Source organism: Coturnix japonica, chromosome 2 (genome assembly GCF_054131305.1).
Source record: "Coturnix japonica strain WE chromosome 2, WE-NBRP24, whole genome shotgun sequence".
NCBI lineage: Eukaryota > Metazoa > Chordata > Aves > Galliformes > Phasianidae > Coturnix > Coturnix japonica.
Window position 1 is genome coordinate 110,005,371 of NC_140664.1, and position 65,665 is coordinate 110,071,035.

The following is a 65,665-nucleotide window of genomic DNA, read 5'->3' on the forward strand; positions in this document are numbered from 1 at the left end:
CCACGCACCCAAAACAAAAGCTATGGCTTGAAAGTTGAACCAAAAACATCACCTGTCCTCACCTGAGCAGAGAAAGGATGTGTGCATGCTATTCAAAGAAATAATATGGGTGCTCTGTCTAATTCAAGAGGAAAATTTGTAGAGTGCTTTCTGGCCGCAAGTCATGACTATCGGGAGACCTTTCCTGAAATGCCCTAGGACAGTCAGTAGGCACTGCTCCTTGGTTTCTTGTTCTGCCAGTTGTTCTGCCTAAGAACTAGTAAGGTCTTTGTTCAAATGCTTTAATGTCTGTTGCTGGTCTGGAGGATTTGTAGAAAAAGTCCTGGGAAGAAATAGCATAGTCATGGAAATTTCCTTCCATAATTTTAAAGATTCACTATATCAACTTAAAAATGGTACAACCTAGCCCTTTATTTAGTCTCTCTCTCTGGACAGTCATGTCTGTGTAACTCAGAGACTGAAGGGAGGCATTCAGTGTCCACATCAGAAAGCTGTGTGTGTCTTCTTGTCAGATGCCACAGGGGAGAGAAATACCTTTCATTACTGGTCTGATCCAAGGAGAAAGAGGAATAAGATAGAGAGAGAAATATAAACGGAGAAACTTACCACAAGTCTGGATGTATACTTTTTGGAATAAATTCTCAGGCGGAGTGGAGTGTCCATCAATGGGATGAAACAGGCAGATTTTTTTAAAGTCCACTCAATCACATTTCCAAACTAACACTGCTTTACTATAAAAAAGGATGTGAACTAGGACAGGTACTTACTGTCAGATGTAAGACAGTGAAACAAATCACATTTTATCCTCCTTCACCCAATTATTTCTCCATATTATTATTTATCCTTGCATGATACAGTTTAGGACTCCGAGCCAGGATGTGCTCTCAGTGATATTCCTTAGAATAGAAGAAATGTATTTGAGTCTGTCTAGGTAATATGAGGGTTGTACTTTGTTCAGTTGCACCCAAGTGTGTATTGCTGCTGAATGCATCCAGGGCAAGAGACAGTGAAGCGTGACTTATGATTCCTGTTGTCAGCGCACACAGCTTTAGCTGAAAGGAATGGAATGATGTGGGTTTGAGTAAAGGTAAAGGAAGACAACTGGAGCAGTAGTAGTTTGAACTGAACAAAACTTTGCAGAGGAGTCTAACAGCAGCCACTAGATTTCAGCTATTTTTTAGGTCAAAATAGTGTGGAACAACATCTGTATTACATTTTTCTGTGGAAAAGAAATGTATGGCATCTGCACGATCACTATGCAAATAAACATGTGTTTTAAGATACTCATGTACAATTTGCCACAGAAGGACATGCTTGACAATTACTGTGCAGCCCTGACAACAACACTGATGTGTTTCAGGTTTTGCTTGTATGCTCTTTCCAAACAGGTTAGATCAGCATTTACCAGAGGCATGTTCCAAACTTAAGTGGACACCTGAAAATAAGGTGAGCTTAATTTATATGTGAAAACAAACAAAACACTAAAGAGATTCGCATCTACCAAATGCAGGATCTATTAGAAAAGAAGAAGATGGCTGTAATCAATGTACATTAAAAAAATTTTAATCCATATTCTTACTGTCTACTGAGCACATAGTATTTCTATATGTGCTTCTACTACCTCTTTAAATACACTGAGACAGCAAAATGCCAACTGTGAATGTATGGGACAAAAAGGAAAACTGTCTTTCTACCTCTTAGTGTATTAACTGAAAAGCTGAACATCACTGGACAAGATCCAGCCCTCACAGGAGGGAATGGAAAACAACAGGACAGCCAGCTGGAGTGCTTATCCCCAGCCAAGCAAGATTCAACAGTAGGATTCCCTGCAGCCAGAGATCTGCAAGAGACACAGTGCTCTTTGTAGTAAGTGCATTTAATGCTGCCTCTAAATGTATTACCCGTGTCTCTGGAAGAACCATCCTTTTATGTCCTTAAAATACTACACCCCTACTTATCCTCCCATGTCACCAGGCCATAGCTTTCAGCAGTATGATTTATATAATAATGAAGTAGTATTTAGTCCTCTGATTCTTTAAATGAAACGTTTCTTTACAAAAGGAAAGGAGAAACATAGACTTCTCTTTAAGAATCTCAAGGACTTGTCAAGTAAAAGTTAAGGCATGAATTTAACCTTTGCTTGTATCTCTACAGCTTTTTGCAGGAAGGTTGAAGTGTCAACATTTGCTTTGAATATCTATACTGCAAGTATTAAATACTAACAGTAAAATTGTCAAATTCAAGCCTATTCAAACTAGGCTTACATCTTTGGGAAAATTTCTGCTTTTATGTAGGGCAGATTAGGCACGTTCACACACATCTCATCATGAAGACTCCATTCCTCAGTGGAGTTGTGCTGATGCTGGAGGGCTGCCCATTGCCCCCAGGCATACAGTCAGCACTGCCCTCAACAAACCCTTCAGGCTCACAAACACCATGTTGGCTGTGCATCTCCCCAGAAGGGCGGTAAATCAGAACTATGAAGCACTGGATGCAGATTATGGGTCTGAGATCCTGCCCCATCTCTGGAAACCCATCAAGTTGGGAGCATAGATGTGCCAGTATGGGATCTCCTTTTGGGCAGCCCCGCGTAGTGGTGTGAGCAGTGAATGTCAGTGGCCCAAGGGGGCTGGGCTGCACCGCGCACAGAAGACGCCCAGGCTCTGCTTCCTTTGAACACCGCCATAGCAGTGGTCTGACACAATACATCTTAAGGAACATTTATGCTGTGTTCACTGCGCATTCAGCTGTGGCCACTTCAAAGGTTTAGCCAAGTATTTTATGGCCATGGTAAAGGCTTCTTATTGATTTAAATTGCAAGCCTGGCTCCCGTCAGCTTCACTTGAGGGCAAAAATGCAATAAAATATCCCACAGCAGAGAGACAGACGTATCGCACTGAAAATCTTAAGAGATCCTTTTTACTATAATCACCTTCAGTGGCGTGTTGTTCTCCTTTTTTTTTCTTCCTCTAAGGACAAGGTTATCTGAGACTTGTGTCCATCTCAATAGATTGGGGAGGGGCCACCCCTGCAATCTGCCGCTGGGTCTGTCCAGTGACAGGCATGAACCAAATCCCGCAGGGTTTAGGTTTTTCCCTATTTGTCAGACATAGGTTTGACATTGCCAGGACGACATTGATAGATTGGCAAATGCTACTGTGGAGTAAGTGTTTGGTCAGAGAGTCATTTGCATAACTAGCGAGCAAAACCCCAAGCAATTGGGAGAGGCATAGCTGGGGGGTCCCCAAGTGTGGGGTACACATATCCACATTGGGACACCCTCTGCTGGGACCAGAGGACACAGAGAAGGGAGATGTGTCTACATGAAGCATTGCTTATCGTGCTCTAGCATGGCCACACAGGAGGGCTGCTCGCTGGGGGGCTGAGGAGACAGGCGATACTTTCTGTGTACTTCACAGGCAGTTTCTTTGTAATAATTTACCTGAAATGCACCCGAGGTGAAGATAACCTCTGGACACATCCGGAAAATAGCAAATGACTGCTACGTATCTGACATTTGAAATAACATGTTTCTGGAGGCTTGACATTACAAGAGTCATTTCACTTCAAAATGTTATTCCTAATGTAATTTTTTCAAATTCATACGAGGCACTCGCTAGGAATCAGCGCAGCGCCGGAGTCGCTCGAAAGACTGAGGTCAAATTCATTTCATTTCTTTTATGTTTTTCTCTCCCCGCTAGATGAAACAAATGATTGAGCCAGGGACACTTGGCAGGTCGGCGGCCGCGCTCGGCGGCGCCGTCGTGAGATCGATTTTCCCCGTCCGGGGGGCTCACTGCTTGGCTGACATCTGTCGCCGTTGTCATGGCAGCCCACGGCGCGGCCGGGGTCAGGCCTGACAGGGAGGCCTCCCCGCCTCCGCCCGTCGCGCTTCAAGGTTAACAGCCAATGGACCAAAGAAATAGGCAATTATAGCGCAGTCAATTCTGGTTAGGGAAATACCCGAGAAGTAAATATATCTGATAAGCGGATGGAAATGAAGCGGACTGGTGTGGGTGTGGGGGACAGAGGGGGTCTCCGGGCCTGGGGCTCACTGCACTGTTCTGCTTCCAGCCAACAGCTGCCCCAACGCACCTCTGGCTTTGCCCCTCACAAAGGGCAGCTTTCCTTCCCCAAAGGTGGAACCCATCTGTTGAGGAAAGTGGGCACAGGGGCATCTGTCCTGGGAGGGAAGCCACATAAGAGGCCGCCACCATCCCGCGCCCTGTGCTGAGGTGCAGATTGTCCTGAGAACTTCCTGAGATGTCATCCAGGTTGGCCTCACACCCGCTTTACTGAAATGCCATTGCTTCTGGTGGAGAGTGCTGTATCATTAAAACTGATTTCCTTGAAAAAGGACTGGAAAGGTGTTGTGCAGAGGGATTGTAGAGCCTCTCTGTTTGGAGATCTTCAAAAGCTGCCTTGGCAGGGCCTTGGGCAACCAGTTCTATGCATCCCTGCTGGGGCAGGATGACATCCAGAGACCATGTCCACCCTCAGCCATTCTGTGACTTTGTGTGGAAATAAAGCACTGAAATTTCCAGATACGAGAACACCCCATGGGTGCAGCTTCTGGAAGTGTCTCCTCACAATACCTTTATGTACATTATAGCAGATGTTTTCCTCTCAGCTGCTCTGGATGACATCCCCTTGTACTTTAAACAAGAGGTTATCCCCCCTGAGCAATATGTGGCCAGGCAGCTTTACCCTCAGGCACTTACTTGTAGTCATAAGAGAACCAGCTCAGATGGTCCTGATACAAGCAGGGATGGTCCTGGACAGACTGGTGGCTTGTACACTTCATAGCATGGCAACTGCAAATGCAACATCAAATAAAGCCTGCAGATCCACAAAGAGCCATGCTTCGTGCCTACATAGTGCAAATGTCCCTAAATACCATGAAATTATAACTCCATATAACTATATAACTGTGTGACTGTACAAATTTGTATGTCATAAGGTGGATGTCTGTTCTGCTGATGTCCTGGCTATTGCAAACAGGCTGGAAACACTTCACCTCTCCATGTCTTAGGAAAGCAGTAAAATCCCCCCTCCTTGGTGCTGCAGGGGCTGCTGTAACTGAAATGCATGCACTGGTTCCTGTATCATGAGTGTGAGCCTGTCCAAGCCAGAGCCCCCTGTCAATCACTCCTGGCTCCCAGGGGGACTGGCACAGCAGAAAGGGGGTTTGTTAGTCCCAGCAGCTGCAGCTACTCCAGGAAGAGGCTCTCTGAATCAATGAAAACATTCAGTTTTAATGACCACAGAAAATAAATCCTGCCAGATCATGAGTTTGTTTCAAATGATGCATCAGAAGTAATGCTGGCATTTCCTTCTGAAGAAATTTTCCCAGCATCTTGGTGTGGTAACCATCTTTCTCCCTACGCTTCTGATTTTAATCTAGATCTGTAACTGAAACAAGATGAAATACTCTGTTTCTAACAAGAGCACAGGGAGCAAGAGCCAGCACTGCAAGATTTTCAGGATCAGACCCAATTTTGAATGACTTCTTTTTATGGATGTACAGCTGAGGATTCTTTGTGCCTGCAGCTCAGGTTGATTCATCATTTCTTCTGCCCATTTCTGGCTCATTTCTTCTTCCTGCTCTGTCAACTTTGGAGCTCCTGTGTCACTCCTGCTGTTCTAAGACACATGTGGACTCAGGGGTCAGAGCAGGGAGCACAGCCTCATTCCTCCAGCCTTGGTGTGAAGGACCAGTACCTGGTGCTCTGAGTAATGATGTGTAGAGAGGGCCAAAAAGCTTCCTGCTGGTATGTCTGAGACCAGAGTTTGGATCTCCTTCCTATCACTTTCTGGATTTGTCTTGTGCACAAAATAAACATTTTTGTGGATTCTGCATTTCTAAGGAAAAGAAAGATTGGAGAGCCAAGCTTTGATCATTTTTTCCTGAGAAGACTCTCTTCAGATTTGCCCTGAGAAGTCTTTTCCACCAAAAGAAAGCCTGCAGAGAACCGAATGTTGTTCACCAGACCTGTTATTGATGGCAAAGGGAAGTATCAGATCCTGAGGATATTTTATTTTCGTTATTAGTGTCTCAGCTGTCATCCTGCTCTGCAGTTCTGCTGATCTCCTGTTGCCCTACTAGCTTTCTGTCAATCTCCTCAGCATATTGCCTGGGTACCCAATTCTTTGACATTGCCCCTTAGATGCCCTCTGGACTCATTACATGGCCATTAATGTCTTCATGTTACCATCTCCATCTGCTAAGGAATTACTTTCAAAGTATACTGTGTTTTCCCTAAGATCTCCCTCTGGTATGCTAAAAAAGAAATATTTATACCTAAGAAGGTCACCACCTCTGTTTAGTCACCTGTTGAATGGATTCAGGATGCTATGATTGCACACTTTCTGGGGCAGGGCTTGTCTTTGTGTCACTTATAGATATTCAGTGCCTGCTAAAATGATCCTGTGTTTTGGAGGGAGTCTTCACCTATTACCACAGCAGAAATAATAAGCACACAAAAAAATACGCTTCCCAGATATGGGGTCAAAGTGATACCGTTTTTCCCAATTTTGGTCACATTTGTTGTCCCACAAAAAATGATTCATGAAGTCATTTAATTTCGCAATCTTTTATGTGATCAACGCAACAAAATTTATAATGCCCATATACTCTGTGGAAGGCACCAGCATGTTGCAGCATTTTAACCTTTTAAATATTCTGTATTTCAGCTGGCTAGCCATCCTACCCCTTTGCACAGTTCACTGCAGCTGTAAATAGTGGAGGAAAAAGAACAGACAGCCAATCAAATTACAAAAAGCTGAAAAGGTCAAAACTGTACAATTTACTACTACCTTTTCCAAAATACATGAGGCTTTAAGATCCCATTATTTTCTCCTGCAATGCTTAATTAAAAGAACGAAAATCTGTATAACAAGAATATGTTTGTGGAAAAATAGTAAGGCAGTCCTCATATAATAGGTGTCACCAGCATAATTGTAAAGACAGTCTTAATGTCAAATACTCTTGATCTTCCTCTGTTATTAAGAGCTGGCTTGGTACATCACAGGTCTGGTGGATATTGTCCTTGATTTTCTGTAGAACATCACAGCAGCTGGTCACACTGCAGCCCCCACTCTTCCTCTGCCTTTGATCAGTTCTTACAGGCAATTTGGTAATAAACCGTCCCCTTTCTTTAGGAAGGGAAATTTTGCAGAAGCTCAAGATTCACTGCACAGCTTCTATTAGGAGAACTAAGTAGGAAATGAAGAAAACAAGGAACCATCTTGAACTTTTTGGGACACTTAGATGTGCATTCACTTTTGCATAATATGTACGGAGACTTCTTTTAGCTTGTGAAAGTGACATTGGAAAATGGTCTTCCTTTCACATTCGCAACACCGCCATTTGTATTGCAAGTCAGTTTGCTCTTTTTCCCGGCAGGATCAATGTCTATAGAATTGCACCAGCCTCTCCATCCTCTCCCCCCCAGCTGTCCTTCCGTTCATTGTAAATAATTCAAACAAATCCTGTCATAGACAGAAGGCAGCATCACCGCTCTCCTCCTCGGTGCATAGAGAAAATAGCTCAAAGATGACAGACTGCCACAGCTCTGTCGCCCCCAGGTGTGAGCTGCTGTCCTGGGACTCTGCAAATCGCAGGCAGAAAAGTCATTTCTGCTCTGTGTAGCTTATTCAGCCATTTCAGCATGTGGAAAAGAGACTTCTGCTACTTTGTCATTTCAGCTGACTCTTCTTTTCTGTGAAAACCTCAGCAAATAATCATTAGGATATATTTGTTCTGAGACTTCTCCTTTCTTTCTGTTGAGATCACATTTATGTAACTTTACACATTTTCACAGGGATATCTTTGATAGTAAATGAAAGCAAAAATAGCTGAAAATGAACAGAAGATAGCCACTGTATTTTCTATACCACATAGGAATTAGGGGAAAAGATAAAAATAAATACAAAAGGCAGAAAGGAAATAACCACTCTCCTATTTTTCTACACCTATCTAATAGAAATTTCAGTTTTAAAAATGCAAGCAGTTTTCCTTCATTGGAATAGAATATCCTACTATGGAAAAATAAGTAAAAGCATGTGGGAGTTTTCTCACTTAGGCTTTGTTGTTTTTTGTTTTGTTTTTAAGAAGAAGAAACTTTGAAAAAAGGCTCCCCACAGTTCTTGGTGTGCCTGGCGTCTGTACAGGCCTTACCAGAGCAGCCCTTGTGGTGTCCGTGCTCCTGTAGCACCAGGACAAGAATCCCTTGCAGTGTCAGAGCCACTGAGCAGACACTTCCCACCTTCAGGGCTGAGCCGCAGCCCCCATACACAGAAATGAGGAGAACAGAACTGTACAGGACTTGGCTGGAGGGACTTCTGCTTACATCAGGTCAACTGCAAGCACTATGAGGTTCTGTTTGGCCAGACCAGACTGAACCTAGCACTAGCACTAGCATTTGTGAAACCGCAGGACAAGTATGATGCATGGATGCCATTGAGCAGTCAGCAAATCATAACCTTGTACTGGAGCAGAGGGGACCAAAGGCTGCAGTAGGCTGAGGGCAGTGGTTTTCCTGAGGTTACCTTCAGGCTGCGTGCTGCATGAGGCTTCACAGATACAAGATAAAGGATAATGTCACTGATATAAAGATATCACTTCCAGATCTCTTCACATGCAAACATGCTTAGTTTTCTACCCACTGGACTCAAAACACTGCAGACACAAGTCTCAGGTATGCTATATTGTTAGAAAAACATCTTGCCCCGGATTTAATGTGCCTGGTAAGGGAGAAATGGCTGCAGTAAATCATTCTCATGGTCAGTTACTCTCTATGTAAACACTTCAGTGTTTACCTGATGAAAGAGAGCTTTTGTCATCGACTTTAACTTGCACCCATTTCCTCCTACTTCCTACTTCACTTCTTTGTGTTTTCTGCTTCCTCATCTCATTTTACTCTCAGCCATTGTTTTCTCCTTCATCCCCGTCAGCTTCGCTTCCTACCCGACTTCGATTGTTTCTGTCTTCTCAGCCTTTTTTCTCCCTCCCGGTTTCCTCTTGCAACATCCTTGCTCTTCTGAATTGGTCTGCTTTGCAGAATTTCATCATGTCTGAACACAGCGGTGGTGCAAAGCTGACTGTGATTTAGTCGCCAGCAATTTGTTGCTTTACCGTAATGAAACCCTGTCACAAACAAACTGCTATCATTTGAGAAGTATTTCCTGCATGAGAATTAGAGTTTTGAACAAGAAGGGCATTTCTACTGTGGCAAGCCCCCCTCCCACCTCATTCTTTTCAGAGCCAAAAAATTTCATTTACTTCGGTTATAACAGAATGCCAAACCAGTCCTTCTGGGGAGGGGAAGAAGTAGTGCAAACTACTGATAATCAAGATAAATCAAGCCATGACGTAGAACATAAGCACTATGCTCCATTCAATTCAGCTAGGGAGCTCAACTTGTTCAGCACTGTAGGTTATTTTCCATTTGTAATTAGAGCAACAAAGAAACAGCCTTTCCTTGTTCTGCTCCATCAGCACAGCCCCAGCAAACATCCTCATTTTCAATAACTCTTCCCCTTTATCTCACTCTGCCTGATGCCTAATAAGCTGATTGCTATTTACTTTGGACCAACAGCTAATCTGTTAATGATTGATTTTAAATTTTTACAGTCATTTGTCTTTGGCAGGACTCGAGAGTGTGAGCAGCAGTCTTTCCTACCTGATGAATTGGCTTTTCTTTAAAAAAAAAAAAAAAAGAAAAGAAAAAAGATTTAAGTCAGAAGTCTTCACTGTTATGTTTTGCTGACAAACAGCTGATGTGCAGTGAGCAAAGCTTAGAAAAAAAGGGCAAATCTTCATACAAAATTCATCAGCCTTTGAAACCGTCAGCAAATAATATAAGTGGACATTTTGTTAATAGTTGTAGAGGGGTAAAGACCTACTTATGAAGTAAAGCATAATTGTACTATAAATTCACAGGGTTTAAAATTCTTAATTAACAAAATTGATGCTTGTAACCAGGACTAGGTGGGGGAATACGATCTAATACAGCTACTGTCTTCCGAAATGATCTAAACTGTATACCATATGATATATGTATTACCGTGATATATGCCTAAAAGTGAATTTCATTTCCCATTAAAGGACTGCCAAATAGACAGTAGTTATTTTAATTGGTACAACACAGTAGTGCTGTGCAATTTAATCGTTGATTCTAAAAATGGAAAAGTGAATAATAACAGCTTAGCCTGTATATTCTGAAAAGAATAGGAAAAATTCTATACCAGGAAGCTATGCATATTTATAAATGTTGTTTCTTCAATGAGCCACTTAGGGATAGGCCCTGCAAGGAAATAAATCATGTTTAGAATGCCTATAGTGTGCCTCACCCATAGATCTCAAAGCACTTTACAAAGCTAAGCAAGTTGTACAATTATTGTTTTGCACAGGGGAGAAGCCAAATATCAGAAAGGTGATTTCCCTGACATTTGGAAAGACTACCATCCTGAGCTTGCTTCAGGACATGAAATGGAACTTAAACTCAATCCAAGAAGCCAATGAAGACCTTTCAGGCTAAACTATCAGTAAGTTCTAACAATAAATACCTTTTAATCAGTGAACAACTATTCTCTGTGAATGTATATATATATAGGACCATCTTTAAAGATGCGTATGTGTATACGTTCACACATACATACCCAGGATCCAAGTACATAGCAAAGGATAATCTGAACAAGGAGATAAGAGTCCAAGTACCTAATGATGGATAATCTGTCAGAAACAAGAAGGCAACAAGCCTGGTCCGATTCTTCTCTGACAATAAGGAAAGGTTGTTCAATCTTCCTCAGTCCCACACCACAGTTGTGGTACAACAGGTAGCTTCAGAAAGGATCAGGTTAGCGAAATCTAAGAGCTACTTCCAAGTATCCAAAAACAGGCCAGAACGCATGGAAGTTATGAGCCACCATTTCTATATATTTATTTTGCATAATTTGGCCCAAACTGATGAGATGTAACTAAAACTAAATTAATGTGCATCCAAAACGTCTCAGCTCCAGAGTTCCAAATTCAGAATGATACACCAATTGTCTTGAACCTGCGGCTGGCTTAGAGGGCAAAGCAGTGTTTTCTAAAAGAAAATGAACATAAGCGTAATTAATGCAACATTTTGGTAATACCAGCACAAGGTAAAAAGCATCAGTATGAAGGTTCTGTGTTCCGGTGACTGGCTACATAATTACAAAGCACCAAAAAGGACACACTGAACTGCTTGAAGGATGGAAGTTGCTAATCTCATTAACATTTTAGATGCCACAAGACGTGGAAGCTCCATCTGCCGCCAGCAATATCATGTTGAGAATCAGGGTGACTGGGGAACAGGCCTCATGGGCCTCCACAATGGTCTATTGACTTTCTGGTGAAGCAGATACCATGTGACAGAGATTGCCTATCTCAGCAGACAGGATGGAAACAGGAGAAAGTGTTAAATATAACCAGGTAGACAGTGATGAATTGACATGCTGAAAAATCGAACGCTTCAGTAATCAGCCTAAGGATCTGATATCAACAACATTTTTCAGTTTTGTCCGAATTCATTCAAAGGTGTAGTTTAGCAAGCTCACTTCTTGTTGGTAAGACCTTTCATCTTTATGCAGGTTTTCTGATTGGATTCTGAGATGTCACCATTGGCCTCCATGTCATTGCTGTTCTTTACATAGAAAACAGACAAAACATTTGCATGAGAGTAAAATGGCCTGAACAAACACAGAAATGTCTTGACTTGCAGCATCTATTAAAAATTATTATCATTCCCTACTCCCAGTGAGAGGGTAGGATCAGATTCCATCCCAGCATTTACATACATGGTTGTTCAAGGCCTCCAAGGGTTTTCCAAAACACATCTGTGGGCCTGATCTGATATCAAGTAAATGTCACACCAAGAAAGAAGGAATCTATCTTCAGGCCTTGTTGCAAGTTGGAGGTGACATCTAATTGAGGCAAGCTCCACAGCTTCCTGAGGAGAGGCCCTCAGCAGGCTGCAGGTGGCCTGGGGGATCAGGTCGCCATAAATGTAGACCCACAGGTGGCTGCTCAGTTCAGGGGGAGGTGATGCTGGGGGCCCTCTCAGCAAGTCAGATGTGAATTCCACCCCCACAGCTCTGAGTTCTTCCCCACAGGAAAGCTGTTTACTGAAAACTTAGGACAATGAAATACTGCAGGTATATTTAGCACACTGAAGCTTTTGGAACTATAATTCTAATTACAGAAGTCTAATGAATGTTTTTATGGCTTCATTAAATCTTTGGGATATTTATATTATACAAAGAAATAATCTCCATCCATTAAGAGTGCATAAATCCTGAAGTAGAACTTTAAAAATTGCTATGGATATGCTTATTTCATTGCAAAACACATATAGAGAATTTAAAGAAATCCATTAATAGGATTGTATACCTTTCTTCTAAAATATATTTTCAACATAATATTTTACTACAGAGGTCTGACTGCTAGCAAAGAAATGCAGGAGAAGACGTTCTAAAGTAATTACTCAGATGGTCAAATGGACAAAAACTATTCAGCTAATGTTTGAAAGATATTTCATAAGGGAGAAGTTGAGTGTATTTTCCATCTGTATAAAGAAGCCAGGTTCCCTTCACCTCAAAATTAAACGCTAGGAGTGCAAATGTCAGAAATCTGGAAGTGTGAAAAAGAAGAAAAGAAGAATTTTTTAGGGTATATTTATCTCAAGCATGTGCACAGTCATTTAAGGTTCTTAGAACAGTTATAAATCGTATATGCAAAGCAGGACTGCAGCAGGATGTACAGTTCTTATATGAGCGATTCTGCTACCCAAACAAAGGGTCTGATGTCTTCAGCTGCCACTCCAGAAGGGCATGGCTCTCCCCAGGCAAACAGAACAGACCCCTCAAGTGGCCAAATACACCTCCAATGGCACTAGGCACCCTTGTGTGGATAACCAAACTTCCTACATATCTCGTACTGTATTATCCCAGAAGGTATCATGAGCTTTATTCGGTCCCTTGGAGCAAAACAGGACTCCTCTCTTCATCAGATTCTTGCTGAAGAGTGGGCTTAATCTAAAAAGAGCATTTCTGAGGTAGTGATGGATTTATTTTTCAAGAAAAAGAAAATGAAAAGAAGAAAGAGAAGGAAAAAGAGAAAGCAAGAGAGAGAAAAAGAAGAAAAAGAAGAGTTCTTGTTTCTTTATCTCTTCAAAATAGGCCTCTTGAGGATCTGTTTTAACTAATAATAATACTTGGGGATGCTTCCCTTCATCTTAGCAGTGGTGAGAAACTGCAGTGTGTTGCTTGTGGTGCTTGTGTGTGTTTTGGTTATATTTTTATATCTCTGTTTCATGATACATGTGCTTATGAGGAGAGCGAAGATGGTGCTTGGTTAAAAATGGGGCTAAGATTCGTGGGAGGAAAGTAAGAGCAGTAAAAGTCTTTAAAATTATCAAGATCAGTGAATTCACAGTATGTACACATGGAACATGCTGGGATGTTTTCTGTAGTAATAAGTAAGTACATTTTGTCTCACAGAATTGGGTAGAATAATTCCTACCAAACTGCAACAAAGACATCAGCCCAGTGTTTGGGATCCCCAAACACCAGCCTAACCATGATAAGTACGCTGAGATGGTCTGACTTAAGTGTTTCTTTGGAGGCATCCATAGAGATTTTGTGAAAGAGCTTTTCCAATGAATTTTTCCCATTTTGTAACACTTCCCAGTTCTTCTGTAATCTTCTGCATTCCAGTACTTCCTTAGAAAGTGTCCCCTTTACTTCTGCCCTCTGCAGACTGTGTTAAGTTCCAAACTGCGGCCCAAAACAAGTTGCCCATGTCCTCATTTCCTGCTGTGCCATTCTTTGTTCTCCAAGCAGCAGCTGAGGGAGTTGTGACTGCCTTAGCACCAAATACCATCTATAGGCTCACTTTCTGCAGCAGACAGAGACATTTGTGGAACAATTGCTTACAATTTTTATGTTTTGCACTCACTTATTGAAATGAATCATTAACATATTGAATTTTTTGCCATCGTTTCTGTTTCTTATTAGGGATGGTCAGAACTTCATGAAGGGGGTGCATCTAGGAATGGGGAAGCCAGAGCAGATCACTCTTGGAAATCAATTTGTGAAATCCTGGGAAAGGGAAACTCTTACCTCATGCATTAGGAAAGATGGCAATTGATTAGACATTACTGGTCCTTTTGAACATGATTAAAGTAGTGTTATGTGTGCTATAAATAAGGTGATATTGTCCAATAAAACGGCAAACTTCATAAATTTTGTCATTCCAGGAATGTAACCAGAAAAGGCAAAATGGTGTTTAAGTTCTTGAAAATCAGTGATGACCTCTGGATCCTTCTGGGTTTTCTTTGGATCTCGGTAGCATCTATTTTACCTCTGAAAATGAAATGAGTTGGTATTTTGCTTTCTATGAAGATAAAATTATGCAAAGATTTACATATTCCTAGTATTATTAATACATAATTTTTCTCTTGACTGTCAGAAGTCAAGGAAGTTAAACATTATAGAAAGTAGTTCTTTATAATGGAAATTTTTATAATGATCTTCAGTGGCCCCGAGAAGCAAACACATCACAACTTTAAACAGCCTTTCACCAAAGGTTATCAATGTACAATGTTATCAGTGTTATCAGTTATCAATGTACAATGTATTCATTTAAATCGTAATCACAGTCAAAGGTGTTCTTTCCAATTAAACATGTTCAGAATATTATGAGTGTCTTCTGCGACAGTTCTGAGGGCGTTGATGGGCTCCCAGTTTAAATACTGTACTTGAAATTTTGTTTTCTTTCTCACTTCTGGAACCTTTCAGTATCATCTTTTTTTATTAAAAAAATCAAGCTCTCCAACATATTTTCCACCTCAAAAGACACATGAAAAAATTCATCAGTCCCACACTTTGAGTGTATCAGCACAACAAGTGCTGTGCAGGTTGCAATCACTGTTATAGTGAGCTTTCCATAGGTTCTCCTCTTACAGGAAAAGCAAGGATAGAAGTGGAAATGGCCACAGCCTGAAAAAAGAAAAATGGAGTTGCTCAAATACCACTGATTTCCTTTGGCAATAGTTCTTAGGCATGGCATCTTCTAGTGACTTCAGATGCAGCTTCAGGTGTTTCTGCCACACACTTCAGTGGCCAGGCCCACAGAAACATTAAAAAGCTCCCTCTAAAGGTTGTGTTTCCAGATGGATAGCCGTTTAGCGAATGCATGTTGTAAGACCCTTCAAACAGATACCACTTGTTCATTTGTCCTGAAAACATCCTTTATTTATTCTCTGTAAACAGCTGGTCAGCCTGCTCACTCTAATCTTAGATGCATTTCTTGATGATTAGAATACTGTCCTATGCCAATTTCACCCCATTTAATTTTGTACTGTTTATATGGTACATTTTTATACTGTACCCCCTCTAATTTCATTCTGCTACAGACATCAGGAGAACTCTTGTGGAAAGTCATGAGAGAAAAACAGAGAAATCATTAAAAGTGCCATTCTTACCATTGTCTAATGTGACTCCTGTGCAAAGAAATTGTCCCCAAACTTCTGCAGAAACAGCATAAATATTAATTTCTTACCAGTTTCTGGAGGCATTGCAGTCTTCTCTTCACAGACTTCATGACTGCTGAACTAGGACTACATGGTTTTATCCTAAACCTGGTAAATAATTGCTGTTGGGGTATTACAAAAGTCTGCTTTCTGGTCCCAGCTGTGTATTGGTCATTGGTCAAATCATTTCAACTCTTTTTGTCCCAGCTTCCCCATCTGTAAAAGAGGAGGGCTGCAACTTTTGGAGAGGCACTCTTGGAAAAGCAAGCTGCAGAGTAAATAGGCATTATTATGGTTTGGGTCTGCATTTGTTTTCATCCTTCTCTTCATCCCTGCCCACCTCTCCTTCCCCATCCCTTCCCATCCTGCCCAATCTGTATCTGGAATGACTCTTCTTCAGTTTGACTCTTGGTGCCCAAGGTGACAGTGACAACACTTTGCTGTGACATCTTGCTGTGTGTGAACTTTGTATGGAGAAAGGTAAAAGTGTATATGTTCACTATTTTTACATCAATCTATATATGTGTGTGCCTACACAGACACAATTCACCCAGTCTACAGAACAGCACCACTGAATACAGTCTTCCATGAAGGATGAGATGACTGCCCGTGTTCCCATAGCACCCAAAAAAGGCAAATACAACTGAAGTGGGACAGTTTGGGTTCTTCCATTAAGAACCACAACAATTCTGGTCTCAGTGGATCTGCATAAGACACTGTCATTATCCCTGGATCATTGACACGCTAGACCAAAACAGCTCCAGTCTATCGTGTCAATGTGCATTTAGGGAGTCCTTAATGCATGGATCATTGGCATATGATGCTGTAAAATCTCTGTAGGAGATGTTATGGTGTAGCGAGTCAACGCACACTTAGGGACTCCTCCATTTGTGAATCATTCACAGTGCATCGTGCCAATTTATACTCAGGGAGCCTTTAATCTGCAGGTTGGTTCATTAAGAGTGGCCCCGTAGACTAAAAATACTTGTAGACTAACTGTCGCACTGTGGACATAAAGTTCACTTTCTTCATTTCCAATGGCACAAATTCCAATGGCACAACGATGTATCACGCCACGAAAAACCACAGCTTGCTGGAGTTGTAGGGAATCTTTCAAAATCTCATTGCAAGAACAAAGACCAAAAAAAAGCTGCGGTGGAAACCTGTGCATTTTTGACCCGCCTGCAAAAAAATGCCTGAGCCAGTCTTTTTAACATGCTGCTTACAAAAGAAATTAATCCCATGGGCCTTCTGTGCTAAAGGATCATTGATCATTTTCATAAGAGCACAGAAAGTATCCTTTTCCGCAAATAATGAATGAGTTGGGGATCCAAAAATAAGAAAATCGTGGCAGCTAAATATTTACCTGGGTGATGATGATTTTTTTAGTGGCCTTCAGTTTCACTGTGCACATTTGAGAACCTGCAAACATCTAGGTACCTAATGACATCTGCACATCAAGGCAAAAAGCCGTCATCTGCTCCTATGGTGTTGCAACCCCGAGCAGGTCCAGCTCCTGAAAAAAGAAAAAGACAGCCCTCCTTTTAGATACCCATCCTCCCGTCTTCAGCCTGGTATAAATCACTGTCATTCCATTGACTTCAGTGGGTTTAAGCCAACGAACACCAGCTGACAGCCTAGTCCCATACTTAGCAAAAACTAGTTTCCAAGGCTAATGGGGTTGAATCAGACCTTTTGCTTACCAGGCAGCTTTGCCACAGGGAATTTTTCTCCTTTCCAAAATCGACTTAAAAATTACCGAAGGCCAGTCTGACCTGCCTTGTTATTTATGACCCTGTGGTTTCTTCTGTGAGAATGAGGTACGTCTGTGATGCCCTTTGCCAACACCCTCTCACCACCAGTGAGCTTGAGACACACTCTGCTTGGCTGCTGCATCCCTCCCAGCTGTGCAGTGCTAAGGAAAAGGAGCATGGCACATGCACAAGACGTGAACCTGTCACCTCCACCCTACATAGAAAATCTACCTAAATCTGAAAATCTTTTGACCATAACAAACCGCCCAGGCTCCCAGCCTGGGACTAGTGCAGTGTTCTGGGGGGCTCTCCATGCAAACTCAGAACAGATGAGGCATGCTACGGGTGGGATGCTCGTTGCTCAGATGCATGGTGCAGCCACAGCTGCGTGCTCCCCAGCTCGGAAACAAAAGCACTTGACGGGGGCAAGAGTGCAAGCACAGCAGGGGCCCAGGAGCCAGTGAAGCAGTAATCCAGGGAGTCGGTAGATCAGCTGCAGGAACGGGGGGAGCCGAGGGGAGAGCTGGCAGGTCTATTTGAATATCAGGCTCTGCCACACTCAGGGCTCCGCTGACAACTTCATTACCTCCACGTATAAAAATGACTGCGGGGTAATGCAAATGGCTTTCACGGCGTGCGCTCGCCCGCATCCTGCATGCTGGCTGCAGGCCGGGAAAGCCAGCAACGGGGCCTGAGGCATATGAGCCTTTGTCCCATTTCATAGGATATCTTTTCCAGGAACAGCCCTCCCTCCGCTCCATGCATGATGGAGTCCAGTGACCTGGCTCCCCAGGCTCTGAGGGGAGGGGGACTGTCTCCAGCTTGACCTCCTCTGTCAATCACAGGAGAAAGAAAGAGGGAGCGGAGGGAGGGAGGGATGCCCATCTATCTATACGAAATTTCTAATGAATGTTAAGCAAATTTCCTACAGCCTGACATGGTGATCTAATTAATATTATAGAAATGTCGACGGAATATCATTCCACAGATAGGATTTATCACCTTGAACTGCTGCATAAGTGATGGTGAAGGAATGGGCACCCCCGTCCCCCCTGATGCTGATTAAATTAGACATAAGCATCAATATGTTACTTATTGGAGACTAGGATTTCATGCTATTACTCTTCAGTTAATCAGAGAGCTGTATCTTTTTTTAAAAGATATCAGACTCCCAGTTCTGCCTGTCTGATAAAACGGATGAAAGGTTTGACTACACAACACTCACTGTGTGGGGGAAAAATCAGAAAGGAAATCTGACTGAGGCTGAGCTGAAAGAAAGGTCCTGCGATGACCTTGGGATAACTCCTCCCAAAGGCACCAGACCCAAAATGCAGGTGATGTTGGCTCAGACTCAAAGAGCAGCCACACGGTGTAGCTGCTTTTTGCTGAGCACAGTGGTGGAGCAGACCTCCATCCTTCTGATCAGGTGCCAGCGACAGGCACGCTGCTGAAAGATGTGGCCAGATCCCATTCCCAGCCCACTGCCATACCCTTGTGCCCCAACAGCCCCAACCCGCTGGGCTACAGCATTTGCTGATCACCAAACCCTCACGCATAGAACAGGCCGTGAGCTTTCCTTTCAAGGAGGTTCATCCTGATTATTCACTATTAGTGGACACGCATATAAGCAGCAAATTCCTCTTCCCACAGCAGCACATAGAACATCAGGTTGATTTTTTTCCTCGCCTCCTCTTTGTTTAGCCCTTGTCATCCTTCCTCAGAGGATGTACGCAGGCAGCAGTTCCTCTCCCAGGTCTTTGTTTGGCATTGGGTGATGCGGGCACCGCAGCTCCGGAGCAGCACCATGAGACGTGTGGATGTCCTCCAAATGCTCAATGCCCAGCAGGAAGGATCATGCCAAAAATAGAGCAAGAAGGGCTAGCTGCCTTTGTATTATGCAGCGACACGGCAACCAAAGAAGTTAGAGCTGTTCAAGAATGTGTAGCTATGTAAAATGGGATGAGGCTGAGCATAGGAAAATTGTGACAGAATATCAGGAAACATTTCCTCACCGTGAGGCCTTCAGTTGTGTAATGGTCACCCCAGGGAGGCAATAGAAGTCTGGGCGCTTGAATAATTTAAAATTAGACTGGGGAAAGCACAGGGGAATATCCTGTTGGGAGCAATCCTGCATTGATAGTTGAATAGGCAGAGCCATCTAATTGGTCCTTTCAGGCAGGAGGGGGCTGCGATGACTGATCTGTCCCCTAGGCATTAGGTTGCAGAATGACCATTTTGCATCACTAAATGCCTGTTCCCGATTTTCTGGTTGGGCAGTTTAATGCATTTCTAAGCTTGACTAGCGGAGATGAATATTGTTGCATCTTACATGGGGCATAAAAACGCTAAGCTTGAAAGAAGCTCTTACGGCAGATAAGAGGATTTGTGATTCTGATCTGAAGCACTGTGATTAAAATCTAACGGCGTGATGCAAAGTGTAATGAAGGGCTGTCAGCATCCTTTCTCTCGTGGCTCCATTTCACAATCCACTTAATTTTGCACTGCTACGGGCAGCAGAGAGGCTCCCACCCTGCATACTGACACCCCTGCATCCCACCTCCTGCCTTGGCCAGCACAGAGTAGTGGCAGGGCTGTGCAGTCAGATGGAGCTCTACAAACAAAATGTGCTCTGCGACACCCCCTGAGACTTCTGCACTCATCTCCTGGAGGTGATCCACCTCTGTGCCTTGGGCTGAGCCTCAAGGGCCAGTTTTGGCTCAGGACAGATCTCTGTGATGGGACAAGGAGCCCCAGTCACTCATTCACATCCGATATCTCATTTCCAGCAGTAAACATGAGCTGGAGGTAATGCTTGTCTTTGGGTATAGAGAATTAGCCCATGAAGTGCTTGTGCTAATGATAAGCTTCAAAATGATATTGAAATACATTTTAAATATACATTTAGCAATCAGATCTTCCTTCGGAGCGGTAGCTATGAAAAATACCTTTAGGGATTGAGAAGTGCTCTTCAATGTCCCACAGTGGCAGTTCTCCATCTCAAACAGGTGTTTTATCTGCCTCACACATCTTCCTCTCACCCCAAGAGGCACCAATTCGCAGATTAATTTTGCTTTGTTTTTTTATTAACGAGGACCAATTTTGCCATAATCTGCAGAAAGCAGAAACGATTCAAGGAGCAGGGAGGATGAGGAGGCCACGGTTTGGTTCCTGCAGCACCCAGACCCGAAGGGGAGAAGCTCTGTGCTACACATGTGTGGTACAGAGATGTGTTTTGGGAAGGCTGTGAGCCTGCTAACGTCCCCAGGTGACAAAACACAGAGAGCAGAGTGGTAGCTTTCCTCCTCAGCAACTGCTCTAACCTACACTAATGAGCACTGTTAGGGATTTTCTTCACTTAGCATTTCTCATTATTAATAAATTTTGCTCTGACAACTATAAAGTGAACACTTTGGATTTATGCACCTAACCTAATTACATATGCTGCATGTACGCATTTCATTATTTACTTGACAGATTCATTCCTTGATACCATAAATAATTAAAGAAGGATCAAATATTAACAATCGGATACATGCTAATTCTCCTAAAATCTGGGGAAACAAACACATTTTATTTTCCTTTCAATAAAAACAGAATGAACTGCTTTCATTAGAAGATGTAAAAACAGGCAAAGTTCTTGACTGTCATCTTTATTTTGCAGGGAGTGAAAATTAAAATGTCCGGCTGCTCTCCGGTCCCTTTACAGGAAAGCACACAGCAAATTTAATAAGCATAAAAGGTGAGTAATTCCTTTATGACAGCTTCTAAATGAAACGTTTTGCTTTAGCATTCGTCAGGCAGCCTCCGAGGGAGGTGACTTCACACGCAAAGTCTGATCTTGTCCCCACGACAGCCAGCAGCAAATTGGTGCCGACTTCACGCAGAACGGCATCCTTCCCGCTATTCCCCATACACAACCAGTTTGGTTTGTCAGCCTAAAACCCCAATTCACCCTAAACTTCCAGGCAGCACCAGCTGGGCCTGGCCCCGCATAGCATCCCCAGGCCCAACCCAGTGCCAGTGGGAGGTGCTGGCCAACTCCTGCCCCTTGCACACCACAGGGCCGGGCCCCTTCTCGGAATCGCTCCAGCCCTGAGTTATAATTAAATCTTCGTGTGAATTATTTGTGGCACAAAGCTGCTCCCAACCACAAGCCCGTCTCGTTTGCTGTGCGACTGCAATTGATGCTTAAATAGTTTCACACGTATTACTCAATATCTCCATTTGATCCAAAGTATTCTCCAATTTGAGATTTACTTTCGGCAGTGGCGTCCTACAACTTTATCATTTAAAAGCTGTTAAAAACTCCCAGATTGCCACATTATTCACCATGCAAAGATTAATGCTGGCCTGACAGGTTGTGCCAAATCTTTGGGGGGGCTGTGGTGCTTTTTTTTCCTAAGTAAGTGCACACAGCATATCTGCATGAGTCGTCCCTCGGCTGCTTCATATTGATCGTTTGCATCTCCTTTCTTATTTCTGTTGCTAAAGAGAGAATATTAGGGTGTGATTGTCAGGGTTAGTGCCGCCCTGACCTACACATGTACTATTAATAATTTATGAGTTGATTTGAGATAGATCTCTGTGAAATGAGCTGGCAATAAGCAGGGCTGTCTGAGATGACAAAGATTCAGAATGGGCCAACTCACGTACATCAGCATCTCGGCTTCAATCTGAAAACAGAACAGAACAAAAGCTGGCTGTGGGCGGGCATGGTGAGGTTCTGCCATCCTGGTCACTGTAATCCAAGATGGAAACAGGGCTATACAGGTGCTTTTTCCTTATGTGACGTGGTACAGGAACAAATGTAGAAAGAAAACATAGAGCTGACCTGATCATCAAGAAGACCGCTGTTTCAATGGCAAGCAGCTGGCTGCTAGGCACAGGGAAATCAGTCAGTTCCTTGTTCCATACCTGAAATAAAGACGTTCGCTCATGGACTTAGATCCCACAGCACAAGCTGCAGCAGCAGAGAGAGGTGTATCAGCAGCACATGGGTGGCACGTGGACAACGTGACCAGATGACAGCAGGAGTGCTGCCTGTGTCTGTCTGCCAAGAGTTCTGCAGGAACCTTCTGGTTAATGTCCCCCTGTGCTGCAGCAGCAGGTGGCAGCTGACAGCCAAGGGAGGAGCAGGGCTCCAGGAGCAGCAGGGAGAAGTGCCAGCCGTGCCCAAGCTGCTGCTTTGGTGCTCCCACAGCATGGAGCATCCCACAGAAGCCAGAGGGTGATGACCCTGCAGAAGGCATCCTGCAGTGAGCATCACTTAGGAGGAGGGAAAGCCTTTGGCTTTCCGTAAGCTGCCACATGTGCACAGTATTAACACATCCCTCTGCGAGGTGCCTCTCAGTATCATTTCCCAGGGAAAAGCCACTGGCTGCACAAGTCATTTTTCTCCAACTTCAGCAGCCAGGCCTGCATGTTCTTGAGTTTCATGTAGGGAAATCCCAAGCGCTCAGTTCCCAGACCAACAAGAGGCTTTGTGGGCTCACAAGCCCTGAGTTGGCACAAGAACCCAGCAGGATGCCACATGTCAGTGTGCACCCTGCCAACAATCCCACCCATCAGAGCATCTGCCATCTTCGGGAGGAAACGTGAGCCTCGCTCCTTACAATGGCTCCAACATCATCCAGGAACAAGGAGGGACAAACTGAAGCAAGGCATTTCCTAGCGTGTCTCTTCTGTGGGAAAGAGGAAAGATAACATTGTGCTCAGGGCTTTTGCAACAGGATTTCTCCTATTTACAGGCAGTGGTCTGCACTGATAAAGGCCACGTAGGAAGCGCTGCGATTAGGAAGCAGCAGGGTGGGAGGAAAGTGCTGTAAAACTCCAGGCACAGAGCAAGGCCCTGTCAACACCAGCCTTGCTTTCTCTTGTTTGGTTCCAACCATAGCACCAAGATTAACAAGAGCACAGCACTGCTGCAAGGGTCCCTCCGAGCAAATTCTGCCTGTGCCACTTATTTAACCGGCACAAACAAGGTAACCTAATTACCCATCTCTCCTCACCTCTGGTTTTTAATTAGCAAGAGGTGTGGGTAACCTCCATTTCTTTTCCAAAATAGGCATAAATCTCTGCTCCGAATGCCACAGACCGAAGGATAATTAAGCCCAAATTTTCAGACTCAACAGATGCCTGGGGGAGTTTGGTTTCCCAGTGCTGGAGTTCAGAGGGAAGCAAATCCCTTTCAGGTGATTCAAGTCACACATCAAAAAGTGGGGCCCCCTCTACTCCCTCTCACAAAGTCCTCGTGCCGATAGTAGGGCTTTTTGGAGGCACTTGGCGCTGAACTGGGGAAAGTCCCAACTCTTTCCTGGCCTGCAGCAGGCCCCAGATGTCCTTGTGCCTTGCTGTGCCTCCGTTTCCCCCCTGTAAAAGAGCAGATCCTGTTTACTGCATGTGAGGCTGAATTAATCCCTCATTGCAGAGGGTTTTGAAGCTCTGAGCAGGAAGGCTTTATCATAAACACAGAAGAATTATGGACTTCCTATATCCAGCCGGTGATGTGCAGGCACTGATGCCAAGGGGTTACTTTGACTTCCAGCCATCCAGAGCCAAACTTGCTTCCAGAGTTCCTGTTATGTGCGATGAAGTTTGCATCCTTTTGATGGACCCTCCCAGCATCTTCAGTCATTAAAACAGCAAGGGCTGTGGGTCTGATGTGGAGAATAACAGAGAAGATTCACATAAGCAGCACAGATAACGCACTTTTTGGCCATATGATAGGAAACCATACTTCTGCCATGTAAAAATTACTCTTCCATTGAGGTACTTCCTTGGGACCCAATGCCACTGTCCCAAGGGGCACATGCATGGCCGCTTCCAGCTGCAGGAGCAGCTTTCCCATGGGAGACATGTAGGGGAGTCATGAGCTCCTTCAGAGCATGCCTTGAAGCAATGACACGCCTTTAAAAGTAGCCTCCCTTGGTGAAAATCAGTCTGTGAAGATAGAATAGCTCCTTGCACTTTGGTACTTGGATCTCACCACTGAACAAACAGTCTTCAAATCAACACAGGAAGCAAATACAGATACGAGTTGGAATGTAGGAACAATGTATTTTATGGGAGAAATCCTGTCCCATGCTAAGACCTCAAAATTCCCAGCAATTGAATTGAAGCCCAGTTTCACAGCAAGTGAGTATTGCTCGCATAGGAAATAAAACAGATTCAGCATCCTGACGCTTGACTAGAGTAAAGACTAATTGTGCAAGCACCCAAAATCAAAGGTAACACAAGTAATGACCACTCGGGCATATTTTAAATATACCCATGGAAAGAATCAGAGGCAGTGCAAATACTTGTCAGCACAATAGCCTAGTACACTATGAGATGCTTCATTTTGAGTGTGTTTGTTTGTTTTTAAAGTAACGGTAAGGTCAGGCACGTGTGGCACCTTTAAATGAACAAGGGAATTAGTTGAGCTTGGCTGACATTTTATCAAGAGGTGAATTCTTCCCTGCTTACAGGGAAGCATGAGCTCCTTGAGCAGGGTGAGGCGGTCAGACAAAGGATGCTCTATGAAGGAGGGCAGTGAAGCTGTGCTCTGTGGGTCTGGGTTTGGTTTGCACTAAACCCACTGGCTTAAAGCTGTGATCCAGAGTGTTACCTGCTGATAGGGACAGAATGGGCACCCACAATACATGTTCAAAGGTGATGAGATACCCACATTGAGGGCAGCAACAACAGGAGGAGACCACCCGGCTGGGATGGGGCTGTCCAGAGGACACAGCCACATAGGCCTATTTGCTGTGCTTTAATTTGAACCTTCATTTGCCACTACAGCCCCTGAGCATCTCTGTCTGCCATCCAACCTGCACTCCTCTCTTTGCTCTGCTCCCCACATCTCCCTCTATTCTTTTGGGTTATTTTTTCCCCTTTTGTTATTTATTTTTTCCTCTCCCCATTACCCCGTCCATGCGGAGCAGGAGCTGCTGATTACAAAGAGGCAGCCTGACTCCAGCAATAGGTCTTCTTCACTAATCCTCACTGTCACGGAAATTCCAGCTGCTACCAGAGTAAGAGGCTCAATCCATATTTGCCAGCTCTAATATGAAATCTGTCAGGGTCCCAAATTAATGAGTTCCAAATTCCTTACATCACCATAACAGGTTAAGACTGGTCAATTAATTACGTAAATCCTGCCCGATTCTCTCAGGCACCACAGCTTACATCATGGGGAGAGCGGGAAGGCCCTGCCAGGGAGCCCAAGCAAGCAAGATAAAGCAAAATAAACCAAAAACAAAAGGATTTAATATTTTGCTTTGCTTTGCTTTGCAGCCGCGCAGTCACCGCCAGGGCGCCGCCCGCCCCGCGCCTCTCGCTGCACCGCAGCGCCTCCTGGCGGCACGGAGGGGCGCCCCCTCTGCAGGGCGGGGGTCGCGGAGCCACCGCCCCCTTCTTCGTGCCCACCCGGAGCCCCCTCCCCATCTCTCCCCCTCCCCATCTCTCCCCCTCCGTTGCCACGGGTTGCGGTTGCCACGGGTAATCCAGCAGTCGGGGGCGCGGTGGGGCGGAGCGGGCAGGTAAAGCGTTATTGCAGAACTGCAGCACAACGCTTCTGCACCGCAATGATTGCTACATCCTCCCCACCCCGACCCTTTCTCTTGTGCTGTGACTTCCATGTGGGTATTTCCCGAACAGAATCAGCTTGTATTTTGGGGTTGGGGCAAAATACAGCCTTGCAAAAGCCGCAGAGAGAAACACACAGCTCTGTGCCATCATCCATCGCCAAACCACATCCTACGCTTTGAGTGACAGTCGCCGGTACTGCACAGCCACAGCATTTCAATAGGATTCCAGGAAACATTGCAACGTATTTAGAATAACCTCATGGGATGTTGCAGACAGTGTGTGTGTGTGTGTGTGGGGGGGGGGGGGGGGGGGGGGGGGTACAGAAGCACCCTGCTCTTGTCATGAAGATTTGCTGTCCAAAAGATGTCTTTTTCTCTCATCTTTCTTGTTAAACGTCTTCCAATGGCACAGTAACAGGTTGCTCACAATGTCCTGGAAGTGCACACTGTGTCATTCGACAGCCTGTATGGCTGAAGCTATTTCCTCTTCACTTCTATAAAAAAGATAGGGGGAGAAAGGGACAGAAAAGAAAAGAAAAGAAAAGAAAAGAAAAGAAAAGAAAAGAAAAGAAAAGAAAAGAAAAGAAAAGAAAAGAAAAGAAAAGAAAAGAAAATTGTGAACGTACACATCACGAAAGTAGTTGTAATTATACAGGGCAAAGCAAATAGGGCGCTGATAGAAAACAAAAGAGGAAACCTCAGTGGTAGGTTTAAACACAGGATAAAAGGAGTATCAGGGTTTAATTAATTGAAAACTTTTAAGAAACTGACATATAAAATGGGGATGTGGCGTTGTAAGTGAAAGCTAAAGCACAGCATTGGGGTGCCATTACTTGAACACCAAACTATTGCCATTAGCTGCAATAGGCCGCAGTAATTAGATGTATAACAAACTCAGCATTACCCTGTTTGAAAGACCAGCAGGAAATGGCGTGGCTCAAAACGAAGCAATAACTCTCCAAATTCCAGGGCTGCTCTTGTAAAAGCAAAATGTACGACCCTGCTGGAAACCCCCACGTTGCTCAGGTTGCAAAAGGCACCAATTTTCTTTTAATACATTTCAATGTAAGTTAAATATAACTAACACTTCCAATTAAAACGCTGTAAGGCATTCACGTGCACTTCCATAGGGTTGATATGCAAAATAAATACTGGGACACAGAGTAGTTTTCTTTCCTCTTTAATAATAATAAAGATGCAGTAGTACAACCAACAGTGAGAAGATAAATATTTAAACACATTTCTGTCCAATCAGAAGAAAGTGCTGCTGTAGAATTCCAACTTTTGAGCAGTCTGACAAAGGGAAACAGTGAGATAAGAACAGAGCTGATATTCACTTCAGGAACACCTTTGTTTGGAATCTAGTCAGCAGCTCACAAACAGATCAGCTCCTGGAATGGGAAAACAAAACAGCCACAAAGGTTTCTCCATGCTCTGTGCTTCTGCACTTTGTCAAATATCGAGGGCTGGTTTGCAGGGCAGGGTGGTGAAGTTCTTCAGCAGCCCGGCTCGAGCTTTCCAAACAAAACCTAAAACTAATATGAGAAAAAGCTAAAAGAAAACCCAGCCATCTGATGCTTCATTAAATAAAAACAACACTGTCATCCCCTGACATCGCTCCCATTTCCAGCTTCGTATTTCCCCATCTTTTAAATAAACTCCCCAAAGGATTTTTTCTAATACTGCCAAAACAAAGTTGTGCAACGGAACCGTCCCCGCGTGGCACCAAGAGTTGCTTGTAGGCTACTTTTAGCAATAACTTGTTGCTTTAATTAAACGCTATCACTGTTACGTTCAAACAGCTTTGTTGCTAACTGGCACACGAGCCGAGATGGCGGAGAGATCCATTTGTGCAATTCGATGAGACTAAGCAAAAAGAAGCACGGGTGTTTATCTCAGGAAAGCGCTGCCATCAACAGAAAACAGTGGCTGGGAGCAGTTACCTAAGAGATGTTATCCTCAGGCTATTAAAAACACGTTTCTAAAATTACACAGATTCCCAGCTGGATGCTTTAAAAAAGCGTGCCCGCACATGCCTGTGTTAACCTTTACGAGGTGTCCAGTTCATAATCTATTGTTTCTGTAATGCACGGGAGGTGAACAAGGCTCCTTCTTTGAAAGTGGCCCCAGATTTCTTAAAGAGGACGCACACAACCATTTTAGGCTTGGGAAGCTGCTGGGCCCATCGGACCCCCCAGCTCTTTTTAATAGCAGCTAAATGTCAAATATAAATACAACGCCACAGCAAAACGTATTTCTTTGGCGGAGCCTGGGACAAGACGCTCCACAGCTGCCGCTAACAATAAAGAGCAGCGCTGATGTTTAATCAAAATAAGAATCGGTGGTTACAAAGTTGCATCCAAGGCTGCCTTTTGTTTGCAAAGCGCTCCATATCCATGTGCTAACTGCAGCCACAATGGAGCCGGCAGCTCCCCTTATTCCCTAAGATTCGAGCCTGTGTTCACGCTGCTGCTCGTTGCAGCTATGGGATCATCGTCACCTTGGAATGACAGCCTGCATTTATGCCGCTACATTAAAGCGTGGCTCCTCATATCTTCACGTAGGTGCCTGAAGTTAAATATGCTGGGTGGAGTCCCATCCACAGTGCAGATGGTGGAAAATTCAGCCATTGGTTTCAATGGACTGCATCCAGGATTCTCACTGAGAACGAGTACCCATAATTTCCCTGGGAACTGAGAATCCTCAACAACCCTATAAGTTCTGTCATTTTTTATTATCATTTCCAATTACCAAGCAACCATACACAAGAATTTTGGCCTTCAGTTCTTGTACATGACAAAAACAGGCTTTCCGTAAACATCACAGAAAGATCAGATATATATTTATATCTCAAATTGTCAGCAGCGTGTAGTTTGTACAAAGGTTGTTTTGCTGATGTTGCTGAGCTACTTGAAAAAGTTAATACCTTGTGGGGTGTGTAATTTCATCACCAATGTCAAATGACTTCTAAAGATGAAACTTCTCTGTTGCAAGTTACAAAAAGATGCTTTGACTGTGTTTGATATGATATACCAAACTCTAAAGCTGAGGATAAAGTTGCCTTTATTTTTCCAGCACTATGATGTGCACTCACTAAGGGAAATATTTTAACAGCCACGTCAGTCAGCAGAACATGACTAACCCAACACTGAGATTATAATAGTTACAGAGAAGTAAATGCAATAGGTAACACATAGACCTGAGTCAGCATATGTAATAAATCAAAGAAATAATATCAAGGTCTGTTTAAAAACTCTGTAAGGACATACTGTTGTGTTGACAAACAAGTCTTTTAGGTGCACATTGCTAGCAAGTTGCACTGATGTGGTGTATGTAACTAGTAAACACAGGAGAAACCACTTTGTGCTGTCCTTAAAGATAAGAACACAGAACTGATCTTTCACGATTCTTCAGAAGCTAGGCTTGCTTTACATCCACATGAAATGCTGTCATCACTGTGTCCAAGCCCGGAGGATGAACTGCAGAAATAGGGGAGAGGAAAAAAATAAAATAAAAGGAGGAAATTGGTTTTCACAACACACTCAAAGCCTGAGTAACAGAGGAGAACTTTAATTATCTCCAGTCACAAAGAGAGACAGGAAATTTGGACTTTTAATTAGCCATTTGGAGTGCAGTTGGATATTTTTTTTAGCAAGATAATTTAAACGCGAATAATTCAAGTCTGACTAAATGAAATTCACATAATCAGAATGCAGATAATTGAATTTCTACTGCATTCATTAATTCAGTGTGGAGGTGTGTGTGAAGACTTCTATGATGAGCTGTCACAGCTCAATAAAATCTCAGTCAATTAATTTTTTCATTATCTTAGTATTACATCAACAAAAAACCGAAGCACACGCATGCGTGTATATGTATATATATACAATCTCAAAGTAAGGAAACACAGAAATCACCTCTCCAAATCAGAGTCTGCACCATTTCCTCCTTTTTTTCTCTCCTCATCTTCTATAGGAAAGCGCCTGTTCAAAGAGGCAAACTTCTGAATCGCATCAGCGACAGAATATTTGGTCTGCCCAGAGACACAAGCCTCCATATCTTCCGGACTTAGCTGGGTCTGTAGGAAGAGGTGAAGCCTGCTGTCTGAGAGCAGTAATGCGTTCTGTAGAATCCTTTAAAAACAAGAAGAGAAGTGCAATGTTTCTACACGGATACATGCACGTTCTGAAATGTTTCACCCGAACAAATTCTTGATGAGGCCCCTGAATTTAAGAATCCTTCCAAATCCTAAAACAACTACAGAAGGTAATGAACTTAAATTAAAATGACTAGGTGTGCTTTATTTGCTTTTTTACGTTATTTGGAATTTTGGGTGAGTAAAAAAAAAACCCCACAAAGCTAAGAGTTAAACACATCTGCCATAAAAATAACTTGAAAGACGTTTCTTCCACGTAACCATCTGTTATTACCACGTGGATTAATTGATGATTTTTAGGCAGAGACTCTTAAGAAAATTTGGTCTTTTTTGATAGCTGTTTTTAAATAGCTGGGCTCTGAAAATTGCAAGTCACCAGTGTCTTTGGCTGGGCAAAGAAGTGTGTACAGGGACAAAGAACTTGAGATACATGCAGCGTCAGAACTTTCAAATCTATGTAAACAACAGAGCCAGCGTTAGCCAGAACTTGTTTACGTGCATACATCTAAGCAAGAGTAAAAATGCTGCTACTGAGCACAGATTTAAGCATACCTCTAAACAGTTCTCAGAGAACCTCACATGCAGTTTCATACCAGCATTCTGGAAGCCCATTTCCATTTGGTTTATAGATATTTCTAGTTAAATCTTCAAATACATTTAGCACAGAGCATTTGCATTTGTACAGTACTGAGTAAAGAAAGTGTAATACGTTCCAGTAACGCAGAACATCATAGAGGGACTTCTGCAAGGACTTAAAATTGCAGATCAACACCACTATTTTGAAAAAAAAAATATATATATATATATATTGCAGTTTTGCTGCAGCATTTAGCTGCAGGAAGAGTTATTCTGTTTGTATACCCTAGAATGTGTAACAAGAGTCCTTTTGCTTATACGTACATTCAGCTTTTCCTACCCGCATGAGTAAATTCATTACTAAGGCCATGCCAAACAGCACTCCATAAAACTTACTTAAATATCTTTAGAGAAACCCAAACTATTAGGAGTCATTATTTACCTATTTCTACCCATTTAGGTTACGGCAGTTGTCCCCCCAAAATAATTACTACGCAGTAGGAGATAAGAAATGACATTAATGCTAGACTTCGTAAAAGCAGTAAGACACAGTGCATTTGATAGGTACTCCTGATGAAAATTAAATGCATAACTGATCAGTTCCTTCTATCAAATAAGACTAATGAAGTGTTTGGACTGCAACGTTTTAAAATACAAACACGTTCTGAAATCCGTGCTCTAAAGTAGCCAACATTACAACAGCGTTTAATTAACATGCTAGAATATGCCTAGTTTTACCTGAGCCCATACAATTCCAGAAAGTCCAAATAAACAATAATAGTTGCCTAACTGAAAACGCAGGATATTTGTGTTTGCACATATTTCCATTGCCTGGGCAAACACACACGCATTCTCAACCAAATAATTCAAACTTTGACTTCTTCCAGTGAGGAAATGCCTCCGGTGAGCCCAGTGACCTACCAGGTGCATATAAAACTCCGTCTAAGAAGGAACAGACTTCACTGAAACTCAAACACATTTTCATGCCTACGTTGTCTTCTTAACCTCATATAAATTCTCACAACTCTAATGAAAAATAAACATAGCAAACAGAGTACGTATCTGTAAAGCCAATGCATGCAGTGTATTAACACACTGAAAAGCTTCTTAGTGCTCATAAAGAAGCAAGCAAATGCCCTGTAAGTCGACCCAAATGACAGAATTTACAAGTCTACACACCTTGACAGCAACAGCCTCATGAATGCTTTGAAAAGTCATCATTCACTGGACGCTAACAGAGGATTTCAGCCTCGACTTGTGATAAACATACGGTCCAAAAAGACGACAAACATTGCGACAGAAAATACAAGAGAAAAAAATATACTGTTCTACACAGTAAATCCACATTTATGGTTTGTGCGCTCAGGGGAGTCGATTTTCTCCTCCCTCTTTTCCTCCTCTTAACAAAGAAGGGGGGGAAAAAGTATTAAAGTATAAAAACAGCGTCGCAGAGCTCACCCCTCGAGGAAGGAGAGTTGCCCGTTTTCCCAGGCTTGTAAGCACAAGGAGGGGATGCACATTTCTGCAATTCTAAGCGTTGGCGTGTCTAATACAAAGTAACACAGCAAAAGCCAAGAGATTAAATTCTGCCCATGGCATTTAGTTTCACTGCTTTTCCTCTTCCTCTACCTTCCAAAGTTTCCCTGCCACCCAGTGAAAACACCAGTAACCAACTGCTGGTGCCATTACGCCACGCTCACAGCTCGGTTGCTGCTCGGAATTTATTTTATTTTCTTTATAAAATAATGGCTAATCTTTAAAATTGATTTTAGATGGTTTGAGGCATTACACCAGAGGAGCAATGAGCGCTAATGTCAATGATATTGGACACAAATTCATTTTAGCTTTATTTCACGTCCAGTACAATTCTGCTAAGCCTTGAACTGCGAAAGCACCGTTATTAACTCAGCAGTAACCCAACGCATGGAACAGCAAACAAAAGCCATAAGAGTACAGACTGATCGGGACCTCAAGGCTACTGTCCTTTTTTTCCCCTCCCCTTCTTTGCTGCTATAATTCAATTTCCAATTTTACTTTACATGGGACTCATTATTTCGCAGGGGTTTTCTTTTCTGCTTCACAGCGCCATCTGGAGCCGAAAAGGTGGAAGAGAAAACAGGGAAGGAACGGGAAAGACGTAGGTTAAGCTAAATAGCACGCCTACATTTGGGGGCGGGGGTAGACATCAAATACACTATGCATTTTGCAAAACAGTTAAAACAAATGCAAACACGCACACCTTTCACCCAGTCGTACTCTTGAAACGTTTCTCCTTTCTTTTAATTAAAAAATAACTCAGTTTTTGCCCCCATTCCCCTCCTCCTTCCCCCCCATCTGATCCAACAGGTTAGATCACTTTTTAATTGCATCCTCCTAGCAATCAAAGTGAAAAACAATTTCTGCTCTCTCCGTAAGCACTGTGTTTTCCTGTTGGAAATCCTGTGCCAAGGAAATAACCACACACTCGAGGCCAGGTATCGGAGCAGCACCGAGGGCTGGCAGAGCAGCCACCCCGTAGGCCCTCACCAAGCTGGGGACTTACTGTGAGAGGTGCTGCACCCCTGAAATACATATTGGGCTCCACGGACTGCAAGGTCAAAATCTCACAGCACAGCATAAAAAGCAGGAAACATAAAAGAAAAACATAAAAGCAAGAGAAAAGATGTCCTAATATTAATACTCATATATAATATTAATGCCATAGCACAGGCTAAGCATTCACACTGTTTGAATCCAACCTGAAGCACTGGCAGTGTTCCTCCAGCATTTTTATGACTACAGGTGTCAATGCAAAGCTGCAGTTGCAGTGATGTAAATCAGCTTTGTCCACAGTTGTGCTAATGTCAGAGTCATGGGGCTCACAATGATAATTCCTATAAACTCACTGGACGCATTTAAGAGAACAACAGACTTTCTGTGCATGCCTAGAATAACAATGAAAGGCTAAATCCTGCGAGTCTTTATCACATCAGCAGTCATTACTTGTCAGAGATCTCACTCCTCTCAGCCAGATTGCTCAGATGCATAATGACTGCTTATGTGATTAAGGGGGCTGCAGGAGAAGGCTCTACATTTGAATTAGAGTTAATAAAATCATTTTTTATTCGTGGCCATGTGAATCTCTGTTTGTAAGCTTTCAGTAAGTGCTCGTGATCTCTGGACCCTTAAAGAAAAGGGGCAGAAAATATGACTCCACATCCAAAAGTAATGTCATATTTGAAGAAACGCTGGGTAGTATATGAGGAGTATTTCTCCTTCCCCACGTTACAGCAAGAACGTTTACTAAAGACAAAACATGTGCTTCGTCTTATTTGGACAAGGTCCAAAATCTGGTTTTCTTCAACATGATTTTATTAGGTATATTATACACTGTTCTGCTGGAAGAGAACAACATATGGCCGAACAGTACAACTTAATCCTAACTAAAGATTTCCTGTATCTACTGTAACCTAATACAATGACAGATGCACGCTCGTATATGTGTGGAAGGTTAACACTCCGATTTTGTTTTCAACAAATTTACTCTGCCCATTTACATCATATCATGAGAGAAAGGAGAAAATAAAACTTGAGAGACAACAGATCACAGCCTGGACTGTGGTGCCCTCTATTGAACATCCGCTTGGCCTCTTGCAGAGAGCACAGGGCTGCTCAGCCTGCAGTAAACAAAGCTCCATTTCCTCCTTTTAAAGAGCCTACTGTGTCTGCTCATTCATTTATTTTTTTATAACAGAGGAAATGTTACTGATAGCAAGCAACTGTGAAGCAACTGTTTAGGATCTGATAACGAATACATTTAAGAATTAGCATGTCTGCTAAGCATTATTCACTTCAATGGGTTTGCTTCCCTCACCAGATAGGAAAAAAGCTTCAATGCTTTGCTCAGAACTGCTTCACTGGAAAGAGGCAGCCACCACTCACAGGGTGAAGCCCTACCTGCCCACAGCTGATACGCTCCTGCTGCTCAGTGCTAACCAAGCAGCCACAGAAGTCCTGGCAGGTTGGGATCCATCCCCTTCAGAACCAGTTCCCTGCTTCCCACACATCACCCTGTGGAGAACTCTTAGTAAAGTGTCCTCTACCTATGTGCCAGCTCATGCTTGTGTGAAAGAAGGCAATCTGAACCCCAAAGTTATTCAGCTACTCAGGGATGAAAGCAAAAGGCATCTTGTAGAATCTACTACTATAAGGCAGTGTTTTAATTTTGACTTCTAATTTAAGAGTAAGCTTTCCCAGTGAATCTACCTGCAGACATACTCAAATGCGTGAGGATACCTACCAAGAAGAAAAAAAAAAGCCACCAATGTAATCTTCCTTATTCTTGCAGAGTAATTTGTAATTGAAAATGGACTGGCTGGCTTCCGTTAATGCAAATGGACTTCTGAAATATTAAATCATGCCCAGGCAAGGAGTAAGCCTTATAGCTCCTCATCATTCAGAGATAATAACCTATAAGAAAAGCAGGTCTTACCCCATGCCGGTGTGGGAAAGCCAAATCAAAATGGGAAACGCTTTCAGACTTGGCCAAACTCTACAGCTCAGATTTAGTTTCCAGCTATTGGCACATTCTACAGGAAGAAGCTACATAGAGGTCCTTTCTAAGCACCTCCCCATGCTAACTGGCTGTGTAGAGTGACACGTGAAGAACAAAGGCATTTTACAGCAGTTGACAAAGATGTGATGCTACAGTGCTCCCAGGGTGCTGCCTCCAGCAGCAGAATCCTTACACCGGCACATGGCTGCTGTCTTGGCAGAAGCTGTAGCAGCTTCTCACACAGAGCAATGGCTACAGGGCAGAATTCTTATTCTTATAACCCTGAACTCCATTGCCAGGTATGGTTTCAATCCAATAAGCTCACAGCATACTGAATATAGGTTGTGTTCTTGCATTACATGTGGGTATTTGAAATTGGTTAATCTATAAACCTATACCTCGACAGGTGCATGCAGGTGGCACAGATTTCTTCCCACAAAGAAAAATCAGCTGTAAAAACAAGCTATATGTAAATCACCAATATATTAAGACAGAAGAATTGGAGCACTCTCAGTAGTGTTAGCTGGAGCGAACCAAAATCAGCAATGATCACATATGAGACTTAAAGAGAACACACCAGCCATTGAGTCCCCCAGGTGCTCTTCCAGTATAAGAACTAATATATCCTTTGATCCAGACTTATTTGGACAGAAAGAAAGAATCACGGAAATATGGATGAGCCAATAGAAAGATCCCTACTATAAATAGCAGTACGTCTAACATGCCAGCCAGCAGAGGGCAATGCTACAGCACACAATTTGCCAAGTCAATTCGTCACAACGCAAATGTATCTCTGCAAATTCCTTCCAGATAGCCCCAAGGGCTGAGGGAAAGCTGACACCTTTCTAAACGGCATCTAAGTTGAAGTGTTTAAATCCATTTCCTTACAGAGATGCGTCTTTCCTCACTCCTGGCCTAAAAGCAGTAAGGCAAAATGCTCAACAAGCCATCGTTTTCTCCTGTCAGTACTCTGTCAAAACAGGCATCCACAAAATCAGAATGTGATGAGCTGTTTTAAGATAACCTACCTCTGTGTTTTGCCTCCTGAAACACAGGCAGTGGTTGTCATTATTTATGATGCTGAGATAACATACCTTAGTGCAGAGGTCAACCTGGTAACATTATTTTAAAATAAGAGTGATTTTAAATATTCACCACTCCATGAGGAGGCACAGCTAAGGCAGAATTGCTCAGACACAGGGGCTGGACTATGTACTCTTCAGCTGACCATCAGTATTAGTGACTGTGCTTCTAGAGGCAATATTTCAGTGTCTTTCTCTCCTCAGGGCAAGAAAACACATATCCTTTTCTGCTTTCCTTTCCTCATCTTATATACCATCAACCAGTATTCATCAACCACTCTTCCAGCCACAGATCCTGAATACAACTGTACATGTACCTTCAGCCTCTGCAATGACTAGCTCTCCCCCCACCTTCAGTTGTTCCGATTAATGTATACACTTCACGAGCAAGCATTTACAGTCTGCTATGGAAACCTATAATTGTAACAGACTGACTGGAAAAAACAGTGGGTCCTGTATTTCTCTGCCTCCTGGCCATAAGGTTTTAAAGTCTTCTTAAATGATTTTTCTTCCTTTGGTTTTGCAGCTCTGCCTCTCAGAAACGTTAATAACAATAGAAGATTAATGTCTCTGTTCCCAGGTTTGATATACTCTTAATCCGAACAGAGGCTAAACACAGCATCCAAAGTCATTCGCAGTTCTGCCATAGCAACACCAAACAGGTCTGCACGTATAACAGCAAAGGCGAGATATAGGATAATGGCAGAGAAAGCAGAAATTACAGCAATGAGGTCTCTGCCACTGCAGATGGTGAAGGGCTTTATAGCAGCATTACTGAGCAATGCACTGCTGGAACTAATACAGTGCTCCACTGAAACTCAGGTCACAGTCTAGCTATGTTCATCTACGTAAATCTTTTACATAACCACACAGCTGAGTGATTTTATACAGACTGCAGCTGTAGTGAAAATTAACACAGCTGCTACAGCTTGTTTATGTTGGCAGTGGTAAACACAGTAATTGGCGTTATAGGTAGAACCATGTTAGAAGAACTCACTATCAGATTTTCCCAAGCTCTCAGTGGTACAGGCCCCAGAATTCATTACAGTGATACTGATATTCCGTGAATAAATAGATGGAAAGAGGTCTGTTTCTTTTTATAAAGAATATCTAGCTTATTCTTGGAAGTCATGTACATGAAATATGACTTCACGCAAATAAAGCAAAATATGCAGCATGTAAAGACGGCCACAAGGTGGCTCTCAGGTACCAGAGATGATGTTAGAGATGAGCTACGTTCAATCCAAGTCGATGACATCATAAAAAAAAGCCATCCTCACTAAGACGAGACACACTTACTTCTCCAGGAACTCCTGCAGACCCCGCCGACGATGGTCCACATGATGGGGATTGTTCATATTGAAAAAGGGAGTTTTAGATGGCAGTTCGGGTAACTGTCTTTATAAAGAACAAGCAAATACAGAGTTAAAATCAAGCCCAAAGCAAGGAAGAAAAATGATACAAGCAAATGCCAATCCTACGTTTCTGAAAATCATGAGTCATTTTCCAGAAGCCTCATTAAACTGAATTTGACACACAAAGTTGAGAAACCAGAGGGCTTCTGACATACCTCCTTGAAAGGAGGAATAACTCTGATTCTTCTGGACCAGTTGATAAGGCTGCACGTACGCCTGCTTAGACCCCCTATGTTCTTAGGTTCTACCATGCACATCCTAGAAGCTCACCAGCTGGTTTACCAGCTAGTTTAAGCAGAACAGCCTCAAGCTCAGCATGGCCTAGTAGTCTGCACTGGGCACATCACCTGTTTCCCACTACCTCTATGCAGCAAAAGGAAACAGCTCAGATCTGTTAGAAATTAGGCTGAGGCTCGCCAAACAAAGGCTATCAGTATAAATAAACTGTAGTAGTAAGAAGGGCAGGACACTTTCCAGCTTTGATTTTTACGGTTCTCAGAACTAAGAGGAAACGATGCTCTTTTAATCATAGAGTCCCTTCGCTACGTTACCGATAGATTATTAGATATTTAACGAAACAAACCAGTCATAAAAAGTTGCTCACATGAGCACAGCATTGCTCTGAAGCCTCTGCCGAAGCCAAACAAACTCTCGGAAGCGTCGTCTGACGCAGGATGTTTTCCTCGTAAAGCACATACTGTTTGTCTGTTGGGAAGTTAAATAACATTAAGAGTATGTAAACCAGATTAGCATAAAGTGCAGGCAAGATATCAAAAACAACAATCTGAGATGCTAATCTTTGAGATACCAGCAGAAAGCTTGACATTAACTCCGCTCATGTTAAGGACTGTGCTGTATGTCAGACAGGACTGACAACAGTTTGTACTGCTTCTCAGGGAAGCATTTTTAATCACCATTTTTTGTTTCATTTTTTAAAATCAAGAGATCAGGATAATGGTACAATTCACTATAACAAGAAAAAAAGTTTTAGCAGACAATGCCAAACTTTGCGGAAAAAAACAAGTCATGTTTAGCTATTCTAGTTATAGTTCTGGAAACAATTAGCTGTTCTAACAGCATGCAGCCTTACTCAAGTTGAAGAAGTTGCACTCTGCAAGCAGCAGCATTTGGAAGTTTTCCCACAGAACACTACTACTACTCCACCAGAAAGTGCCAATTCATCAAAGAGAAACAATTCGTGAAGATTAAATGCTTTTTGCCAAGTTTTTCTGTGGAGCCTACACTTAGGTGAAACCCCATCTAGGCAGGACTCCATTCTACAATTGCCTGCAGTCCAACCAGTCCTCAGTATCTTGCTGTACAATGCTGAGCTGATACACGTCAGAACATTTTATGTTGCAATTAAAAATTCTGGATCTAGGTTTAAGAAATTAAAGTAACTCACATCCACCAAAGAATAATCAAGAACATGAACTTAAGTGAGATTCAAGACACAAGAGGCTATGACTCGAAGGGCACTCCCGTTAACACGTGGTAGACTACAGAATCTATGTATCAGAATACCCTTATTTCACACATACAAGTGACGCTAAGCTGCCATGATATGAATGTTAAGGTATACTGAAGACAAGCACATTGCAGTAACCAAGTAACTTAGCAAACAGAAGAACTGAGAAGAACTCAAAGTACAAATAAACATACTTGCAAATAGAGCTGTTTTCAGCATGAATACTTGAACACCAGAATTCTTTTGTAATGGTAAGATACCTCTGATCCTGACAGTCTAAATTGAAAAGTAAAGCTAAGAATAGCATCCATGGTAGGACACTGTGGAATGCACATGGGAGTGTGAGGCCAGGTTCTACTCCCAGCTCTCCCGTGCACTTTTCTGCATGATCTTTGGCCAGCCCACCCTTACCTACTCCGCTGCAGCTCAGTCATTAAAAGGAGACTGATATCCTACAGCCTCCCACAATTGATGCAGATAGATTCCATTGTGCCTGAAGTGAGCCCCAACTTGGACAGAAGCAATAGTACGAGTCCAGAGCATCTCTGGTGACATTTTTATACTCACGTGAATAAATATCTCGTAGTCTACGTAAGAGTGCCATGAGTCTTCTTTCTGTGTTCTGGGGTCTCGTACCAAGACAGTAACAAATTCCTGCAGGTGCATGATAAGAAAAATCAAGCAATTAAATTCAGAAGACAAAGAGAACCTGAAAGACTCTCTTGATTGTTCAGCTGCTCCGTAAACTACTGGGCTCAGATTAAAAGCTGAACTGCTGCTTTATTGGATTTTGCAATCCTATAAAAGGAGAAGCAAAGAGCAATGAATCATCTGAGCTACACCACATGCCCAGGAAATTCTTTGCCAAAATGCTAACTGAAAGGGAATATCTCGGATTAAGTAATATGATGAGAAGTCATACATGCTTCATGCAGGGGAGGGTTGGTGATCTCAGTAGGTACGCACTAGAAATCTAATGCTCAAATCACAGATGTGGGATCCAGCTTGGCAAGCATTAAAATTGGCTTTTCTCACCTTTGTACTCAATGTTAAACGCCAAAAAAAAAAGTATTACAGACATATCCCATGTACCCAATACTTAAACATATTGCTTTATTTGCCCCTAAATTTGCCATTTTATTTCTTTTTAATTAAGTATTTATACATGTTGATTCCAGGGATTTGAGAGGTAACCACTTTGTAACTCCACAAGCTGAAGATCTGCCTTCCTTCTACACTTGAAATTACTTGCTCCAGCCCAGTGGATAAGGATGTACTGCTGGCAGGGGGGCTGGACTCAATCCCTGGAGGTACCTTCCAACCCCTACGATTCTGTGATTAATTGCCTTAGATGTGATTTGATAGAATGAACTGTGATCCAAAGCCTAGAGTCCAGATCCAGTTTGCAAGGAGATGAATAATCCCCTTCTATTTTCTTATATTCCAGGAACTTAAGGCACAGAGCACATCTGAGGACTTCAGGATGAGGACACTACTGTCCCAGTCTCCCCAGCAATCTGTACAAGAAAGCAACACAGCCACCCTGCAGAGCATAATTCTCTGCTTCTGCCATATAGCAATACAGATTAATTGTCCTAGCAGTTGTCACATCTAATCCATTTCCTTACAGCTCATACATTTATATTACATCTTAGTGTGATCCCAAAGGAGTGAGTGAGGCCTATGGGCACTGCTGCAATGGTAACTAGGGGCAGCTGAAGAATCATGTGCTTCCAAGTATCCTCAGTTAACAACCATCTGAAACCTTGCACACAGGTTTACCATGTATATACACATGTAGATATATTTTAAGTTGTAATGCAACTAAAAGTTTTCTTTAAAATTAAATTGTTTAAAGCCTTGCCTATCTATCTGCTATTTCCACAGAGAGCTAGGCCAACTACTCACAGACTGAAAGACAAGCATATGGTCTTCAGCATTGGAGACATCCTTCTGAGAGGATTGCACTGCACTCAATAGCCAGGTACAGAAATCAACTATATGCTTTTTCAGCATGTTTTTTATCAATCAGTTAATAAATTCTGAACTAGAAAGATCTCAAAATGCATCTCTCCATACCCAAATCACAGATATAAGAAATAAACATTTACTCTTCAGCTAAGTTCCTTCCAGCACATACACCAGCAGCACAGATGGAACAGACTGTGAGGAGAATAAAGATAGCACTGGCAGGAAAAGATGCATCTTCTGTATGTGGCAGAGAGGTCTGGACTCTATTGTTTATCACAGGAGCTGCTGATTTCCAAGCACTCCTGTTTCAGAGATGGAAACCTGTGGCCTGGTGGCTGGAACCAGACCATAGTATTACCTCATGTAGCCCAGCTTTTAGTCACAGGGGTGTTCTCTGCATTTTGAGCACCATTTTGGTATCTGGCATGAGTGCCATGCCAACTAAAGCCAATTTAATAGCTTCCTACCACCTCTGCTACTTCTTTCTTCACTGAAGAGCTCTGGGGACTGATTTTCCTCTGCTGTGTCCTTTGTAGCTTTTTATCCCCTCATCTCCTCCTTAACAATTGGCACTAAGGAGTCAAAACTGTAAACAGCCTGCTCATAACTAACCTTGAGATCCCTTGCCTGGCATCAGTTGCCATATCATCTTTCCATTTTGCTTCCTGTTCCCTAGGTTCCTCAAATTACTTCATTTCCAAGTGACCTTCCAACAGCCTTCTCCTTTGTAAGGAATCAAACTAAGCTTGTAAGTAAAGGGCTAATTCAAACCTCTACTATACCAAAATATTACAATAGAAATCACTACTGGATATGCTGTGGGATAGCTATGGGTTACCTTGACTCCAAGCCACATGATTTCCACAGAAAGCCTCGTGCACTTTTTATTTCCAATTAGGCAGCCGCCACATTTCAATACTGTGGCAGCTAAACACCCTTCAGACTCTGCCTGTACAAGAAACAAGGCCTGCTACATGTGTTGAGATAGGCAGGCATCTGGGTGGTGTATCACTGAGCCAGGAGTCCAAGTATTTATACAGTACAGGAGGGCACCTCAGGAAACTGCTCACAGCATAAGCTCCAATTTAGAAACCTTAACTTCAGCAGAGCAAGGGATGTTTCTTTTTTTTCTTCATTTACTGGAGGATGAGGTCAGAATGAAGCAAGATAAATGGTAAGCATCTAGAAAAGAAACACAAAATGTACAGCCTTTCCCAAGACCTGCAGTACTTCCCCTACAGACATCTTGACTCCAGGAAGCCTTCATACCAATTCTGGTTAACACTTCTGCTGCTCTGAAACAGTGAAATGATACACCGAGTCTGCCCCTTTTCTTTTGACCTTCAGGTCTTCTCCAGGATACAAAACCCTATTGGAATAACAACACTGACTTAACTCACGTAGCCCTAACTACTTGCTATGGATGGACATACACTGTCATAAACAATGCTTAAGCTGCCCTGTAATGTTATCCTTGTACAAGGCCAGGATTCGCTATAGAAGCTTCACCCTTAGTAGGCATGTCTATCTTCAAGTGATCTGCTGTTCAGCTGTGACAGAGGAGGCTGAACATTTCCCACAGACCACATAAAAAACACATTTCACCTTCTATCATAAGACTACGCTACAATCCAGCCTTACAGATTGGGAAACAATCCAAAGAAAACCAACTTTCAGGAAGTTTTATATGTTAGTCCGCTGCAATTGCTTTCAAGCCATCTTCCTTGTCCCAGTTCCCTTTATTTTTTCCAGAATTGCAGATCTGTTAGATATACTTTGCCTAATGTTTTGTTGCTTTTTTTTTTTTAGCTTGGCTTTCCTTGTTAGTTTTTGAGGCTGTATCTACCATGCACTCAAGAATGACATGTTTCCTGCAAAGCCTAAAGCAACAATTCTCTCCAAACAGGAATTTATTGCTGATAGTACAAAGTGCCCAACCTTGACTGCAGAAGGCTATTGCACTGGACACTACATAGTTCCAATAGAAAGCTATCAGCAAGTAGCGCCTCTGTTCATTCCTTCTCCAAGAAACTGTGAAGTTCATAAGCAAAACATTTCCTATACAAACTCAGCTTTTACCTGAATTCCAGCCATCACACTGGCCTAAATACCCTCATAAACAGCCTCAGATCTGCCCTAAAACTGAACTAGCAAGGAATTCTGTTAAGGACGACATGTTAAGCAATTTTTCCCTCTCACATGAAACAACTCCACAGAGATACTAGACACAGAAACAAAGCAGATACATATACTTTTTTTATTCTTATTACTATGTGCTCAGCAGGCCAAAAATGAGTGGAGTAGCTTCTCTGTCAGGATATACCTCTTAATTCATGGCTGTGATTTCTGTACCGACCATCTTAGGCACCAGTGGTACTTTGCTACTCTGTCCTTAAGAGCAGAAGCAAACCAAGCGGTTAGGGTCAAATATAAATGACAAAATGGCCAATGTGAGCCCAAGGTCTGGTTTGTATGTACTCTCACAGCTACAGTCCTACACAGAGAACAGGAGTGCTGACAGAGGAAAAGGGCAGCATAAGGCTATGCAGCCACGAGCACTGAAGGCTGAAATGGTTCCACTTGGATTTGTTCCAAAAAGAGGAATATACCATAATAGCAGCTAAGGCAAAAAAGACTTTTTTACTTTGTTTTAAACCTCCTTTCTCTCCTGCTGGAGATTGGTTTTTTTTTCCCAACAGTACAATTGAATGCTCTGAGATGTAGCATAAGCCAGAAGCTCCAACATGTACAATTTAACCACAATAAATAAATAAATAAATTCTGAGAAGTCTATTTTTATTTTCTCATTAGGAAAACAGGAAATCTGACATGGAAATACCTATTTTTAATATGGGAAAAATTCAGCATGAGAGGGAAGAATAAAAATCATCTTGTACTGGAAGACTGTATGCTTCATTCATTCCAGCTACATTTTAGTCCTAATCTTCATGCTCTGGATGTTATCAGGTGATAACCTCATGCTCTGTGTTGCCACTGATACACATCTGATTAGTCAATAACCCCTAAAGCATTATTTTCCATGAATCCTCCTAGAAAAAGGAATTTCCCATCAGGATGTCCATTAGTATAAAAGAATCAATCACATATTGCACAGAGCATTTCACACTGAGAGTGCCGCAATCTTTTCACTACGCAGGCTGGGTAGTAAGACTGGTAAGAAGGGAACAGTAGAGAGAAAATGATTTGTTCAGACTGCAAGTTCACCAGCACTGTGCCAAAGAGAACATGCAGGTATATCTGCGGCTCACACTGATCAGGACATCAGAGCCCAAATCTCACTCAAATCTTTACTTCCTATAAAAATAAAGATCTGCTGACTGATAGAGAGACATCAGAAACCCAAGATCTTCCCTCCCATCCTAGTGCCTGAACCCACTTAAGCACAGTCATCTCCTTTCCTCCTCTCTGATGCAATGAATACTGAATGAAATGCAGTGCATCACTCCAGAATATTCTGTAGCTTAACAATTCAAGCATGAAGAATAAAACACATCATTCCTGGGCCATGTAAATGTCTTAAGCCACACTCTCAATAGATAAAGAGAAGGTAAGAAAAGAGGTAACAGAAGATATGCCTCTTTCCCCGCCCCCCCAAGTATATTGGACCAGGTCTAATGGGAGGTTTGTTAGAACTCTGTTTGTCCACTATTGCCATGCAGGTGAGACAGGTAGGAAAGATCTGTTAGCCCTGAGCAGGCACACAAGCCAAGGAACAAGTTACTCAGCACTGTCCAGATATGCACATGCAGATTTGCTGGTGCTCATTAAATCCTTTTCCTGAAAAAGGCTTACATGCTGGAGGGAAGCTACTGCCACAAGTATACAAAGCTTCTGCCTGAGGGGTAAGCAGTTTGGAGCTGACAGCAAAGTGTAGGATTTAATAGCACCCACAGCTAAGGAGACAGGAAGACAGTAGCCCTTGTATGAACAGTGACATTGTTTCTGCTATTTAGGACAGAAATGCATCACATTGTGCATATAACAGCCAAAATATCAGAAGTGCAAATTCTCTGTTCTCCCCATTTCACTGGCAGCAGCACTGGTAAAAGATCAACTCCCCAGAAGGTGCTGCTCCTATAAACCACTGGTTGCTGGCAGCTTTTAACTCTTCCTGCAGCGTGGTAACCCTGGGGCATGCTAGTTTAAGCTCTTTATTACCTGGCTCCAGCAAAATATGTGGGCTTCCTGTGTTGCAATAATTAGATCATACTGAGATTCTCTGCTAAATCAGTAATCAGCAGATAGACTGCTATAGCTACTGCATAACTGAGTTTGGTTTGGGAAAAAACAAACCACAAAGAACAAGGGCTCCCTGCTGGGTCAGCCGTGGCAGCAGCAGAGCCAGGGCTTCAGCTTGTTTCTTAAATTCTAACTCCATTACGTGCAAGACCAGCATCACCACAGAATTTATATTCTCTTTTCTGTGTGTTCCTGCTGAGGCCAGAGCTTCTCATGTTTCTGCATTTCACACTGACCTCAAGTCCAGAAAGCACCTTAGCTTGAAGCAGACAATTCTTAGTGCTCACTGGTTAGACAGAAACATTTTATTACTACCTTGTTAAAAACAAACCAGTCCTGGAGCCTACTCAGTAACACTGGAGAACAGAGAAAGCCCCAGTGGTTCCTGAGGACATGGACCACAGCCAAAGCAGCTGAGCATTTCAAAGGAATTCTTCCTCAAAACTGCCTGCGAGGTTTGCTCTTTAGTCCCATCAACCTGTTTGTCCAATGGCTTGGAGATGCTCCTGGCCCACAGCATTACTACAGAACACTAGCAATGATTTAATTTCATCAGAAAATTCATTGCCTCCAAAGACTCAATCCACACAGCCCCATCCATTAGTACCAACCCAACAAGCAACAGCAGACAGGGATACTGTCACAAATGAAAGACTTTGGTCTCCCATTCAAGCAGACTTCAAAGTCTATTCTTTCATACTTCACACACTGAAATCAATGAAACCTTGTTTGTATCTTCAGCTTTTACCCATTTCTGAAGTTTATAAAGTACAGTTAATAAAAGAAATGACAACAAAAATGGGTGATCACTGGATGGGCTCTCATTAGTTATTTCTCATAAAACCCACTTAACCTGCTGGCATTGCTCGAATAAATCAACCTGGGCCTGCAAAACAAGAATCACTATTTGCTGTATAGTACAGAGATTCATTTTTATTTCATTTAATCCAGATCCTAAGAGCAAGGTAACTGCACCAGGTTTAAATACTCCATCAGATTGCCTTCCTTTGGCTACCATCAGCCCTAACCAACACAAGTGGAAAGGGCTGGGGGCAGGGAATTATGTTTCTCAGTTCAGGCAACAAGTCAGTTTCGCTTCTCTGTTCTCTTACTTTAAAATGAACAAAGTTCAGGTTGCAGATTATTCGTGGTAACTGACATTGCATCAATAGCCATTAGAGCGGCCATCGTATTTTATTCATTAATACACTTTGTTCCCAGTGTAGCACCCCTTTAACACAGCACAGCCTAAGTACCCACATATGAGCATTATTAACTGGAGATACTCCAAATATAAGGTCCATTCTGTTTTAGTCTGCTATATGGAAGGAACAGGTATGTTTCCTTGGAATTATTCACATTGTAAAAAATGTTAAAAAATTACCACAACCAATTATTTCACTTAATCTGATGAATACCAGATGACAAACTACAGACCTTAATAAAATACAGTTCACAACCACCCAAAATAGAGTCATTTTTATTAAAGCTTAAGTCACTTACTTGTTTTTCATGTTTTGGTGTCATCTTTAATGTCTTGTATTAAAACCTAAATTGACCTGAAAACAACAAAAAGACATCAGCTTATCATTTAATTATTATTTCAAAGGTCATTATTGCTTTTGCTGGACATTAGTAAATAGTAGGAAGAGCCACACTTCGTTCTGCGCGTGGAAGAAAACACACTTGCACCATAACTACTGAAGTGATCCCATTCCTATGATGTGCAGATTCTCTGCTTAGCAGTGATGTAAACACTGGCTTAGTCCCTACTATTTGGGGATGCTTACAATACTCCTGGCAATCACCCTGTGCCCCAGTGCTCATCTTAAGACCCTGATCTACACCAAGCTCCCAACAGCATGTGCAGTGGACACCCCTGCTCATCCTTTGTGAAAATAAAGCAGAGGCAGCACTGTGATTACATTGGTGCCTGGGTGACACCAGAGCTGGCACCTGGGTGTCCCTGCAGAGAACATGTGAAAGACTCCAAGAGCCTCTCTAAACTCTCTCTGCAACAAAGAAAAACGCTGGGAAACCCTTCAGATTCTGCATGTTGGTTAAAACTCAGGCTAAGTTTCACAGCATTTATGGATTTAGGAGTTTCACATGGGGAAACGTATACTTAGGCGAAATCCAAAAATCCTGTCATTAACTTATATTTTAAAACCACTCTTTCACTGGAAATCCTGATAAAATCTTAATGACTTCTGGTGTTGCACAAAATAGCCAGCTTGCCCTGGGTAGACATACATACACACAGGAAAAACAAGGCAGATTTATTTCTGGCTAGCATACATATACTGCCTACATAAATACAATGGCCATGGGAAAAACTATTTGCAATTTGCCTTCCCCTTTCACTTTTCCCACACACCATCCAGTTATTGCCAAGTAACACATCCACTGACCTCCTCAGCTACAACATTATGCAGTTCCTCATCAGCTTTCCAGCATCAGCCCCCTCTTCCCAAACCAAACAGGCCCAAAAGCTTCCCTCCTCCTTCCCTCTCAGAGTGCAGCTCTCTGCTGGACCAGAGGTGAGAGTAGGCAATTCTCTGAGCAAAACCCTCTTGCACATCATGCTGGAAAGACACATGGTGTTGTCCAAAGCCACCCCAACCATGCCACAGACAGCTGAAAACACTCAAAAGGACTTAGCCATGCAGCAAGACCAATGCTTCAGGACATCCTTTAACATAAGCAGAAGGTGGAAAAGCAGAGCAGTTCAACTGTGTGCTTAAGACCTCTGCAGAAAAACCCTACCCTGCTGATGGAGAGAAACTGCCTGCAGATGACAACAGAAGGCTGCTGGTCCTCTGTACTCAAAAACTTCCCACTGAAAGAAAAACAAACCAGTGCATGGAAAAAAAGAATCAAAAAAGTCAGTGGGAGATGCCCAGACTTGTTAAAACACTTTCTTGTTCTGACTGGAAAAAACACCATTGCTTTGAGTAAGATGAAAAGCAGAATAAAAACTATTTATTATTACTCTATAGTTTCACAGAGTTAATATAACACCTGCTCCTTTCAGAGTGTATTTCTGACAGCTCTACATTGCATAACCAAGGAAACCTCCAGAACAGATTCACAACTGCCAACCACAACACCCAAGCACAAGATGACGTAGGACAACTTGCTGTGCTTCCTATGATGAAAAGAAAGCCAGAACCAACACACCACACAAACACGGTGCAAGTACTTCAGTGATCTTCTGAGGGATAATACATAAGTACTAATGAATCTTATTTTTTATTTCATATTTTGGAGTTGCTTTCATATTTCATTTCATATTGCTAGGGAATAGAGTTCAGTCCTCCTCCTCACAAAGGAGGAAGTAACCACTCCCCCACGTTACCAAGCTGAAACTACAAACCCAAGACTGAAACTTAAGCAGCATCACAGAGGCAGAAGAAGTGATTGCACACTGTGAGGCTGACCCACACAAAGCAAGCAAGAGCCATATGCAGTTCCCAGCCTTAGGCCTCTCTCTGGGCTGTGGACCCAAGCATAGCCCTTCTGGCTGCCTCGTGGTAGCTGTGCTCAGCTGCAATGGGATTCCACCACCAGCCCACAGCACAGGCATGTCTGCTCCACAGTTGTTTGATAAGTCCATATAGACAACATTTCCCCTCGAGCCACAGACATGGATCTTCAGTCCAAGAACTATTCATCCACACACCTTCAGTTATCTGTGAAAATATGAATAAATGCATACCCTCCCCAGCTTTCAATAAGCAATTCATTTTTAGACCTCGGTCACAGTCAGAAGTCGTACTCAAGCACAAGCGAAGTCCTCAGCTGTGCTTTCAAGGCTGTTCCCTTCATAATGTAGCATGAAACTATCATCTAAGGCTTCAAAGTATCAAAGAGAGGGATCAAAAAGTATCCAAATACATCAAGGTCTTTCCCACATTCTAGGCCTTGCTTACCTTAACACGTCTATAGAACACCCCAAGAATTTTAAACAGATAATCAAGCTGCATCCCTACATGCAGCTCCCTATGCCTGCAGGCATCCAACCATACTATGATCCCAAAAGGCATGTCACCATTAAGGATGCAGGAACCAGACCCTACAGAGTAAACCCACAGCTACTCCAAAGGAAAGGCTGTACAGCTGTTTCCAGTGAAATGATAAGGAGCAACAGAAAGCAGTGTTACCTCATTTACGTAAGAGAACTGCCTGAAGTCTTAAGGATAGCCATAACAACAGCCATACTTAACAGATAGGTACTGTAGTAGCTGGACATAGTCCAACAGTGAATGGGTGACTTGCAATGGAACATCAGACTGTTATGAAAAAGACTAATTTCTGCATGTTTATTCTCCAGTTTTGAAGAAAGTATTCAGAAAGCTGTATAAGGGTAGCACACATTAACACATATAATACATATAAAATAAACCATTTTGCATTGCCACACCACCCGCACTGTAACACAGTCTGCTGCTTACAGGATTTAGGTACACAGCCCTTGTTTTTGTCAGAACTGCTGCTTTTATTGACAGGTATCAATGACCTTCCTCAGAAGTACACCCATTACAGGAAGAGTAGAGGGCTCCTCTCATACACACCATTAAAGAACCACAAGTCCTGTCAGCTCAAAACCCCAACCTCGTCATCTGCTCTAGGCCAAACTAGAGGGATCACACCCCACTGCAAAACCATCCTAAGGCCCAGGGACAGGCAATCTAGCTGTGGGCTGAACTTAGCAATCTTTAAACACCTGGTAACACAGCCTACCTAACACATGCAAACACATCAGTGCCCACAGAAGGAGCTATCTTCAGTTAACAGCATCAGCAGATGGGCACTTTTAGCTTTTATGTGTGTTAGAATAGAGATGAGCCCACTAAGAGCATGTGGTGTGCAGTCAGCCTACCTGCTTCAGTTTTAGCTCCTCTGTGTCTTACTCAAAAGCTGGTCCTCAGGTGGGGCCACCCAATCACTCCACACTAACCCAGAGTAAGAAGATGCCTTCTAGATAGTCTGGTCCAGTTTAGTGCTTGGGGTTAATGTGACTGCACTCAGGAGAGGAGTCATGGGGCTCCCCCTCAAACAAAGTACATATAGACAGAAGGGTGAATAACTTCTAGTTGCTCAGGTTGCAGCACATCCAGCCTCCTTTCATAAACCCTGCTGGTTGTCTGCTTCACCTTCCTCCAGCAAATAAACATAAGAGTCTACTCATTAGAAGTGAAAATAATATGAAAAGTGAGTGTTTTAAAGTTAACTCTGTACAATGCCCTCAGTGTCTGTGGGCTACACAGTGATGTCAACAGAAGTAAAGCATCCCTCAAGCAAAACCCTCTGACTTCCCACCTCACTTCACTGGTGCTGTGTCACAAAAGCAGCAGAAGTACTTCAGTGCTGAGCAGTAAACAAAAACAGTCCAAGTGCTTTCAGAAGAATGGGAGCTTTCCCAATCCCTAATGGTATTCACAGGCCACTCTACCAACCACAGCACTACACAGACACACACTACCAAGAGTCACCACTTGAAATTCTGACTGCCAGCTGCTACTGCCCAAGTGTTTAGTTAATTACTCTTTTCCTACAGGATTTCATTCCATTTGGTTGCAAAGTGTTTGTTCATGGCCACCAGGCAGAAGATATTTCTGCAAATACTACTCTGCCATTTTCTCCGTACCAGCTCAGCCATTCCATTTTGCTGCAGTCCTGTTTCAAGAGAATGGATTTCGCCTTTGGTTAGAGAACCTTTCATTCATTTCAGGGGAAATGAGAAAATCAAATAAGTAATCAAACCACCAGTTTCCCACCGCCCCCCAAAATATATTGCATGGATTACAGTGTGAGTATGGGTCACAAAGTTCCAATTTCAGAAACACCACAGCTCACTGTGAGCTGCATAAGCTCGGCACCATATTGCTGCATGGCAGAATGACTCACATGCAAGCTCAATTATAAAGCCAAAAAGAAAGGGTTTGTAAGTGCTAAGATACGCAGACTCCAATCTGGTCTTGTAAGATGCAGCATCTGAAAAAGGGTCCCTGTTCAGACAATATATCTTTTTATTTCTTCCAGAACTTAACATTTCTTACAGGAATTAAAAATCTTATTTCATCAAAGCAAATTAAACCACCCTAATGATGCCATCTTCCCCCAGGTGTCTCTTTGTAATAACTCAATTTTATTCAGCACGGGAAAGGATTGATGGAAGCCATATTTTGCTGCTGAGTAAGTATAAGAGACACCGGCAAACGCAGTGCAGATTTACTTCAACATTTCTTCTTCAATCTCATAAATGCAAACACTGACATCATCTAACTTGGTTTTTTTCCTGACTCATTCCTTGTAAAGTTTTGAATCTCACATGCCAGAAATGTCTCGTTTGTGCTCATTTCATTTATCACATGATTTTTCTCTGCTCTCAGGCTTTCTGCTGCTCAAGCTGCTATTGCACAGTGGTACATGTTTTTATCTCGGCTTTCTTCCTGTTGGGGATTTCCTTATTCTATTAAGGCAGTTATTTTCGTGAAGCACAACCCGATCACAGCTAGGAAGTGCTGATGCTTGGTCTTGTCCTCTGCATGAAAGCGAGGCAAAAGTGAGTCTTGGTCATAACCACAAAATTAGAACTGCCAGCCTAATTGTGTGCATGCAGTGAGATGGCTGGTAGGGACAGGGCACAGATAGAGCAAAACAATCAAAACCAGTTCAGTAATTACATCCCGAGATAAACCAGTTCTGAACAGTCACTGTAACTGCATCTCAGAGCAGTGGAGAAGATGCATATATTCAGTCAACATTGCAAAAAATAATCACCAAGCATTTTGATCAGCTCTGTTCAAACCACTGTGATTCTTAAGTCTTAAACTGACCAAACCCATCAGGGATCATTTACAGTGATCCAGCTGGATGCCCCACATCTGTCTGCTCTCTAATACAATGGTAACTCACCAGTGCTCTCTTCCACTGAAAAAGTCATCAGATGGCCTATCATTACTGCAGAAACTTAGTGCTGTCACAGTAGTTGTACTCATATATTACACCAGTTTATTGTACTAGATATTGTTAACAGTCAAATTAAACATTTAAGAATGTATTGGCAGTGAATTCATCTGGGCACTTTGCTTGTTGAACAGACTAGTCTGTTACAAAAGAAAATGCAATTTTGGAACCAAATTGCTTCTCAACAATAAGCTGTGAAAAGCCCACTTAAAGACCTTACACAGGCAAGAATCTTGCACCCCTGCTGCCAGATCTAGCCTAGGACTAACACAGCGGATAGATACTCTTTTCCTGGCAAGCAGGCCAAACAGATCTTCCTCTCACATCCACCACTAGTGAAACGGTTTTCTCTCTGAGGGTCAGAGCCTAGGACTGCTCAGTTTCTGCACAAGTATTTATGTGTAAAACAGTTCTCCATAAATCCCCTGAAGGAATATTTTGGGTATGAACCCCCTCTGATTTTTCAGTCTCACTATCCCAAGCCAGCTTCGTGGTCTGGGAGTTGGAGCAGCCATGTAAGCCAGGCTGCTGTCCTTCCTAGCAGACCCCACCTTTGTCTGCAGATGGGAGTCAAAGGGCTTCTTTGTGTCTTATCACAGATTTCCTTCCCGTTTCCCCAACAACCCTCCTGAGTCAGCTCCACAGTTACACAGTGACTAACCTTCACAACGACCTAACACAATGAATATAAGACAAGCCATAAGATCTTAGGGAGCAGACCAACTCATGTCACAGTCATTAAATACTGGTATCATCAGTTCACGTCTAAAGACACGTGGAGTTGTGTTCCTCCACACCACAAGCGTACACATAGCTGTTCTCAAAGCAAATACAGTTGCAATGACACCATGCTCTGATGCAACTATTTATATATATGAATGCACAGTATGTCACAGGCAGAGATTTCAATATGCTCTACTGAGCACAGTGCTCACAGCTACATGTTTCTTAGCTGTTTCCCTTCTCCCTCTACAAACACTCCAAACCACACAACATATAATCTTGCCTTTGAATGCCTCATTAGTAGAATTTCATTTCTTCTGGGAAGCAGCACTCAGCGCTTGGGAAAACAAAGCCTTCCCTTCAAGGAAGACTGCTGAAGAGCTCATCAAACAGGTACCAGAGTCATGACTAATCAAAAAACCACACATTCCCATTATGCAATTAAAATGATGAGGCTATTAGAAGGCCCGGAGTTATAGTCCCATGATTGTTGGTGTACAAATACAGCAAAGTAAGCTAACAAGCATCATCCCGAGGGAAAGGAAGAGCAGGAACTTGAACCTGCAGAACCTCACATGTTGGCAGCACTGCACAGGATGCACAACTCACCGCAACAGAACAGATGCTTTGCTGCAGAGTGAAACACCTGCTCTGCTTTGAAGTGTAGAACACCTCCAGGTGAGTGTGCCCTCCTAGAGAACACTCTGGCAGGGAAAGGAGAGGAAGAAGTAATCTGAAGCCACAAAGCAAGTCACTGGAGAGAAGATCTGTAACAAATTAAATGCACCAGTGTGCACCCTGCCAAAGCTCTCTGTGGAAAGCCATCGTGCCAGTCATAAACACTGCTGCCATATAGATGCTGGAGCAGGTGCATCCTCCTGGGCAGACATAGGGGCTCATGCTGAGTACAGGTTTTTGCAAGTTCGGTTCTATCAACAAACATACCTCTGCTGTCAGGTACCAGGAGATGCTTTGAACTAGCTCCTGCTGAAGTACCCGTAAGTAGACAGACATCAACAGCAGCACCTGCACAATACCAATCCCAAGACAAAGCCTGCTTAAAGATAGGCAACTAGTAGGACAGAAGACAATAAACAAAGTAGGATCATCTAGACAACCATTCCCTAGACACTGAAGAATTGTGTATTGCAGGAGCTGAGTATGGAGCCAGAAGGCAGGGAGGAAGACAGAGCACAGGCTACCTACTTCTCTAGCATACGCTATATGGGAAACGTGCCCAGCAAAATCTTCAGGCATTTAAGGTTTCTGTGGAAACTTATCACTAATTAGAGCTCAAGAAAAGAGATGCTATTTTGAAGTATTCCAAGATGAATGAGAATCACTGGGACAACACTGAGGGAAATGTAGGACAACTTGTGATGGTTTTATTGGATTATCATAGAATCACTTCAGTTGGGAAAGATCTTCAAGATCACCAAGTCCAACCACTTAACGCTGCCAAGGCTAAGACTAAAACACATCCTGAAGCACTATAACAACACGTCACTTAAATACCTCCAGAGATGGCAGCTCCACCACTCCCCCAGGCAGCCTCCTGAACATCTCTGTGGAAAGACTCCTCCTAGAGTATTCCTAGAGTAAATAGCTGTTCTTTCTGCTTAGTATTTTCAGTTCAGAAGAACACAAGTTGCTGTGTTATCTCTTTCAGACAACGAGATGCAAAATCTCTAAGAAAAGAAAACAACCACATTACCCTAAGTAAACCAGATCTCCTATATTTCTCCATTTACAGAAACCAAAAGCTGATGCACACTACGTGCCAGATGCAAGGAAGTAAGATCCATGTGATACATTACAAAGCAATGATATGCTGATGCACCTGCCCTATCCTATCTACCTGCTTACCCCAATAAGGCACAGAAAGACTCCCCCAGCAGTCCACACTGCTGAGTGAACACTCACTGTCCTCTTTAGGATTCACTTTAACAAAAAAACCTGCCAAAGAAGCGTTTCCTTCTTTCATATGAAAGAATTACAAGGCCATATGATCAAAGCAAAGAATGCTACAGTTGCTTGAAGTGGTGGCAATTAGGAAAACTATCGAGCAAAAATTGACTGAAGTAGGTCTGCAAGCCTGATTTCACTCTCTACTGTCACAAGTGCCCTACTTTTAGAACAGTGCTCTTGTCAATAACGTTTTATTACAAAGGAACAGAGGTAGAGCAGAACAAGTGGTGAAGCAAGCCGGTCTGGCATATCTGGGTTTGCTCAACTAGGAACAGGATGTGGGAAACTTCACAACAACACCTGCCATGACCCTCTCTGAGTGGGAAAAGCTATTTTCTAAGAGTGTCATGTGCAGGAGCAGCATGAACTCTGCAAGTGTTTCTAGGATCACAGACCTTATTGTGCTCCAGTCCTCACCTGCTCAGTACTACCACCTTACAGAATGCCACTGATCCCTGCTGAGGGTGACAGGCACTGAGAGAAGACACAACATGCCATATTGCTCAGCTGATACCTTGATGTAATGCTCCATCTCCTGTGAGTGATAATTACTCAGCCTGATCCAAATGGGAAATCCCAGGGCACTGGGAGCCCACAGCAGATCAGAGCACAGCACCACCAGTGTCACAGCTATATGTATATGTATATATATATATATATATATATATATATATATGTGTGTGTGTGTGTGTGTGTGTATATATATATATATATAGTGTATATAATATACACAATTTAGAATGACAGCAGTTCATAAAGCTCACACTGAATACAAGCCCTTAAAAGTATGTTAACATGAGTACAGTGCACTGATAGCAGTACCTCAAATTGAAATTAATTGAGGATAAAGCCTCCTTAGACTCAACGTAACATACCCATGAGCAACAACAGACTTCTGGATTTCAAGTCGGGCATTATGAACCTGCATAATATCATAGGCTGAAGCAGGCATAGAAATTATTTCTGCCTTCTTTACTAAGTATTAGCATTTCCGTTTCTCTTCGGGGAGGCGTGTTCAGCCCGTGTTACTCAAGCTTGTCCCTACATCACTTTTAGTTTCAATTCCTCCAGAAAAAAACGTCCTCTTTGCTCCACCCAGTGCCTGCCAACCCGAGAAGCAGAGTGGGAAACACCGGCTCAAGCTGCTGTTTCCCTTATGCCATTAGTAGGCGAGTCTGTGCAACGTTAGGACACGAGACCAGCCATATAGGCAGCTGTGGGATGGGTGGAAGTCCTAAAGCACTTGAATGGATCAGAGCCGGCCCTTACCGGGCTTACACAGCACTCCAGCCCGCTTTTACCTTCTGACCATCGCCCAAAGAGTTGGGCAATGCTTACCCAGGATTGCCGTGCACTCGGAGGGGCTGTGAGGATATGGACCACGTGTCTCCTCGGGGCGCTCTCAGCACAACCAGATAACCCTGGCAGACCCGAGCGGAGCAAACAGCCGCCCGCACTCCCTCGCCCATCCCAAGCCCCGTCCAGGCCTTCCTTCCCCTAAATGCCGGCTGCCAGCTTGACGTGCTCGGGGTGTGCCCTGAAGCCCTCTTCCTACGTGCCCCATAGTGCTCGGGTTTGTCATCTCTGTAACACGCTGACAGAAGCGAAGGCAGACCCCGACTAAGAAAATAGCACAGCAAGGTAATACATATCATACACGCTATACATGATTATATGTGTTATATTTACATTATAATGGACGCACAGATTCTCTGCTCGCCAGAATAACGCTGCCGAAGGGAGTGGGCTTCCCTTCGGCAATTAACGGGCTGGTTCAAAACAAGGACATTAATTACGTAAACCGATGTTCCTTACTGCCTGCTATCAGTCATCACGGAAACGAGCCGTTACGAAGCCCCACAACACAGTGGCTGTAGAGAACCCAATACGGACAGCAGCCCCACGGACCCCACAACCACAACCAGCTCCCCCAGTCGCCACCCGAACCCCGCTTAGAGCCGAACAGGGACAACCCCACCCCGCGCTGCCGTAGGGAGCAGCAGCCCCAACCCTACCGCCTTCACGAAGCCGCCCGCGGTGACACCAGCACGGCCCAAGCAGCTTCCCGTTATCAGCTCGCTGCTCTGCCGGCACCGCACACAGCCCCGCAGAGCCGCTGCCACCGCCCCTTAAGCCGGGAGGCGGAGCGCACGTCAGCGGCATCGGGCGGAGCAGAGCTGCCCCCGCCGCCATCACCTGGTGCCGCGGTCCTCCTCCTCCTCCTTCTCCTCCTCCTCGGGATCACCCGGGGTGGGATGGGGCAGGGCTGAGCCGGGAATCCCACCCTGCGGGCTGTGAGCGAGGAGCTCCGTGCCTGTCAGCCTAAGGAAATGCACCCTAATTAAGGGCCAACAAGGGAGGGTGATGAGTTAGAATAGTTCTATTGCCAGTTTACGCAGAGAATTTGCCTGTCTGTGTATGTTCAGTGACCTCATTGCAGCCTTTCAATACCTGAAGGGAACCTACACCCAGGAGGGGAGTAAACTCTTCGAAAGGGCTGACAATAGCAGGACACGGGGAAATGGTTTTAAGTTGAAAGAGGGAAGATTTAGGTTGGATGTTAGGGGGAAGTTCTTCACTAGGAGAGTGGTTAGGCCCTGGAACAGGCTGCCCAGGGAGGTTGTGGATGCCCCGTCCTTGGAGGTGTTCAAGACCAGGTTGGACGGGGCCCTGGGCAACCTGATCTAGTAAAGGTGTATGTTTGGTGGCCCTGCCAGGCAGGGGGGTTGGAACTACATGATCCTTGAGGTCCCTTCCAACCCGGGTCATTCTGTGATTCTGTGAATTTCTTGGGCTGCTTTTGTCCATTTTTGCTCACTGGAGGCATTGTGTCATGACACGATGTCCAGAAGTGCATTTCTACCAAGGTTATTCTGACAGCCTCTCAGGGTGCAGCATAAATGCTGGTCTGAATGGTGGAGGTTTGTTGCTGATGTTATCTGAGTCCTTCCTTGCTGCTCTCTGGCAGTTTGTGGAGCATCCCCAGGATGTGCAGAAGAAACGTCCCACCTGAAATGCAATAAGAAGCTGTTCTCCAGCCGGGGATGGAGCAGACTGGCAACACAAACCAGCACAATTATAGTGCCTTAAACTTGATTTCCCAAGCATAGCGCTCTCATGGTCGGTACTATCCGCTACGTTTGCAGTCTCAAAGGTGCCTGCATCAGAGAAACAGTCTGCTCAAGCAAAATTAGGTCAGATGGAGGGGGGGGGGGAGGGGAGGAGGGTTGAAAGAAGAGTGTTAGTATTTACATGGAACATGAAAAGGGACTAATCGGTTTGTTTCTTTTCTCCCCCTTAGATAATTCCAGTTTTCTGTATTCTATCTGTGACGAAGGCAGGCTAAGATGGAAGGCCTCTGTGTTTCTGGTGTGAGGAGGAAGAAAACTATCAGATGAGAGGAACAATTAATGGAAACTAAATGAACTGTGTGCTGCCTTTTCAAATCCAGCAAAGCAAAATGCTGTATTAAAGACTGAAAACCATCAGAAAGAGCCACAGTGAAACAAACAGCCACGTTCTGAATGGGCACCTCCTTTGCATATTTGGTAGCAGCAGAGGAATGCAGACTCTGCTTTCCCTTCTCCCCTCTAACTTTGTTTCTTACAAGGTTATTATTTCAGATGGTGACAGTGTTATTTTCCTATTTCCCAGTTTCCTCTCCTGCTTCTGGCTCTTTATACTGAGATGCAAGTCACAGAGGCTACGTAGCTGCCTACCCTGTTTTCCCTGCTTACACCAGGGACTTACTGGTCCCTCGGCCCTCTGTAGTCAAGGCAGATATCAGTATCTCCACAGAGCTTGAGATTGAGTGAGATTTCATTTGTTGTCTGAGAACAGCCGTGCTTCCAGTACTGCAAGGCAGCCAAGAGCAAGTGCACATGCCTTGAGTGGGAGGTATCTGGCTCAAACTGCCTAAGGATGGTAGTTTTGTCTTCTGGCTTGTAGAGCCTTGACCACCAGCTGGCACTTAGTTAGCACAAAGATGTGCCATGGCACATAGACTGCAGATGCGTGTTTCTCTTTTCTCCCCACCGTTGCCCTGATGCATTCGTACAAAGAGGTAGAATAAGCACAAGCTTGCAATATTCCCAGTCCAAATACTCCCAGTTAACACATCAAATCGATTTTTCTTTTATTGCAAAGAAACCCATGGCATTTTTAATGTGCAATTTATTCCAAATCTGAAAACCCATGACAAGATTAACCTCCCTTTATCAGCTCTGGAGGGAAACCTGTGTTAAGCAGATTGCATTTGCGTGTTGCTAAATGAGCATCTGTTTCATTTGGCAGATTGACTCTCAATTTTCACCACTCTCCCGAAGTCTTTGGGACTCATGTCTTCTACCATCAGTCCCTGAGCCAGAGGGACAAGGGGATGAAATGGAGTTACAGCATCAACAGCAGCAATGTAAAGTGGGGAAGCAGGTTTGTAAAGATTGGTATTTACTGGGGCTGGCATTATTGACAGAATGGTGGTGTTAATGGGGAGGGAAGTGCTTTTCATAACAGCTGGAGGGTGTGGGCTTGTTCTAATCAGATAGAGAGAAGAAAGAACATTTCCCATTGGTACTTCAGCAGCAAAGGACCAAGTCTCTGGTCTGTGTTAATGATCAGGCAGCTGAACAGATTGACAAGCATCAGCTGAGCTGCATTTCTCTGGCATTGATTCATGTCATTTTTGTGTTGTACTGTCTAATTTAGTAGGAAACAAGGAGGTAAGCTAAAAGCTAACAGCTGCACAGTATGAGGCTTACCTGGGAAGGCTTTGGTTGTGGGGCCAGTAGGGGTGGTCTCTGTGAGCTCTGTGAGCCCAGCACTGTCCCATGTCAGAGCAGATGCAGCTCCAGCTGCTCCAAAAGGGGGCCTGCTGCTGGCCAGAGCTGAGCTGTGAGTGATGCTGGGTGGGCCTCAATAGGAGAAGATTTAAGAAAGGGGAAAGCTGCTGCTCAACAGCAGCTGGAAGGGAAGGGAAAGGAATGGAAGAGAAGCAGCAATGCAGGCACCAAGATCAGTGCAGAAGGAGGGCAGGGGGTGCTCTAGGTGCAGAGTAGAAGTTCCCTGCAGCCCAGGAGAGGCCCATGGTGGAGCAGGCTGTTCCCCTGCAGCCCATGAGCACCACACAGCAGCTCTCCACGTGCAGCTGTGGAGGAGACCATGGAGGGGTAGAAGGCATGGGCGAGCTGGATTCCGGTACTGCATTGCAGCAGAATATTCTCTGGCCCATGTGATGAAATCATGAAATCTACTGAACTAGCTGGCATGATACACAGAGGAGATGAGCCATCAGAATCCCTCTGGACTCTATTTTAGGTCCATCTCAGGGGATCTCATTCAGTCTTTCAGTAGCGAGTCCCATGTATCGGTTTCCTCCTGTTGCTATTTGTATTGCAAATTTACAGTGAAGGTGTAGCATCATACACCGTGCTGCTTTGCACTGACTGGTGTATGGTGGTCCCTGTGAAATTATAACAGTGTGGAGGGATTTGAAACCCAGTAGGGCCCAGAGAGATGCATGCTGTCTTTCATGTCAGAAAGAGCTCAGGCCTTGGTACACCGACATGTGTTCAGACCAAGGCACAGACACAAAGCCCCTCTTTAGAGCTGTGGGAATCAAATGTTGTTTCTGCATTTAGAACAAAATATGAATATATAAGTGAAGAAATTTGTAGTTATTAGGTAAAAATCATAGTTATAAAGACCGCAGCTCCTGTCTGTCCAGCTATCTGAAATAAAACTACTTTTTGGTGCTGGACAAATAGGACCTGAGTGATAAAAGATCCAAAGAGGATAAGTTAGAATAACAATATAACCGTATAAACTAGCAATAATATATGATTTAACGTTTTTGTTGTATACACTGTAAAACCTACAAGTCATGCCATACCTAAGGATGTGCCTGGAGAGATATGGGAAGGACTGGAATCACCACCCCAGGCTTTTTGTTTAACGACAGTCTCTGGGACAGAATGAAAGAAGCTTTGAAGGAAATCAACATATCAATGCGATAAGAGTACCGAGACATCTTGGAAACAAAACCAGCGGGATGGCGACTGACTATCACAAGATAACGCGGGAATCAACAAATGTCGGAATGTAATGCAAATCTCGAGTAAAACTGTAACCTGGAATACCCAATCAAAGGGGAAACAGGAGGGGAAAACATATGGGAGAAAAGGTATAAAAACTGTAACATCATGTCCATAGGCGCGCTTCTGCCATCAGGGCGCCCGCCATTGCAATCGCGAATAAAAACTGCTTTTTATCAGAGATACCGTCCTGACCAAAAATTATTGAGGATATTTCCAACACGGTGAAGCTCCCTCTGCTCTTTGCATCATTTCCTTTAGCCTCTCCGCAGCAGCCTCAACCTTCATCACCAGCTCAGCTCCATGAGTCAGCCCAGCGGTCACCGGCGCTACTGCAGCGAAAGGAACCGCTCCAAGTGCAACTTGAGCACAAAAACCTTCCTGGAGAGAGAGAGTGATTTACCAAAGGCATCATCTTTTAACCAGCTTGAAATACCTGCATTTCACAGAGGCGACATTTCTAACCGTTGAGAAGCTTTCCCACCAAACTAAGGGCCAACACACTTGAAGAACTATTTGGTTAGGGACATTCAGAAGGGTGATTGGAAGCAGCACCCACAGGGCCAGGTGTGGGCTGTGCAGGCTCAGCCTGGAGAACCACCGCCTGTGGCAGTTTGGTTAAGCTTGCACATTCAACCACAGCACTTGAAATAAAGGCAGCTGAATGGGAGGCGCTTTAATTGCTACACTTAGCAACATGTTTAAACGCTTAAAGCAACTGTATCTTGGACTACCGCAGGAAGAGCAGGACCAGCTGCGAGTCAGCACCTCATTCTAAAATAAATATATATATATATAGGTTTAACAAGTTGCTTTTTTCCTAAACCAGGTGCATATCGTATATTTTCTAAGCAGGACGTGAAGGATGTGGCATCTTTGGGCCTGTGGCAATTAAAAGAATTAACAGAATTTCAAAGGGAAGCCCACAGATGCGATCTCCCAAGTATTTATAGATGTACAGAGCATTGTTCTATTCAAGCAATTCTCCGTGTGGATTACTAATACTGTAACTACTGACGTTGCAGCGGCACTCAGGTAAGCAGAAGTGTTCCAGTTGTTCAGGCTTGATGATGGAAAAAGCAAACGGTTTCAGTTCTTTTAGCTTCTCAATGCACTCAGTACAAACAACATTTAGCAGTACCAGGAAAACCAACATCACAATGACTTCCCTGCTTTTTGCTTGTTATTTCAAAAGGCAGAGTAAGCACTTCAAGTATCCTTTGTACTTCAGGCTGAGCAGTCTCATTCTGTCCAAGCTTCAGTAACACATTTCTTTCCTACATCAAGGCAGAACTGAGTGCTGACTCGAGGCACAGCCTTTTTTATTTGCAGCAGAACTCCATACACTTGAACTACATACAGAACACCTGAACAAAACCACTTGGGAAGGAGGTACCAGAAGGTATCAATGCCTCCCCCAGTCTACAAAGCCTGAGTGATTGGTACATCCATCTAAGGACAAGCCCAACAATACCACACCCTGAAGGGCTGTCTTTGCACCTGATAAAAATCATGCTGCAGACAGTGCAGTGAATGTAAACACTTGACCACAAAATAAAACCCTCAGTTAGTAACAGAATACACCATAATAGGTTCTCAACGTGCCAACACCACCAGCATCCTCAGAAGTAAGAATAGGAGCTCCCATCTGGACAGTGCCATCTGGAGCAATGGGAATCGGCTCCAATTTTCTCACCACGCTAACGCTAATAAATCCCACAGCACTTTGCAAGGAAGAAAAGCACCTCTTCTGCTTGTATGGGGATAGATCAACAGCAGGCTCTTTGGGAGAAGTGCTCCAGTTTTGCCTGTTCTAACCATCTGCCATTTATTGGAAATAAGAGCCCACAATGGCTTGATAAGAGTCCCTTCAAAAAGCTTCTGACATTACCTGAGCCGAGGGCTGGGCCTGCCCTAACAGGAGATGGCAAAGCTCAGTGCTCCCACAGCCTCCTGCCCAGTCCCACCAAACACTTCTACCTCCATTACTGTATACCCTGCAAGTGCTGCCACAGCTGAGATGCAGGAAACCAGCAGAAGACTCTCAAACTGAAACTGCACGTGAACAGCACATTTGAGAAAGATAAAATCAAAACCAGCCACTCAGCACATTCGCTCTGCAAAGCAAAGCATGAGAGCACAGCTCCTCAGCTTCATAAACCAGTGGGAGAAGAGTGGCTCGGCGTGGCCCTATAAAACATTGGTGTGTGAACCAGGCAGCCTCACTTGCACAGCATGCCCTATGGAGTCCATACAATAGGACTCTCCATTTTAAGGGAGGTACCCCACAAATGTGGGGGCACACGCCTTGGCTCTTAGGCCCAGGTTAGAGGCCTCACAGCAAAGCAAATGCCCTTAGTTAACCAGTTACACTCCAAAGCTGAATTAAAAGGAGGAGATGCTTTGAGAAGAAATTCCAAACAAAAAGGGCACCAGAAAATATCAAAGGTCAGGAAAATGCAGAGGAAAATGCCAAGGACGTTGCAGAAAGTTCTTAGAACAGGGAAGAGGGACAACCTACAGCGTGAGAGCCTGATGTGTATGAGTAAATAACGGGATAACTTGCAGTTAGACAAAGCATACTCTTGGTTATATCTAATTATGGCAAATTACCATGTGTCCTAAATGTACGATAGTGCATTAAGCAACCTTCAAGTAGTTCTAAAGAGAACTGGATCGTGAATCTGTAATTATCACCAAGCACACAGCATTGGCTTGTGCTGAACGGATATAATCAACTTACAATGCTGACTGCCTATTTTGCAGACATAGAGAAGATCCATTTTATTCAATTTAACAGCGAATTTGCAGTTTGCTAATGAAATAGAAAGCCCAAAGTCAACTATATTATTATTTCCCAATGAAGTAAGAACCAGGTTGCAAGAAGCTGATGCCATCATTAATTACGATTTAAATATGGGGGTAACCAAGCACTACCCATAATGAACACATGCTGATAGAACTCCTCACGTGGCTAATGAAGCGAACCAAACTGGGAATGTAAGTAGTAAAGGAGCAAACACAACCAAATGCAACTGTTTGCTTTTGGACAGTAAGATCAGCACAGAGCGATGATGAAATGACGGCCTGAAATCCATTTGCTTCAGTATCAGAAAGGACAATGACCAGAAAGCTCTGCGTAACTCGCTAACTACAGAAGATAATTCATTTATTTAATCAAGTTTCAAGTTACTAACATTTGATAATGTCTTTTTGCATATGTACCAAGCGCATTCGGAATAACTTGACACAACTTGTAACTTCCAAGTGTTGCATTTCATCGCTGTCAAAATGCAGTTTGACACAAACCAAAGGGGGAAGGGGAGGGAAAAAAAAGGAAACAAATACCAGTCAGCATTTCTACCACTGTAATGTAAAAAACTGGAGATCTACGTAACCGTAACAAGCTGTATAGTAGTTCAAATGTGAGTACAGTGCATTTACAGATTGTCAGAAGGAAGAATCAAATATAAGTAAAAGCTGGACCTAGTTGCAAAATAACATTTTAAAGGTTACAAATTGCTTGGGAAACAACCTTTCAACATAAATATTTACACACCTACTACTTAAGATAACCAGATTAAGTACCTGAATCTTCAATCTATATTGACTAAAATCAGCAACGTTATATATGAACTCAATATCCACTCTTGAAACAAAGAAACCGCAACGTTTCAGGCAGTAAAACACAAACTGTGAAATATTTTAAGACTCTGAATTCAAAAGTATTTCATACTGAGGGAGAGGGCAATGCATGCTGCTTTAGAAATCTCCTTTTAGCCCATGTATTTCTCAGGCAACTGGATAAAAAAAACAACATTTAGGAATCCTACACACTGGGTATAAGAATATTCCTATTAGAGACCCAATTAACTCTGCAGACTTGCACATACTACAGATTCAGGGAAATTTCTCAAAGGAGCAGGCAAGAGAAGCAAGCTAAACTCTGAAATCATCATTAACCAGATTAAAGGAACCCCACCTACACCTTTTGTTTTCCTACAGCCACAGTGACTGAATTGAGCTCAAATCCAGTAAGAAAAACTACTGAGAAGATAAAGCAGTTACACCTAAAAAGGTAATTTAGCATTACTTTAACCATCCCAGTGTTTACTTGCAATTAAGCATTTCACAATGGTTTGACTCATCACATAAACATGAGAACAAACGGTTTTAATCACTATTTATGAGTCTCTGTTGAAAAGAACATCAAGAGAAGATTAAAAAGACCTTTGTTTTATCCTCAGGATACCTGTGAAGGTTTCCAGGAATAGCCAATCTTAAGGAATCCTATCATCTCCCATAGGACTGTGGCAGCAGCACATGACATGATTATACTAGTAAAAACTTAATCAGAGGAATTCTAAAACAAGGTTGGCCACTGACCTACGAAGAGGCAAAGCTTAAGGCCAAACTGCCATGCTAGTCACAACCCAAATAAAAGAATGCATGTAGACAAAAGCAAGGGAAGAGAGGAATAACTGGAAGAATGCAAAAAGGCAGATTTCTTTTCTTCCAATTTCTCCATCCCTCACTTTTGCCAACCTGAGGGCATTCTCCCAGCAAC

At 43.2% G+C, this 65,665-nt stretch overlaps 1 protein-coding gene across 5 annotated transcripts; it reads right to left on the reverse strand.

Moving 5' to 3' along the window:
• Positions 1–14,532: 14,532 nt before the first annotated feature.
• SNX10 (sorting nexin 10) lies at positions 14,533–57,202 on the reverse strand. Of its 5 annotated transcripts, none has more exons than XM_085540557.1 (7): positions 57,025–57,116; positions 46,850–46,905; positions 39,683–39,769; positions 38,252–38,352; positions 37,532–37,630; positions 29,802–30,017; positions 27,049–29,363 (listed from the first exon to the last, which is right to left on the reverse strand). In XM_085540557.1, the coding sequence occupies exons 2-7, from the start codon at positions 46,871–46,873 to the stop codon at positions 29,285–29,287; spliced, it is 606 nt and encodes a 201-aa protein (XP_085396683.1). In that variant the 5' UTR covers positions 46,874–46,905; positions 57,025–57,116; the 3' UTR covers positions 27,049–29,284. The 5 variants fall into 5 exon arrangements, 3 of the variants coding, with proteins under 3 accessions (XP_085396683.1, XP_085396682.1, XP_085396684.1); XM_085540558.1 differs by lacking the exon at positions 46,850–46,905 and adding an exon at positions 53,651–53,745 and having other exon boundaries at positions 28,600–29,363; positions 57,025–57,202; XR_014943631.1 differs by lacking the exons at positions 27,049–29,363; positions 29,802–30,017; positions 46,850–46,905 and adding exons at positions 14,533–15,027; positions 16,927–17,076 and having other exon boundaries at positions 37,532–37,626; positions 57,025–57,202.
• Positions 57,203–65,665: the final 8,463 nt, after the last annotated feature.

Coding starts and splice junctions, on each gene's coding strand:
- SNX10 (XM_085540558.1), bottom strand. CDS start 57,202: ATGGCGGCGGGGGCAGCTCTGCTCCGCCCGATGCCGCTGACGTGCGCT. Junction 39,770..53,650: donor AAAGCATCTGTTCTGTTGCG/GTGAGTTGTGCA, acceptor ATGCACCTGCAG/GAATTTGTTACTGTCTTGGT. Junction 30,018..37,531: donor CTGCAGGAGTTCCTGGAGAA/GTAAGTGTGTCT, acceptor TTGTTTTTAAAG/GATTCTACAGAACGCATTAC.